General features: G+C 41.8%; 1 protein-coding gene across 1 annotated transcript; it reads right to left on the reverse strand.

Moving 5' to 3' along the window:
* Positions 1 to 20,063: 20,063 nt before the first annotated feature.
* Positions 20,064 to 58,205, reverse strand: il17rel (interleukin 17 receptor E-like). The gene is made up of 18 exons (XM_031797644.1): positions 57,872 to 58,205; positions 52,081 to 52,108; positions 51,409 to 51,555; positions 47,148 to 47,257; positions 46,584 to 46,698; positions 45,899 to 45,943; positions 45,514 to 45,656; positions 41,823 to 41,894; positions 39,946 to 40,000; positions 39,673 to 39,836; positions 39,445 to 39,489; positions 39,258 to 39,315; positions 36,458 to 36,588; positions 28,055 to 28,114; positions 27,902 to 27,959; positions 25,869 to 26,033; positions 25,321 to 25,380; positions 20,064 to 23,801 (listed from the first exon to the last, which is right to left on the reverse strand). The coding sequence occupies exons 1-18, from the start codon at positions 57,971 to 57,973 to the stop codon at positions 23,671 to 23,673; spliced, it is 1,689 nt and encodes a 562-aa protein (XP_031653504.1). The 5' UTR covers positions 57,974 to 58,205; the 3' UTR covers positions 20,064 to 23,670.
* Positions 58,206 to 66,903: the final 8,698 nt, after the last annotated feature.

The following is a 66,903-nucleotide window of genomic DNA, read 5'->3' on the forward strand; positions in this document are numbered from 1 at the left end:
AGAGGCACTGAGTTTGAAGGTAGGCCTTGAAATAAATCCACAGGTAAACCTACAATTGACTCAAATTATGTCAATTAGTCTATCAGGAGTTTCTAACGCCATGACATTTTCTGGAATTTTCCAAGCTATTTAAAGGCACAGTCAACTTAGTGTACGTAAACTTCTGACCCACTGGAATTGTGATACAGTGAATTATAAGTGAAATAATCTGTTTGGAAACAATTGTTTGGAAAAATTACTTGTGTCATGCACAAAGTAGATGTCCTAACCGATTGTCAAAACTATAGTTTGTTAACAATACATTTGTGGAGTGGTTGAAAAACAAGTTAATGACTCCAACCTAAGTGTATGTAAAATTCCGACTTCAACTGTACATATGGACAGTACTAAAACAAATGATCTAATGATTCTGTCTCTTCGCAGCAAAATCTGCAGAGCTGGGAAGTTTAAAAAGTTAGCCTAAGCAAGTAAAATTAACCAAGATGGCATAGCAGTTCAGACGTCTTTTGTCCTCGTCTTGTCGTGTCCTGTATATATATATATTTACAACTTTTTTCACATACATTTTATTTTTATTTTCCATCAACTCATCTTCAAAACACTCTCCTGCAACCTGCCTCACCAATTTATATTTATAAAAAAGTATTATTTACCTCAAATCTGTAATCCTCCAAGAAGCTAGCCAGAAACTCCAAGAAGCTAGCCAGAAACTAGCCAGAAGCTAGCCAGAAGCTAGCCCAGAAGCTAATCCAGAAGCTAATCAGAAGCTAGTTCAGAAGCTAGTTAGCTTCTTTACTGGCAAATCGTTAGTATTCAGTTTGTGGTCATCAGCTATCCTTTAGCTCGAAAATCTATCGCCAGTTTTGTGCAGCGCGGCTCGGAATGGAACATACCGGACCAATTTTTTCTCTCCATGTCCCTGGATTTCAACTGCTCTCTGGACATTCATACCCGGATCTCACAGCTAGCTAGCTGCTATCCGTGTGACTATCGGCTTTCGTCGATTCCGGAGCAAACATCAATTATTCCGGAGCTAGCCAGCTCCGTCAATCACTCCTGAGTTCCATCAATCACTCCTGGGCTGCAGTCACCTATCCAGACCCGTCTTACTGCCTACGCGGAGCCCCACCGGGCCTTCACAACTGGACTGCCGACGTTACCTACCCGAAGGAGATCCGGCTGGCTCCTCCGTCGCGACGTTACCTGAACGCCCATCTGCGGCCTGCTAACCGTTAGCTGTCTTACCGGCTGCTAATCTGAATAGACAATCGGACAATTTATTTATTTTTATTATTATTATGTTTTCTTCTTGAGCCTCTATAACTATATCTATTGTTTTTATTTTTGTTGTTGTTGTGTGATTTGGATTAATCCCCTCTACCACACAGAACCCCACTAATCTACTGACGGAACGCAAGAGGTGGCTAACAACAGACCTCCATCCTATGCTAGCTTGCTACCGATGGCCTGGCTAGCTGTCTAAATCGCTGTGACCCCCCAACCAACCTCTCCACTCACTGGACCCTTTTGATCCCTCGACTAAGCATGCCTCTCCTTAATGTCAATATGTCTTGTCCATTGCTGTTCTGGTTAGTGTTTATTGGCTTATTTCACTGTAGAGCCTGTAGTCCTGCTCACTATACCTTATCCAACCTATTAGTTCCACCACCCACACATGCAATGACATCTCCTGGTTTCAATTATGTTTCTAGAGACAATATCTCTCTCTTCATCACTCAATACCTAGGTTTACCTCCACTGTATTCACATCCTGCCATACCTTTGTCTGTACATTATACCTTGATGCTATTTTATCGCCCCCAGAAACCTCCTTTTACTCTCTGTTCTAGAAGTTCTAGACGACCAATTCTTATTGCTTTTAGCCACACCCTTATTCTACTCCTCCTATGTTCATCTGGCGATGTAGAGGTGAATCCAGGCCCTGCAGTGCCTAGCTCCACTCCTATTCCCCAGGCGCTCTCTTTTGACGACTTCTGTAACTGTAATAGCCTTGGTTTCATGCATGTTAATATTAGAAGCCTCCTCCCTAAGTTTGTTCTATTCACTGCTTTAGCACACTCTGCCAACCCGGATGTTCTAGCTGTGTCTGAATCCTGGCTTAGGAAGACCACCAAAAATTCAGAAATTTTAATTCCAAACTACAACATTTTCAGACAAGATAGAACTGCCAAAGGGGGCGGTGTTGCAATCTACTGCAAAGATAGCCTGCAGAGTTATGTCCTTACTATCCAGGTCTGTGCCCAAACAATTTGAACTTCTACTTTTAAAAATCCACCTCTCTAAAAACAAGTTTCTCACCGTTGCCGCCTGCTATAGACCACCCTCTGCCCCCAGCTGTGCTCTGGACACCATATGTGAACTGATTTCTCCCCATCTATCTTCAGAGCTCGTGCTGCTAGGCGACCTAAACTGGAACATGCTTAACACCCCAGCCATCCTACAATCTAAACTTGACGCCTGGATATTTTTTTTAAATGCCTTCCTAACCATCTTAAATAAACATGCCCCATTCAAGAAATTTAGAACCAGGAACAGATATAGCCCTTGGTTCTCCCCAGACCTGACTGCCCTTAACCAACACAAAAACATCCTATGCCGTTCTGCATTAGCATCGAACAGCCCCCGTGATATGCAGCTGTTCAGGGAAGCTAGAAACCATTATACACAGGCAGTTAGAAAAGCCAAGGCTAGCTTTTTCAAGCAGAAATTTGCTTCCTGCGACACTAACTCAAAAAAGTTCTGGGACACTGTAAAGTCCATGGAGAATAAGAACACCTCCTCCCAGCTGCCCACTGCACTGAAGATAGGAAACACTGTCACCACTGATAAATCCACCATAATTGAGAATTTCAATAAGCATTTTTCTACGGCTGGCCATGCTTTCCACCTGGCTACTCCTACCCCGGTCAACAGCACTGCACCCCCAACAGCAACTCGCCCAAGCCTTCCCCATTTCTCCTTCTCCCAAATCCATTCAGCTGATGTTCTGAAAGAGCTGCAAAATCTGGACCCCTACAAATCAGCCGGGCTAGACAATCTGGACCCTTTCTTTCTAAAATGATCTGCCGAAATTGTTGCCACCCCTATTACTAGCCTGTTCAACCTCTCTTTCGTGTCGTCTGAGATTCCCAAAGATTGGAAAGCAGCTGCGGTCATCCCCCTCTTCAAAGGCGGGGACACTCTTGACCCAAACTGCTACAGACCTATATCTATCCTACCCTGCCTTTCTAAGGTCTTCGAAAGCCAAGTCAACAAACAGATTACCGACCATTTCGAATCTCACCATACCTTCTCTGTTATGCAATCTGGTTTCAGAGCTGGTCATGGGTGCACCTCAGCCACGCTCAAGGTCCTAAACGATATCTTAACCGCCATCGATAAGAAACATTACTGTGCAGCCGTATTCATTGATCTGGCCAAGGCTTTCGACTCTGTCAATCACCACATCCTCATCGGTAGACTCGACAGCCTTGGTTTCTCAAATGATTGCCTCGCCTGGTTCACCAACTACTTCTCTGATAGAGTTCAGTGTGTCAAATCGGAGGGTCTGCTGTCCGGACCTCTGGCAGTCTCTATGGGGGTGCCACAGGGTTCAATTCTTGGACCGACTCTCTTCTCTGTATACATCAATGAGGTCGCTCTTGCTGCTGGTGAGTCTCTGATCCACCTCTACGCAGACGACACCATTCTGTATACTTCCGGCCCTTCTTTGGACACTGTGTTAACAACCCTCCAGGCAAGCTTCAATGCCATACAACTCTCCTTCCGTGGCCTCCAATTGCTCTTAAATACAAGTAAAACTAAATGCATGCTCTTCAACCGATCGCTACCTGCACCTACCCGCCTGTCTAACATCACTACTCTGGACGGCTCTGACTTAGAATACGTGGACAACTACAAATACTTAGGTGTCTGGTTAGACTGTAAACTCTCCTTCCAGACCCATATCAAACATCTCCAATCCAAAGTTAAATCTAGAATTGGCTTCCTATTTCGCAACAAAGCATCCTTCACTCATGCTGCCAAACATACCCTTGTAAAACTGACCATCCTACCAATCCTCGACTTTGGCGATGTCATTTACAAAATAGCCTCCAATACCCTACTCAACAAATTGGATGCAGTCTATCACAGTGCAATCCGTTTTGTCACCAAAGCCCCATATACTACCCACCATTGCGACCTGTACGCTCTCATTGGCTGGCCCTCGCTTCATACTCGTCGCCAAACCCACTGGCTCCATGTCAGCTACAAGACCCTGCTAGGTAAAGTCCCCCCTTATCTCAGCTCGCTGGTCACCATAGCATCTCCCACCTGTAGCACACACTCCAGCAGGTATATCTCTCTAGTCACCCCCAAAACCAATTCTTTCTTTGGCCGCCTCTCCTTCCAGTTCTCTGCTGCCAATGACTGGAACGAACTACAAAAATCTCTGAAACTGGAAACACTTATCTCCCTCACTAGCTTTAAGCACCAACTGTCAGAGCAGCTCACAGATTACTGCACCTGTACATAGCCCACCTATAATTTTAGCCTGAACAACTACCTCTTTCCCAAATGTATTTGATTCATTTATTTATTTTGCTCCTTTGCACCCCATTATTTTTATTTCTACTTTGCACATTCTTCCATTGCAAAACTACCATTCCAGTGTTTTACTTGCTATATTGTATTTACTTTGCCACCATGGCCTTTTTTGCCTTTACCTCCCTTCTCACCTCATTTGCTCACATTGTATATAGACTTGTTTATACTGTATTATTGACTGTATGTTTGTTTTACTCCATGTGTAACTCTGTGTCGTTGTATTTGTCGAACTGCTTTGCTTTATCTTGGCCAGGTCGCAATTGTAAATGAGAACTTGTTCTCAACTTGCCTACCTGGTTAAATAAAGGTGAAATAAATAAATTTAAAAAGTAATTGTTAATGATTTACATTATCTCATTCTGTCACTGTATGACAATTTACATTTGTATGACAATTTACATTTACATACAATTACCTTTGTTGTTGCATTTTTGACGTTGCATTTGAATCTAGTCTACTTTTTTTGTCTACTTTAAATTGTGGGTCTTGAGCTAGGTTATGGCAACTGCAATACCCTGCCATACCCAACAGAAGCCCTTGGGAAGGGCAGCCCCTGTGTTACTACTGTGTCAGTCCCGTGTGCTGGATGGAAGATTTCAACACTAACACATGCTTCTGTGTTCCTAGAGAGAGAGAGAGAGGCCAGGCAATATGGATTCAATTAGCCCTATTATCCTAATCATAATCTCTACATGACAGACTGCGCTGGAGGACCACAGAGAGCAGAGGGGAAGCAGAGAAAGGAGGACAAGAGAATAAATTAGGAGGGGAAAAAAGGGGGGGAGAGAGAAGTAGAGCAGCGAGAGTGGTTTGGCTTCCAATGAACAAAGGACTCATTATCAATCAGCTTTGATGCATAAGAAATCAACTTCTTGATTCCTCATATCTCAGTCCCCCTGAAGAAGCTAGGAGAGGATAATTATTGGAGAATGAATGGAGTGTGTTACGCCCCTGTACCATGTACAAGGGGCTCTGAGACCTAGTGAACAGCGCCATATGAATCTAATCCATTGTGATTCATCCATTATTGCTCTGAGGGATGTGTGTGGGTGTCACATGAACCATGACAGCTAGTGTGGTGTGACGCGACATGACCCTGTAGACTAGAGATGCATAGTAACGAGAGGAGGGGGATTGTCCTATCTCTGTTTGGGTTGTAAAGAATGATAACTACCTTCTTTGTAGTAAAATGCTTAACTTTTTTTGTCACTTGATGTGGTTTATCAAATGTGTAAATGTAGCCTACATACTGTATGTGTAAGATAGGCCTACATTTGAAACAACTCACTTTTGACTGACAGAGGTCTGAAAAGGGTTGATTGATGGAGGACAGATGATTTTGGGAGTAAATGGGTGTGACCCTGTCGCCCTACTGGACACGCTCTGTGTCACTGTGGTCCTGAAGCTCATACAAACTCAATCCATCTGTCAATCATACAGGCCAGAGTGGGAGAGGCTGCCTGTCTCACTTCAGATAGAAGAACAATGCACAGGCACACAAAGAAGAAGCAGACACTTCTTACTCGTGTTCTGTGTATTATGTGTGTGTGTGTGTGGGGGGGGGGGGGGTCCTAGAAGTAAGGGTGTGCATGCCTGCATGTGTGTGTGTCAAGTGCATGTGGCATGCATCAGTTGGGAGGTGAATATAATGAGGGGTGTGTTCCTAGAAGGGAGGCGGCAGGCACATGGGATCCTTTTCACCGCAAAAGAAAGAAAAGGAGGGAAAGAATGAAGTGAAGGGAAAATCCCCAATGGACCTTGAGAATATTTTGAGGTGAAGGGGGAGGGGTTCAGGAGTCGGAACAGATGGCAGGCCAGGCCGCCTCCCCCACCTTTCCCCCTCCTGGAAAACTTAGAGATGTTGAGCAGGGGCAATTAGTGGCAGAAAAGGCAGGGGAGGGGGTGGCACACATACAGTACACACACACACAATGGCATATTAGCAACAGGCATTACAGTCACAGAGGGCCACTCCATCATCCCACCTAAATGGGGCTAAAAAGCACCTCCCTCCCCCTCCCTGTCTCCAGTGGGGCTCACAGCTCCATTAGCCCACCAGAGACAGGTGCAAGGTGTCACCTGTCACTTAAACCTCCCCCACCCTCCTCACCCTATAGCACTTCTTAGCCTTCACTCACTGCGCCCCTTCCCTCTAACCTACCCTCATCCCCTCCTCACCCCCCTTCTGCCACCCTGATGATGACAAGACGCAGCCCTCCATATCCTCCTATATACTCTGCTAGTGAGAGGAGAGGAGAGGAGAAGAGAGGAGAGGAGAGGATGCAATAGTGTGAATATTGGAAAAAAAAGCTCTACTACAGTAAAGCCACATAACAGGTACAGCGGCACAACACCTGAAGGTGAGTATTGTATATTACTATAAACCCAAACAGAACCCCCTCCTCCTCCTCTTCTTCCTCCATCCCATAATGGTTCAAGCCCCAGTTTCCACAGCAATTACCAGCAATCCATCAGCAAGCAGACATTAATAGCCCGGCCCCATGGGAGTTGTAGGATCATTTAAAAATATTTCCCCAGAGGGACTACTACTGAAATGTCCAACGCCCACAGGTGTCCCCGGGGTCATGCTCCTCGTAAAGTCCAAGGGCCACAACAATGTCCCAAATGTGACAGGAGAAAGTGGGGATGACAATCAAAAGCAGGAGGGGAAAGGGTTTTACAATCAACCACTATCAGAGAGGCTTTGATGCACAAATGATGTTCATATTTTCTTATGATAGTTTTATTAATTGAATTAGCTAGTTTTTTTTGTGATAATCAATTGAGATAATAATAATGACAGCTTTATTTTAGTACTTTTCATACATTGTGATCCTCGAAGCAATGACATGAATATCGCACGAGAAGAAGGCCCATACAAGGCAGGTGTATGCAGATATTGGAGGAAGCATTACTATGTGCAGCATCACACCTTCAGATGATTCTTGGCAGCCGGTTTTGTAGCAAGTTGAGTTGAGTTGAGTTCAGCTACTATAAGATTGTGCTACTACTGCTGTTCTGTTCTCCATCCTCAGTACTGTATCTGCTGCCAAGCTTCCTCTTCATCCTACTCCTCCTGCTGCTGGTACTCCTACTGTCATATGGCAGGATCTCAAATGGCACCCTATTCCCTATATAGTGCACTACTTCTGACCAGGGCACGTTTGTACTATATAGAGAATAGGGTGCCATTTGGGACAGAGCCTATGAGAAATACTACATCATAAAAACCATAAATACCATTACGATGAAAATAGTCAATGATGTATGTAAAAAAAAAAGTGCTATATAGAACCTAAAATGGTTCTTTGGCTGTCCCCATCGAAGAACCCTTTGGAGAACGCTTTTTGATTCCAGGTAGAAAGAACCCTTTTGGTTTCATGTAAAACCTTTTCCACAGAGGGTTCTACCTGGAACCCAAATGGGTTGTGCCTGGAACCAAAAAGGGTTCTCCAATGGGGACAGCTGAATAACCCTTTTGGAACCCTTTTTTCTAAAAGTGTATACGGCTGTAAAGAATTATCTGAGCCGCATGTGTCTCCATATACTGGAATACTTCCTCTAAGTCTTAACGGCATTTTTTTTTTATCAACTTGTTTCTTCTCTTCTTTTTTCTCCTCTTATCTTCTCCTCTCCCCTCTCTTTCTTTCTCTTTCTCCTCTCCTCCCCTCTCTTTCTCTCTCTCTCCACCCCTTTGTGTGTGTTGATGCAGTAGCCTAGCAGTGTGTCCTGGCACGGAATGCCATTGTGCTGCCTGCGCTAGGAGGGCTCACAGAGCTGTGTGAAGCTATGCCAAGCCCACCACCAAAGCACCAAGCAGTCATTATCACCCTGGGTCTGATGATAACCATAGGGCTTGTAGAGAGCTGGCACAGGGCCTAGGTTGCATCCCAAATTGCACCCTCTTCCCTGTATAGTGCACTACTTTTGACCAGAGCCCAGCCCTGATGATAACTATGGGGCTTATGGAGTGTTGGCTGGCAAAGAGCTGGCTCTGGTACCCACTACACCCCCAGCTAGGCCCCAGCCGAAGGCTTCTTATAGCCAGCTCGTCTTACTCTGCCCGCTGTCAGCCTCCCTCAGCAGCATAATCACCTCATATTATACTCCCTCTTATCCTCTTTCTTACCATAGGTACACAGACACACATGCATAGTTGCGCTCACACGCATTCAAATACACACATTGAAACATATACGCACACACTATAACCTCCTCAGTCAAAGCCTATCTACCTTCTGCTAGAGAAAAGCTAACCTTCTTATGTTGGCCCAGGGTTTGGTTTATAATTATCATCTTATTTATCCCCTCAGTCAGCCCACTGAGTTAGTCAGTCAGTCAAAACTTCAGGGATTAACTAATAAATTACAGGTTACACGCATGCGGATCAATAAAAGGCCATGAAAGAGCGTTAGCCCCTCTAGGCAGCTGACCTCAGCGGAGCTCAGCATTGTGGCCACAGTGACCCCTGACCTTTGTGTAACCCCGGCACATGCCACACACTCCTGATCCTTGAGCTGTGTCTGTTGTCACGTTAGCCATGTGAACGCACAATGACAACTGGCAACGTCCGCTTCCCCTCGCTGCCCCCCTGCTACTTTCCCAACTGCTCCCCTCATACACGTGATGAAATGGTACACGTTAGCTGTTCCCATTACATAACCTGGCACATTTAGCCTTATCCTAACCTAACCAGGTGGTAGTGAATATTTCCTGTAACAAATGGCATTACTTCAAATAGGTCAACTAGGCCACCAGAGAGATATTTTAAACCTCCAAATTCAAGGAGTACTTTGTTTCCCTTCACTTGGTCTGTCTCAGGTGTGGAGTGCCAGTATTGCATGATTCAAACGGCTAACATATATGACAAAATCCTACGTTGTTGCTTTTCCGTTTCACGCACATCCATGTGTTTTTATGGAGAAAAGATTATTGTACATTGTAACAAAAATAGTCTAAGAACCTTATAAACTAGCTGTAAAATAGCTGTTAAGTGCAGATTTCTCCATAATGCTAGGTGGCAAACAACATTAAATCGACCGTTGGTTTAAACCCTGCTCGCAACCAGTGAGTTTATATGTATATCTTTTTTTACATTGTGTTTTCAACTTACGTATTTGACACACATGATGTATGTTTATTTATACAGTAATTGTTATTCAACTTATCCTCACCTTGGATTTGAACACATAACCTCCTGGTTAACAGCATTCCAATCTTTCTGCTATGCCACCACACTTAATAGCTGATTTCACCTGTATTCCTACACTTTGGACTGAATCTCAGCTTTGTTTAAAATAAACCACAACAAAAAAGATGATTTTCATCATAGTGATTTCAGGAACACAAATAACAGAATAAAATGCCCCAACATTAGACAATTATACAGAAAACCCCCAAAATGGCTAATAAGTCAATGAAATCTATGGTGAGAAAAGAGTCCGATTAATTAAAATAGCAGTGCAGATGGCATGCTTTTGCTGAGTTCAGAAATGTAATATAAGTAATACATGTGTATAGGAATGTGTATAGGAATGTGTATAGGAATGTCGTAGATCTTGTGACTTTGTGGAGGTTCAAATCACTGGTGGGGTTATATTTTAGCTGAACAGCGTACCACTGACTTTAAAACTACCATTTCATTACTTTACTTATAATACTTTGGGATGGTTTGAGACCATCTGCAACCACCATCATGTGACGTCCTGCCGACTGATAAAACAAACATCCTGATCATCACCCTTACGAGAAAACCACCTGAATGTCACGTGATCACCTGTTTTTACATGTGAAGTGTTCCAAAACCAAATTTGCACATGATTTCATGTGAAATGTCACAAGGTAATACCATGCGAGTTCATACACTACATGACCAAAACCATATGGACACCTGCTCATCGAACAACTCATTCCAAAATCATGGGCATTAATATGTAGTTGGTCTCCCTTTTGCTGCTATAAAAAGCCTCCACTCTTCTGGGAAGGCTTTCCACCAGATGTTGGAACATTGCTGCAGGGACTTGCTTCCATTCAACCACAAGAGCATTCATCCCAAAGCTGTTTGGTGGGGTTGAAGTCAGGGCTCTGTGTAGGCCAGTCAAGTTCTTTCACACCAATCTCGTCAAATAATTTTTGTATGGACCTCGCTTTGTGCATGGGGGCATTGTCATGCTGAAACAGGAAAGTCCCTTCCCTAAACTGTTGCCACAAAGTTGGAAGCACAGAATTGTCTAGAATGTAATTTTATGCTGTAACGTTAATGTTTCCCTTCACTAGAACTAAGGGGCCTAGCCCGAACAATGAAAAACAGACCCGTATTCTTCCACAACCAAACTTTACAGTTGGCACTATGCATTGGGGCAGGTAGCATTCTCCTGGTATCTGCCAAACCCAGATTTGTCTGTCAGATGGTGAAGCGTGATTCATCACTCCAGAGAAGGCGTTTCCAATGATCCAGAGTCCAATGGCGGCGTGCTTACACCACTCCAGCCGACGCTTGCCATTGCGATCTTAGGCTTGTGTGCAGCTGCTCGGCCATGGAAACTGATCCCATGAAGCTGACGTTGCTTCCAGAGGCAGTGTTGTAGTGAGTGTTGCAACCGAGGACAGACATTTTTTACACGCTACGCCGTTGTTGCTCCGAGACGTTTCCACTTCACAATAACAGCACTTACAGTTGACTGGGGCAGCTCTAGCAGGGGAGAAATTTGATAAACTGACATGTTGAAAAGGTGGCATCCTATGTCGGCGGCAGAAAACGCTGAATCCACTCATTTGAAGGGGTATCCACATACTTTTGCATATAGTGTATGTGTACCTGTGAAGTTTTTGACTTTTTTGTACCCCAGGGAACAACACTGTACCCTAACCATATCTTTATTTGATTTTATTGGTAAAGTATGTTAATACATGTTCCAAGTAATATGATGGCACTGCAGAATCATTGATGCATTCAACCAAGAGGATGCAACTTCAAATCCCCAAAACTTCAATATAAAGTATACTCTACGTTAAGTGTCCTTGCTAGTGTTACATTGATGGTGATAATTGGACAATTATTTACTTGATTCTGGGCAGCTTTTAGCTAGGTGCAGGAACGTATTCTTGCCAATACATCCATGCACTGAGCTACACCGGGGCTAGGGGGGGCTATAGCCCAGTCACAAATTCTACGTAGCCTCAGTTAAGCCTCCGCTTTTGTTTTTAAATAAAGAAATATGTAAAAGTTAATAACCAGTCATTCTGTTCCCAATCCGAGCGCTGGCTGCGTACTCGTGCCGCGAGTGTACCCTATGACATGTGTGTGTGTGTTGGGGGGGGGGGGGTCTGGTGTGTGTGCTCATGCACGTTAGGCTACGTTATGTGAGCTAACTTCTAGCTAGCTAGTCGTTCATCTTGCCCCATTGCAATGGGCCATTTTCTGATCAAGAGAAGAGCGCGGGTAGAAATTGAAAAACCAGACCTGAGGGGGCCAAAGAAGAAAGAAAAGAAAGATGAGTCGGAGAGAGAAACTCGTGAGCCACGACGTGAGGGAGCATCAGAGCAGTTTGTCGCTGCTAGCTGCTCCACAGCCACCGTTAGCTGCACTGGTAGCACAGCCACCTGATTTAAGCCAGTCACCTGTTGAAGAACCAAGGCACCCTCTTTTTCAGCATTATCCAGCCACAAAAGTTGGACAGCAGGATTGCTACTTCAATCGTAGATGATATGAGGATTATAAATGGCCGGAATATTCTCTTTCAAAGGACAGTGTTTTCTGCTTTGCATGCCTCCACTTTCAACGTCCAGGAAACCATGGTGGAGAGAAGGGGGCATTTACCCACGATGGCTACTAGAACTGGGAGAAGGCGACACGTTTGCTCAAGACACACAATGCTAGTGTGGAGCATAAATATGCAATGGCAGCGTGGAATGAGTGGACTATTCAGAAAGAGTCTGGCTCAACAATATGCAATGCTCTAAGTGATGGACATTCGAAAATAGTCAGAGAGAACAGAGAGTATATGAGAGCAGTCGTGGAATCATTGCGTTACACTGCCATACCAGGGGCTTTCACAGAGAGGAGACATAGAAAACGACATGGCCGTCAACCAGGGAAACTTCCTGGAACTTTTACAGGTCATAGACAAATTCGACAAAACAGTTGCAGAGAAAATATCAGATAATGCTAGAAATGTACACACATCATGATTTACAGAATGAAATACTGAGCAAACCCTCGACTCAGCAACCTTGCCTGCCTGTCGATGACCCGAAGATTATAGACTCATTTGCGCTGAACCACATCGTCCTTCAATAAAACAACACCTGCTGAGTATCTGAAAGGCCTTTTATTTATTGACAGAGAGGGCCTGTCCGGCGGTGGGAACATGATCCAATCGCGTTGATCTGGATCTGGATGGAACAAGAAGACACATGCATATTGTCGACCAGTCGGCCTATAAGTATTTTTGCAATATAAATCAAATCCCTTAGATTGTGGTGGTAGCCACCTCGTTCTACACCAGTGGACAAGCAGAGGGTAAATGCACTTCTCATGTGGATATTATTCCTTTCATTTCTGACGTTGTGATAGACATGTCATCCGTAACACTATAACCAATGCACAGCAGGACGCATGTGCTGAAGTCTTTCACCTTTGCAACGTAGGATTATAGGATTACAGCTATTTTGTTGAATATTATTTGGCCAAATTCAATTAAAAAACTACATTTATATAGAATGTGCTGTGTGCCATATCTGCTTTTGTTGAAAAAACTAGTCAAGTCATAAAAATAAACTATTTTCTTAGCACCCCCACGTATTGTTCAATGCCCCCCCCCCGTGCCTGAATACATCTGTAGCCATATCTCTTTTATGCTATCCACTGATAGCACACACGCACACACACACACACACACACACACAAACACACAAACACACACACACACACACACACACTTACAGTGCCTTGCGAAAGTATTCGGCCCCCTTGAACTTTGCGACCTTTTGCCACATTTCAGGCTTCAAACATAAAGATATAAAACTGTATTTTTTTGTGAAGAATCAACAACAAGTGGGACACAATCATGAAGTGGAACAACATTTATTGGATATTTCAAACTTTTTTAACAAATCAAAAACTGAAAAATTGGACGTGCAAAATTATTCAGCCCTTTTACTTTCAGTGCAGCAAACTCTCTCCAGAAGTTCAGTGAGGATCTCTGAATGATCCAATGTTGACCTAAATGACTAATGATGATAAATACAATCCACCTGTGTGTAATCAAGTCTCTGTATAAATGCACCTGCACTGTGATAGTCTCAGAGGTCCGTTAAAAGCGCAGAGAGCATCATGAAGAGCAAGGAACACACCAGGCAGGTCCGAGATACTGTTGTGAAGAAGTTTAAAGCCGGATTTGGATACAAAAAGATTTCCCAAGCTTTAAACATCCCAAGGAGCACTGTGCAAGCGATAATATTGAAATGGAAGGAGTATCAGACCACTGCAAATCTACCAAGACCTGGCCGTCCCTCTAAACTTTTAGCTCATACAAGGAGAAGACTGATCAGAGATGCAGCCAAGAGGCCCATGATCACTCTGGATGAACTGCAGAGATCTACAGCTGAGGTGGGAGACTCTGTCCATAGGACAACAATCAGTCGTATATTGCATAAATCTGGCCTTTATGGAAGAGTGGAAAGAAGAAAGCCATTTCTTAAAGATATCCATAAAAATTGTAGTGTAAAGTTTGCCACAAGCCACCTGGGAGACACACCAAACATGTGGAAGAAGGTGCTCTGGTCAGATGAAACCAAAATGGAACTTTTTGGCAACAATGCAAAACGTTATGTTTGGCGTAAAAGCAACACAGCTCATCACCCTGAATACACCATCCCCACTGTCAAACATGGTGGTGGCAGCATCACGGTTTGGGCCTGCTTTTCTTCAGCAGGGACAGGGAAGATGGTTAAAATTGATGGAAAGATGGATGGAGCCAAATACAGGACCATTCTGGAAGAAAACCTGATGGAGTCTGCAAAAGACCTGAGACTGGGACGGAGATTTGTCTTCCAACAAGACAATGATCCAAAACATAAAGCAAAATCTACAATTTGAACGGCCAAGTCAAAGTCCAGACCTGAATCCAATCGAGAACCTGTGGAAAGAACTGAAAACTGCTGTTCACAAATGCTCTCCATCCAACCTCAATGAGCTCGAGCTGTTTTGCAAGGAGGAATGGGAAAAAAATTCAGTCTCTCGATGTGCAAAACTGATAGAGACATACCCCAAGCACTTACAGCTGTAATCGCAGCAAAAGGTGGCGCTACAAAGTATTAACTTAAGGGGGCTGAATAATTTTGCACGCCCAATTTTTCAGTTTTTGATTTGTTAAAAAAGTTTGAAATATCCAATAAATGTCGTTCCACTTCATGATTGTGTCCCACTTGTTGTTGATTCTTCACAAAAAAATACAGTTTTATATCTTTATGTTTGAAGCCTGAAATGTGGCAAAAGGTCGCAAAGTTCAAGGGGGCAGAATACTTTCGCAAGGCACTGTATCTGGCTGCACTGTTTACATGGGGATGACTCAGAGGTTCCCTTAGCTCCATTTGTCCAGATATACAGTAATAGGATTTACCTATGGGCCAACTCACTCAATTTGCCTGTTGTGATGTGGTCTATTGATTGAGTGCCTCACACTAAGTAAGACAGTAACACAAAGCTTTCTCGGCCTGTGTGGAACATTCCCATCCCTGTCAACACCCCCTCACACTCCTTCACCCCCACTGCCTCACCCCTTCTCAACCCTCACACTTCCTCCAATCTCAATAAGCTTGTCAACCCTCTTCCTCCAACACCTCACCCTGTCAACTCTCACCCCTTCAGCCCTAATCACCCTCTCCTCAACCCTTCACCACTGCCTTAATTTCCTCATCTGCTAAATTCCTGCTGTGTGACATCAATGTCCCCATGCAGCAACATGAGTGACAACCTGCTATGCTATCAGTTATCTATCCTATCTCCTTGTTTGTTTGATTGTTTTTGCGTACAGCTCTCCTGTTAGCGCTAGCGGTTAGCATCAGAACAGATTCCAGACTTTTCAGGCTGGAACAACATGACAGGGGTCAGAATGCCTGGAATGCTGAAAAACACAGATTAGCTCATTCCTGTTCTGTTGTCTCTGGACTGGAGTGGATGGGCTTGTGATTCTAAACTCTATTGTGTGGTGCTCAGGGCTTAGGACATCAGCGGCTGAACTCAGGGCCACAGAGTGTGGGGCCACAGGACCTAAACCCTAAGCACTAAACCATAGACCATTGATCATATCCCAGACATAGTGTTAATTTCAATATGTAGAGTTTCTTTGGGGTTTAGGACATCATGGCCAACTGAGAGCCCACAGCCCATAAACACAAAACACTAAACCCTGAACTCTGCCCACTGACCAGCCTCAATCCGAACAATATTTCAAAATGTAAAGTGTGTCTTCTTGTCATCTGACTGAACCCACAAAGATGATTCAACGACTACATGTCAACAGTCTTAAGTGCCTTCCTGTCGTTGATTACTTTTCCATTACATATTATTTGTTCCAGCCTGTACATTTCCATTCGATTAACCACGGACATGTGCTATACAAACATAAATGGCTAGAAGAGTATTTTCTTTTGACAGAAAAAAAACACAGAAGGCATGGCATTTGTGTCCTGTTTTCTCTCTGTCAATAGTAATCAACACTGCCACCTTGTGGTAGATCTTTGCAGTTGTAAGAAAATTCGAACTATTCTCATAATATCCTATAGATTGCACCATTTATTAATAAAGAGTAAAAATCTATAATATGACTTCACTCAAGTATAGTATTCTATCCGATGTAACCACCACTTTTTAAGGGTGTCGGAAACATGTAAACTGTTTGCAAGTTTCATTGCTGAAACCTTTCACTACTGTGTTTCACATTTCACTGACATATGAAGCACCAGTATAATATTCTAGACACTAAAGAATCTCTCTCTCTCTCTCTCTCTCCCCCCTACTTTACATTTGACCCTTCCTGTTCCTGAAAAAACAGGTAGCAAACATAAGCTGACATTTAGTACACTTCTTCCTCCTTTGCAACAAATGAATAGTCGTTCCCATTCTTCCACCAATAGTATGCTAGGCCTACTGTAGTAGTTTGTCATATCTCTGATACTGTTTTAATCGTCACGGAATCACTCATTCAGTAACTTAAATGTAAACTCTGTTATCGTTGATAAGTCACTCTGATAATTGCATTCTGTCAAAATGAATAGTCATGTTTTACCATGTTATTTCTTGAACCTTTATTTAACCATCAGTGAGAATCTATGGCCTATTATAGGGGGCACGTACGTCAAAACAAATCAGGCGTATTTGAATTTCCTGCTGAATTCCTGATAATCTCTTACGTGCTGAAGTGATCTGTGTACGCATGTTGATTCAAGAAATAATGTTTTTTTATTTTTTTATCTACCTTACCAGACAGTTATTTGCATATCACAATTAACTACATGCACTTCATCCCACAAACAAGGAAATAATCCATCCCACAACCTAGAAATAGAATCAATTCACTGCTTTCAGGAAGTAGTTCACAGGGTTGGTTTCTGCCAATGTGCACGTCAGACAACACTGCACGTCACCAGTAACGCAGACAGAACACTGCTCTCTTCCTGGTATCCTGGTTAGGTGGACCCTAGTTTGCGTGTGTCATTAATTTGCCTATTATAATCTCAGGGAAGTTGTAGAAACAAATGAGGTACAGTAATTCTGAAGCAATTAACTTCCTTTTTTTCAGAGAATAGGCGATAAGACTCCCATGACCTGGCTCCATTTATACAATAGAACTCTGTCTGATGCTGTGGTCAACAGTGGGAGAGGATGAGCAATGTGGGGGAGGAGAGGATGTGTGGTATTTTTGTCTGTCTTTGACAGTTGGATATATCTCGATAGTCTAAATCAGCTTCCTTCGTCATCTCTTCTCCATCTACACAGATCTGAAATCACAGGTGAAGGCAACAGGTTGGTTGCTGACTGGGCATCTGCTGTCACCTGTTCCTACACTGAAGGAAAGGAGATGATATGAAGTCATGTTGGACTATTGAGAAGTACTCTTGGATTTAGCAAAGTCATATTTGTAGGTATAGAAAAACCATTCAGAGGACTGGAATTCCAACCTCCTCCTCTTTGTGTAGGTTTACCAATGTTTAAACTGTGGTAAAGGAACTCCATCACAGCTCAACTCAAGGAAATCCCAATGCTGAGTACACAAAGACAACACAGAATTCTGGTCAATCTGACCAGGAAGCTCATTTACTATACTGGAATCAAATGCTTCATCATTCTACTTCATGCGCACATGGTGGCTCAACCCTAGCCCTAGGCTCAATCCTAAGCCTTACCTTAGTGTAAACATTTCCCCACACGAGTCAACTACACTGTTAAAATTAAGTGCTTTGTAATACCAAAACTAGCTGCAACTGAGCTGCCACCAACTTGAAGGAGACAAAACTTGAACTTTGCTGGAGTTTTGAAACACATCATCTTGAGATGTTTTAAAACATTGTAACACCACTAAATCAACTGTTGTGCAACACCTTGCCAGGGACTGGGAGCACTAACAGAAAAGGTTGAAACCCTATGTTGGTGTTTCGAGTCCTGTTCAGTGCAGCATTAAATACCCCCTATGTTGGTGTTGTTTTCACTCATTAAAGCTTCTAAACACCATTATGATGTTTTGAATCTTGTCTAGTGCATAATTTGATCCTTTTTTTCTGAAGCATCTTAATGTTTAACGTTATTTTATGTATTTGATTATTTGCCTTTATATACCATTTTGGCAGGCATTGCCAAGCACAGTTTTCAATCTACCAGCAGGAGCTGGCAATGGATCTGCATTAATTGAAAATGATACTCGCCCACTGCCAATCAACAATGTGGGAACTGTTACTGTCCACATTGAGCGTACATTTTTCTAACGGTTTTGATATTCGTTCCTCATGATCCATTTCACCTCATGGCACAGCAAGCTTAATACTAATATAGAAATATACTTTTCTTTCTTCAAACATGCATAGAACATTGTGTGAAAGAATCATGAAGTCAAAACATTTGTAATTACCCACAATCCTCTAAAAACAGAGTCACGTGGCAAGATAGTGAATGCAAGGTGATTAAAACCAAAGACTTCCAATGAGTTCAATCACTCTATTGTCTCTAGCTTTGGTTATCCTCATGAAAGATGCTTACATTTTGAGCAACATGTTAAAGATGCACTACACAGAAATCACTCTGCCATTTCCTGGTTTGCTAAAATTCGAACAGCTCTCCTAATTTCAGTTTATCTGACAAAACAAGCAAGTATTGTGTATAGAATCATTGCACAATAACCAAAAATATCGTTTTTTCAGGTGTGCTAAATCGAAAGTAGAAGACAAAAGCTAAACTTAAGAACGGGTAGCATAGAAATACCCCTTTTAGAAGAAATCTACCGCTTCTTAGACTTGCGTTCAATGATAATGACATATCTATATCACACATTTCTATGTGAATTTGGTCAGGTCACCCAAGAAGGTATATATTGCAGCTTTAAGATGGATTTACATTATCTTGAGTTTATGAGTTTATTTTTATTTTTACAGGGACAGTGCACATTAATCAACATTTCAGTAAAAGCGCCGGTTTTAGCCAGCCGGCTAATTTTCAACCGCAGTCCCTGGGATCTTGGTCAAATGAAATGAACAAATCATTGAAACCACGTGCATACATTTTTTCAAATACATTTTGGGGTTATTTTGACACTTTACTGAGACTGTTATGAAATGACAGAGGGATTACAGATGGGTGGTAGAAGGGTTGGAGTGGGGAAATGTTATTTGGGGAGAGTTGTGACCTGTCTAAGTCAGGTGCGATACCGCTAGACTACGGGCTCTGCACGACTTGCATTCATTCCCTATTAGATCATTTATTAAAATTAAGTTTATTAAAAGTATGTTCATTAAGAAATTATTCTGGGTTGAATTGAAATTGACATATATTGTTGGTTGTTTTTTGAGTCAATTTCAATTCACAGAATAATTTCTTACTGTGTGGTTGAGTGGGTACAATTTCAACGAAATGTACCATCTTACCCCTCCTTTCTAAACTGTCCAAATAAAGCTAAAAAATAAATAAAGGTGGAATTCCACAAAAAAATATTTGTATTTCTAAACTATTAATTTCATGAGAAACAATGTATGTGTTTTGATGCTGCTTTTTACATGCACTGAAATCACAAAGTTTTTTCACCACGCTCTCTTAAAAACACCCATATTCAGGTTGAAGAACCAATTTGAGTGTTTCACATTCTGTGTATTAAAACACTTACATTGGGTTTACATTCAAACACTCTCCAAACACCAGATCTCAGCTTAGGTGCATTACTTTTCATTGATTTCATTACACAATCATGGTGTTTTGAGACTTTTTATTTTTACAAGGTAGACTCCATTGTGTAGGTTAAAAGTCCAAGAAATAATTATGCAAGAAAGATAATGTATTGGTTTTCTTAATTTAACACTGAGGCAGGTTTGCTCAGGACAGCATAAAATAACTAGTGCTGGAGGGCTTTTATTACAGTTCTTCAAATGCACAGAAACACAGAAATGGCAGCAATATGAGTTTATCTAGAATATAAATGCTAAATATTACAAAACATGTATTACAACCATCACATACATCACATACAGTAAATATTTTCCTCATAAAGTTCAAGTTAAATATATGAAAACATACTGTACACACAACACAAAAGCGTCTGAAATGTCAGTCATAGTCGACTCCTGTAGGCAGTCCCACCACAATAAACCGAGAACTTATTTTAGCTTTATGACTCTTTATTGGCTTCTTGTAACAAGTCTATCTATTTAGGCTTAGGCCTAAGTGCAATGTTCAGCCTGTGAATCATGTCAGTAAGTCAGTGTTAATTTTGTCAACAACTAATTACTAAGGTGATCAATTCGAAAATGCAATGCTTAAATGCTCAATTGATACGCAAACATTATAAATGCATTTATATTTTCATATAGGTGCACATAAATTCATGTCACGATAAAATTGCAATGTTAAAATGAAAATTGTAAAATGGTTTATTGAAAATTGGAAACGGTTAAACAGAAATTCTAAAATGATTAACAGAAAATGGTCAGTGCAATGTAGAAAGTGTTTTTTTAAATATTTTACAACTGCCCATTTAGCATGTTCTATTGTCTTTTCTTTCTTCATGGAGGTTTGGACCAGGAAAGAAACACAACACCACCTGCAGTTGTACATTTTTGACATGTCATGCGCTCTGTTAACGATGGGGTTCAAACCTGGTGTCTTGTAAACAAAAATAACATTTTAGCCTGCTAAGGCAAAGCTTAGGCAATGTAGCTTGGGGAACCAGACTTTGGTTTAGCGGACTAATCAAACCAAATCAAATTTTATTGGTCACATACATGGTTAGCAAGTGTAGTGAAATGCTTGTGCTTCTAGTTCCGACAGTGCAGTAATATCTAACAAGTAATATAACAAATTCACAATGACTACCTTATACACACTAATGTAAAGGGATGAATAAGAAAAAGTACATGTAAATATATGGATGACCAATGGCCGTGTGGCATAGGCAAGATGCAGTAGATGGTATAGAATACAGTACATACATATGAGATGAGTAATGTAGGATATGTAGACATTATTAAAGTAACTATTTGTAAAGTGAAGAGTGATAGCATTATTAAATCCATTATTAAATGTATTAAAGTGGCAAGAGATTTGAGTCAGTATGTTGGCAGCAGCCACTCTATGTTAGTGATGGCTGTTTAACAGTCTGATGGCCTTGAAATAGAAGCTGTTTTTCAGTCTCTCGGTCCCAGCTGATGCACCAGTACTGACCTTGCCTTCTGGATGATAGCGGGGTGAACCGGCAGTGGTTCTGGTGGTTGTTGTCTTTGAGGATCTTTTTGGCCTTCCTGTGACATCGTGTGCTGTAGATGTCCTGGAGGGCAGGTATATTGCCCCCGGTGATGCATTGTGCAGACCATTGTGCAGGCTCTTCAGAGCCTTGCGGTTGTGGGCGGAGCAGTTTTTGTACAGGATGCTCTCGATTGTGCATCTGTAAACGTTTGTGAGTGTTTTAGGTGACAAGACGAATTTCTTCAGCCTCCTGAGGTTGAAGAGGCGCTGTTGCGTCTTCTTCACCACGCTGTCTGTGTGGGTGGACCATTTCAGTTTGTCCATGATGTGTACACTGAGTAACTTAAAACTTTCCACCTTCTCCACTACTGTCCCGTCGATATTCATAGGGGGCTCTTCCCTCTGCTGTTTCCTGAAGTTCACGATCATCTCCTTTGTTTTGTTGACGTTGAGTGAAAGGTTATTTTCCTGACACCACACTCAGAGGGCCCTCACCTCCTCCTTGTCGGCCGTCTTGTCGTTGTTGGTAATCAAGCCTACCACTGTAGTGTCGTCTGCTGATGATTGAGTTGGAGGCATGCATGGCCATGCAGTCATGGGTGAACAGGGAGTACAGGAGAGGGCTGAGAACGCACCCTTGTGGGGCCCCAGTGTTGAGGATCGGCAGGATGGTGATGTTGTTTCCTACCCCCACCACCTGTGGGCGGCCCGTCAAAGTCCAGGACCCAGTTGCACAGGGCGGGGTCAAGACCCAGGATCTCGAGCTTAATGACGAGTTTGAAGGGTACTATGGTGTTAAATGCTGAGCTGTAGTCAATGAAAAACATTTTTACATAGGTATTCCTCTTGTCCAGATGGGATAGGGCAGTGTGCAGTGTGAGATTGCGTCGTTTGTGGACCTATTGGGGCGGTAAGCAAATTGGAGTGGGTCTAGGGTATCAGGTAGGGTGGAGGTGATATGATACTTGACTAGTCTCTCAAAGCACTTCATGATGACAGAAGTGAGTGCTACGGGGCGATAGTCATTTAGTTCAGTTACCTTAGCTTTCTTGTGAACAGGAACAATGGTGGCCATCTTGAAGTATGTGGGAACAGCAGACTGGGATAGGGATTGATTGAATATGTCAGTAAGGATGCGGCTAAGGATGCCGTCTGGGCCAGCAGTCTTGTGAGGGCTATCACGCTTAAATGTTTTACTCAAGTTGGCCACAATGAAGGGGGGCCCACAGGCTTTGGTGGCGGGCCGTGTCAGTGGCACTGTATTGTCCTCAAAGCGAGCAAAGAAGTTGTTTAATTTGTCTGGGAGCAAGATGTTGATGTCCATGACGGGGCTGGTTTTCTTTTTGAAATCCATGATTGACTGTAGACCCTGCCACATACATCTCGTGTTTGAGCCATCTCGTGTTTGAGCTCTCTGTAGTCAAGAACCTATTTTTCCTGATGAAACTAATGATGAGATGAAATTCTCTGGAAAAAAACTATAACTATTACCAATTACTTTTAATTGTAAAATGTAACGAGGCGAGAATTCCACGTGAGACAAATGGACATTCAATTTCACATGAAACTCCTTTAAATCTGTTTTGTCCAATTATAACCATGCATCCCTGTGCAGAATATATAATGCAATCCTCTCATTAGCCGATAACATCTTTCTGTTGCATGGGCTGGTTGTATTGATCTGGCTCTCCCACAAACACAGCTCCCAGTCACTTTAATCACTAATCTCGGTCTCTCTTTTGAGCTGATGCGCAGACAGGATACTTAAATTGTAACAAACTAACCTCAATTAGAAACAATAATGTATTTTAAATCTTTGCTTTAATTTTGGTAATTTTTGCTCTGATCACATCACAAGTTCTATTGTGCCATGTGCACTTTTATTAATCTGTGTTGGCAATAGCGAGGTGCAGTTGCTTTTTCCAATTGGGAAAACAAATGATTTTTGCGGAATATTAGGAGTATAGTAATAGTTCTGGCATTGTGGGAAAGCTCATATTCTCCTATTTTGAAGGAAAGCAGGGTTTTTGTCAACTGAAAATAACTCAAATTAACCAAAGATTAAATGACAAAAATGTAACGAAGCTAAAATCTAATTTAAGACTAAATCTAAGACTAAATTAAAACTGCAGTAAGTTAGCCCTTTCGCAATTTTCAAACGGAAGAGTGTAAGGTATTGGCATCTCTTTATGGAGAGTAGTCTGATCTTGGAGTCCTGGGGTGGCGCGGTCAACAGCAACAGCATGAGATTCTGAAAAGCATGCGGTATTATTAACCATGGCGATATACACTGAGTATACCAAACATTAGGAACACCTTCCTAATATTGAGTTTAACCCCACATCCTCACTTCGCCAGGGCATGGACTCTACAATGTGTCGAAAGTGTTCCACAGGGATGCTGGCCCATGTTGACTCCAATGCTCCCCACAGTTGTGTCAAGTTGTCTGGATGTCCTTTGGGTGGTGGACCATTACTGATGCACACAGGAAACTGAATAACCTAGCAGCATTGCAGTTCTTGACACAAACTGGTGCGCCTGGGCACCTACTATAAATACATACCCTGTTCAAAGTCACTTAAAATGTTTTCCTGCCCATTCCCCCTCTGAATGGTACACATACACAATCCATGTTTCAATTGTCCCAAGACTTAAACATATTTGTTTAGTCTCCTCCTTTTAATCTACACTGGTTTAAGTGGATTTAACAAGTGACGACAATAAGGGATCTTAGATTTCACCTGGATTCACCTAGTCAGTCTATGTCATGGAAAGAGAAGGTGTCTTAATGTTTTGTATACTCGGAATATAATTCTTTATGTGTCTATATTGGGGTTACAGTTGAACCAGGTTGTGGACATGATGCTAGGGCTAGGGTAATGGTTTTGTTTGAGGCTAAGGTAATGGTTCCTACATGAAAAAATACTAGTTTACTATAGAATCCTACAGTACATACTATTTAATTCTATAGTAAACTGAAGTATACTGTAAAATACTATACTACACACTGTAGTATCCCTAAATCACGTGTAGTACTTATAAAATATAGTTGAATGTTGTAGTATACTGAAGAATACTATAGTAAATACTATTTAATTTAATCTACCCATTCCCCTCCCCATATCACAATTTGTGCCACCCATGAGTGAGAATCCTACATGCCAAGTATAGACCCCCTGTTCCCTACAGCTTATAGAATATAGTAGAAGCTCTGATCTATTGGATCTGCCCTCAATCCTACCTACAGATTGTGGAAAATGTGCTCTTTTAGTAGTTGTGGGCATTACAAATTCATTTCTGTGAGCTGGCACATTTGGCTTCCAAATGGCTTTTCATTCAAAATGCTTCTAAATTGGCCTAGAACCAGGGAAGAAAGAAAAAAATCTACATTGTAAATCTCAAATGGTAGGCTACCATTATGTCAGATTGTGAAATGCTCCGTCAATGTTTTTTACCTGGCCAAATTATTAGAAGGCGCGGGGGGAGGCGTTCTCCCCACTACAGTAAATATTACAGTATAGAACAGTCTGCAAAAACACTACATTACTATAGTATATAATACCATTTTTTTACTACAGTATTTATACAATAGTTAACAGTAAATACTGCAGTGAATACTACAGTAAAGTTTAAAAAAAACACTACAGTGAATACTAAAGTATTCATACCATAGTATACTACAGTATTTTTTCATGTGGGTTGAACCGGTATGTGGACATAAAGCTATAGTTGGGGCTATGGTTAGTGAATGCACGGTAGAATGGTCTTACCTGTTTGTTGTTTCAATGTACAGATCCCATGCAGTCCTTTTCTGTGCCCTCTCTGGTGAACTGTAGACAGACAGACAGACAGACAGACAGACAGACAGACAGACAGACAGACAGACAGACAGACAGACAGACAGACAGACAGACAGACAGACAGACAGACAGACAGACAGACAGACAGACAGACAAGACAGACAGACAGACAGACAGACAGACAGACAGACAGACAGACAGACAGACAGACAGACAGACAGACAGACAGACAGACAGACAGACAGACAGACAGACAGACAGACAGACAGACAGACAGACAGACAGACAGACAGACAGACAGACAGACAGACAGACAGTGTACACAATCAGTCAGCACCCCATTTAAACCTGGGACATTAGTGCACTGTGCTAGCTCGAATTGATTATTTTCAGCACAGTTCCAGCAACTACGATTGATGCTGCCTAACCAGGCCAGTGCAGAACATCTTGGCTCTGCTTTAGATGACTGTGAAAGGGGTAGTTATCATTCGCTCAGTTAGGGAGAGGTGGATACATACCAGTTATTAGGGCTTTGATGACTAGAGCTGCCACTATGACAGCAGCAGTGAGACAGGCCACAGCTGGCACCACTACCCAGATCAGCTCCAAGTAGCCTTGCAAGGCCGGAGTTTGCCCAACCATTGCAGGGGCATGGGCACGGCCACGGGCATCAGCTAGGTCCACTTTGAAAAGCAAAGAGAGAGAAGCAGCAGTCAGAATCAAAGCTCTTTGCATGGTGGATTTCAGACAAAAGAAAAGGAGGACTCTTCAATGTAAACTTCAGTGTGTTTTGTATAAACAGTGGTCGTAACACTTTGACTTCAAGCACCTTTTCAAAGCCATAGGATGTTTGTATCTTTATATCTTTCTGTGTAATATTTCCTAATACAACCTATTTTCTGTTTGTAACCTGAGTGGTTCGTGAATGTGTGGAAAATAAATATTTTTTGTTGGTATGAAGAATTCCATCATGTTAGCAGTGTTTCCTGAGCCCTGTCCATAAAGTCAGTTAAATAGACTGGAAGCATTGACTTTTTCCACATGTTGTTGTGTTACAGCCTGAATTTAAAATGGATTACATTTAGATTTTGTGTCACTGGCCTACACACAATACCCCATAATGTCAGTGGAATTATGTTTTCAACTTTTTTACAAATTCAATGACAAATTAAAAGGTGGAATATCTTGAGTCAATAAGTATTCAACCCCTTTATTATGGGAAGCAAAAATGTGCTTAGCAAGTCAGATAACTTTCACAGTGTTAAACATGAACTTGGTGAAGTTATTCATTACACTTTGGACAGAGAGGAAGGAAACCACTCAGGGATTTCACCATGAGTCCAATAGTGACTTTAAAACAGTTTAATGGCTGTGAGAGTAGAAAACTGAGGATGGATCAACGACATTGTAGTTACTCCACAATACTAACCTAAATTACAGTGAAAATAAGGAAGCTTGTACAGCATACAAATATTCCAAAACATGCATCCTGTTTGCAATAACACCAAAGTAAAATTGCAAAAAATGTGGTAAAGAAATCAACTTTATGTCCTGAACACAAATAATTATGTTAGGGGCAAATCCAATCCACATATTACTGAGTACCACTCTTCATATTTTCAAGCATGGTGGTGGCTCTTTCATGTTATGCGTATGCTTGTCATCAGCATGGACTAGGGAGATATTTACAATGAAAATAAATGAAATAGATCTAACCGCAGGAAAATTCCTAGATAAAAACCTGGTTCAGTCTGCAGATATTGTACAATCCAGGTGTTCAAAACTCTTAGAGACTTACCCAGAAACCCTCACAGCTGTAATCACTGCCACATGCGATTCTAACATGTATTGGCTCAGGGTTGGTGATTCTTGTGTAAATTATATTTTTCTGCAATTCGTTTTCAATAACTTTGCAGAAATATCAAAAAACTGGTTTTCTCTTTCCCATTATGGGGTATTGTGTGTAGATCAGTGAGATTTGTTTTTGTAATCCATTTTGAATTCAGGATGTAACAACAAAATGGGGAATAAGTCAAAGGGTATGAATACTCTCTGAAGGCACTGTACATTTAGCGTGTTCAGTCTCGTTCAACACACACACACACACAGACTCAAACAAAATATACTTAAGCTGTGAAGTCAACAGTGTTTGCATCAGATAGGGGCCAAGGCAAGGTGTGTATGCCAGGATTACAGTTTAAAGAAGGTGGAACACAGCTGAATAAGAGAGAACCTGCCTCCTTGAGAATTTTGAATGAGTTAATGTAATGAAAGGGGTAAGGTGAACCACACAAGCGTGATGAGTAACCTTGCCTGAGGCTTACTAGATTTCCTGACTACTTGCGTTAGTTACCATTGCCAATACCTTGGCTTTAGCTCAATGGGCTAACACGGTTTTTGTGGGCTAACACGGTCTTGTCGGAGACCCTGTAGGAACCCAGTCGGTCACTCGAGACTGAATGGTCACAAGGCTGAACTCAAGAGTTTTAAATGAGCTCACTTCTTCTTAAAAAAACCTGTACAATAGGTCAAAAAGTCACACAACACTCACAGCATCGTATATGGCAATGAAGGATGGTGACAGCATACTTTACGTTAAGCCTCTTCACCTGTCGAAATAGAATATGCATCTATCAATCAATATCAAAATGCCTGTGAAATCTATACACGAAAAAAACATTTACATGGACAGTATTCATCTTACCTGGACACAGGTGTTTGGTAGGCATACGTCCACAGTCAGGTTGAGATTAGCAGATTTCTCCTGCAAAAGGAAGACATAAAACATTTTAGTATACTTCAAAACACTCTCCTGTAAAAGGAAACAGAATACAAAAACATGTCAGTTAGCATTAGAAGAAGAAACAGATTCCCTTACGGCTTCTGTTGTACTTCTGTTCAGGTGTGTCCCCTTCCTCTCTCTCGAGTATCTTTTATGTACTACCTGGTATTGTGTTTGTCAGTTCTTCACAGTAGTAGACTAGCAGTTAAGAACATTGGGCCAGTAACCGAAAGGTCACAGTGAGGACAGAACATTATAAAGACTGCTTGTGCAAAATGTTACTGTGAAAAAAGTGTGGCCTACTCAAACGCTGACAATTATAACTCGACTTTCTAATGAAGTGTTTTAATCACACCGGTTTGAGCCTACGCTGCAGGGACCACTTTAGAATGATTACACCCATGTATTCGTACACATTCATCAAATTGGAAATGAGCTATTATCATGCTGGTTAATGCGATGCATGTCTGTTGAATTTGGAAAAATCGGCCCCACCCCTCCTACTGAGGCAATCAGGAGCTGCTATTGCGTTGCGGCTGTGGCATACTGCATAATTTTTACTAAAAGGTACATGCTAAATAGTATGCAACGATGAGTAAAGAGTATGCAGTTTAAGTATGTAGTACGCTAGTATGGGTATTCGGACACAGCCACTGTCTCTGTGTCCTAAATTGAAACAGAAAAATTACACAGGAAAAGCTTTCTTTTTGTGGGAGCACTTTAGAAATATTTAGGACCAACGTATTCCTTGCCACCCACTCTGAAACTAACTGTAGCTCTTTGTTGAGTGTTGCAGTCATTTCAGTCGCTGTAGTAGCTGACGTGTATAGTGTTGAGTCATCCGCATACATAGAAACTCTGGCTTTACTCAAAGTCAGTGGCATGTCGTTAGTTACATTGAAAAAAGCAAGGGGCCTAAACAGCTACCCTGGAGAATTCCTGATTCTAACTGGATTATATTTGATAGGCTTCCATTAAAGAACACCCCCTGTGTTCTGTTAGACAAGTAACTCTTTATCCACATTATAGCAGGGGGTGTAATGCTATAACACATACGTTTTTCCAGCAGCAGACTATGATCAATAATGTAAAAAGCTGCACTGAAGTCTACCTAGACAGCCCCCACAATCATGTTATCATCAATTTATCTTAGCCAATCATCAGTCATGTGTGTAAGTGCTGTGCTTGTTCATTGTCCTTCCCTATAAGTATGCTGAAATTCTGTTGTCAATTTGTTTAATGTCAAATAGCATTGTATCTGGTCGAACACAACTTTTTCCAGAAGTTTATTAAGGGTTGGTAACAGGCTGATTGGTCAGCTATTTGAGCCAGTAAAGGGGGCTTTACTATTCTTAGGTAGCGGAATGAATTTAGCTTCCCTCCGGGCCTGAGGGCACATGCTCTCTAGTAGGCTTAAATTGAATATGTGGCAAATAGGAGTAGCAAAATCATCTGCAATTATCCTCAGTAATTTTCCAAAAAATATCTATTTTAATTCCAGGTTGTAAGGCAACAAAATAGGAAAAATGTGAAGGGAGGTGAATACTTTCGCAAGCCACTGTACTTAGGCCAATTCTGGGCAGTCATTCATTTTGATTCCGGGTCGAGTCCGACACCCGCTTCTGGGCCGATTCCTCATTGCTAGCTGGGATGAAAACAGCCTAACCAGTGCTGCTACTGCGAGTGAATTGGTCAGAGTTTGGGTGGGGGCTGAAGCTTAAGATGATTATTATGGCATTATACACGGTCATTGTGAACCAGAGTGACTTGACACAGCAAAGAGCCAAGCAACGGAAACGACACAGGACATCTTATTTAAAATTCACCCATGTATACTGGTAAGAGTCTAGCTACAGTTTCAGATATTATACTTTTCTTTCGACAGAAAGTTGTTTTCATTGCAAGTTAAAGCATATTGTTGACTAGCTAACATTGAACCTATTTGGTTAACGTTAGCTAGCTATGACAATCGGTTTTTATTGCTAATACTCAATGGACTGGGATTATGGTTTAGGAATCGATGGCAACACGTTTTGATTATTTCATTGACCTCCAACATGATTGGCACTACTTTTATTGATCTCACATTACTTCTGTATTTTCCAGAGGTATGTGTAGTGTGTTATCTTTTTAACTTTTTTTATTTTGAACTTTCCAAGATTATGTTTCTGTATGCAGTGCTGCTGCTCTGCACATTTGTAGGTAAGTGAAACTTACCTGATAATGAGGCATTATGTCACATTTTCTTTTCATTAACTTATCTTAATGTTATTTTGTTGTTTGCATGTGCACTATCCTTCTGACCCCATGCAGCCAGGTCCCATCTACTTTTTAACTCCTCGTAAGTGTGGCTTGTTTGGTGTCACAACAAGTCAACTACGTGATTGATGAAGGCATGTCATCCAGCAAAGGCAGCAGCGCAGTCATCAACTACATGCACCATTTCTTCACCAACTACGGAGTCGGGGAAACACTTGTGGACCTGAATTGTGATAACTGCAGTGGCCAAAACAAGAACTCTGGTATTGTGCCTGGTCGGATCATTCACAAGCTCCACCACAGTCTGGACCTTCACTTCCTGATCGCAGGCAACACCAAGTTTGCCCCCGACTGGTGCTTCTGCCTCATGAAGCAGCGCTTCAGAAAGACCAGAGTGAACACTTTGTCTGAGATTGCTGGTGTTGTGAAGGACAGCACTGTGATGGGTCAACATCCCACAGCTGGTTGGACTGGAGGATGGTACGGTGCTGGTGGAAAGCTATGGCTGGCAACAATACCTGACTCCGTACTTCAGGCCGCTGCCACAGTTCAAGCAGTGCCAGCACTTCAGGTGAATATCATTTTCAGTGCATTGTATGAGGTTATTCTTCTTATCTAAACTTGGGAGGTGAATTGATGTAGTGCAAGGTTATAATGTCTTAATTTTTTAAATTTCTTGTTTTACAGCTTCGATGCTCTTGATCCTGGTGTTGTTGTCGCCAAGGAGCGTTCAGACTATCGGGACCAGGTTTCAGCTGCTGCGCAACGCTGACATCCTTCCTCCCATAGATGGTCTGCCTGTACAACCACCACCTGGACTGGACACAGCTAGACAAACGTATGTTTTTGAGAAGATCAGGGAGTTTTGCGACGAAGAGGCTATGGACATCACATGCCCTGCACCAAAGTCAAGGGCAGGACAGAAACAGGCTCTCTGAATATAGCTTCCCTTGTTCATGCGTGGTTCGGACAGACCAGTCATCAGCACTATCTGCGGTGCCTCTATTCAAATGATTCTCTCCTAACACACACGCCACTCATTGCTCCAACTATTTGTTTTATTTATCCTGAAGCTCAGTCACTTTACCCCTGATTGTATGCATATAACTACCTCCTCTATCACTGATATTGTTATTGTTCATGTACATACTTATATTTACACCATTTATAATATTGCTAGTATGCAAGTAACCATTTGGCTGTACCATTTACACCTTCTGTGGAGACCCATCCACTTGGCAAAATCTGGCTGGGGTTAGAGCATTTCTTTCACATGACCCATCAATTTGGTGTGTCTGGGTAAGCATAATCTAATATTCATCAAATATTTTTATCTGGACACTTTGTTTACCTGTAATTTTTCCTTATTGTAGACTACTACTTTTAGTCTTAATCTTTTCTACACTACTCACGGTTTAGCGCATGACCTCACATGTGAATCCTTAAGGAGCTGGCTTAAGAGGGTGTGAACAATGCTGAATGGGTGTAGACAAAGGAGAGCTTCCCAGGTACCAAAACATTCAAAGGCCATTTTCTCAAAAGTGAATTTACAAGTTTATCAACTTTCAGAATTACTTTCCCATAGTTCCTCAAATGCAGTCTCTTCTTTTACATCTGTCAAGCATGGAATTAGCTGCCAAACGAGATGACATTATTGCTCAAGCTACATACAGTATGTTTTATAATTGAGGCATGATGACAATTGTTGACACTGTTTTTCTGTTTGACAATGTGCACAGACTGATCCCCTGGTTATGAACGGATGCTGGGACCTACCAGAAAGAGCAAATGTATCATAAGATGTCCAGCAGTGTGGTTTAGTGACCTCCCCCCCCCCAAAAGAAATTATTCACTGTTCACTTGCTATTTTCACAGCTTTTCTATGGAACGCCGTTTGGGTCTTTGAGTGTCAAAAAAGACAATACATGTCAAATAACACTATCTGACATGTTAAATAAGCTTTTCATTTGACAGGCCAAATAACACAATTCTATTATAGACTGTTGTGTCTGGTGAATTTTCCCGTGCAAGCCAAGCTCCACCACTACGATCAGTAGCACTGTCAAAGCTGTTCAACAAAGAAAAGTCTGGAAACAAGCACAACCGGCCACGAAAAATGTGTTTACAATACTGTGTTGGTAATGAGTCATTATTTGTTCGACGAATGGGGGAAAAGTCTGTGTGAGCATTTGAAATAAGATCAGGATCAATTGAGCAGGATCATAAATGTTTGCAAATTGTTATTAGCAACTTCTGCGATAGCTAGCAATCTTTAGCTTTGTACCTAGCTAGCACCAATGCAACCAGCCTGAAAACAAGGACCAGTAGAAACTGCAGTCATTTTCAATATTTTTAGCAATGATTTAGGAATCCATGTGAGTAACTATTAGCTAGATAGCCACTTGTTGTTGAACTTCAGTTCATGAAAATAACTAGCTAGCTTTTTTCCCAAAGTTGTCTTCAGAGTTATCGCTCTAAAACATCCACATTGTATTATTTTTCCTCTGGAATAGTGTTCAATACACATAGTATGTTGACTGGTAGAATAAATGTGGCTCAATTCAGTGGTTTTAGAGTCCTGCAGTAAGAGCTACGACAATCATATTCCCTGGGTGTCACTGAGTAGACTCATTCATCCACAATCCATAGGTAAGGCTATACAGTGAAATAAGTATGACCCCAATGCAATTCTAAAGTCTAATACGTCCAGTGTGATTTCAACAGATTTTTCTCAAATTAACAAATTATTGTCTTTTGTTGAATTTCTATAACAACATTCCAACCTCGTTTTGCATGATCTATTCAATTATGGCATAATTCCACTATTTATATTCATTTGCATCACTGTCAATGACACGCAAACTGCAAATTCCATTATTGTGGCTATTCCTTAGTGTGGCTAGCTTCACATAGGTGGGTCCGACCACCAATAATCAAATAAGAAATATCTTGTAAATTAGAAGTATTTTAGATGATGACACCTAGCTAGGTAGTTAGTTAGCTAACTATAGCTACTGAAACAGATAGTTGTTTTGCTATGTTTTTGGGAAATAACATTGTTTACATCCTTCAGCTAGCTAGCTTTTTTTATGACCAGCACTGTCCAGTGCTTGGGGAAGTGTGTCTGCGCTCCTTCGGAAGCTGCGCGAGACAAAACTTTACCAGCATCATGGCATACGTATCGGTGAATCGTTGTGACATATGAAATATGAGTGATAGTGTAATCAATGTGTAATAACTATGTAAAAAGAAAATGTATGAACGTGTTAAATTATGTGACATGCAGTCATATTCAGGTCCTGATTGGTCAACAAGCGTATTTGACGCGTCAAACAGTGACGCTGAAAGATCCAAACGGCGTTCCAGACCTCAGCAAAAGGTTTTGTCCTTTCTTTAGAACAAAATGCAATTGACCACTTGGCTGTCTATTACATCACACTGTCACAGGCCCTCTCAGTCAATACCACCTCATACGATTGCCTGCTACAGTTTTCACAGGCTCATCATTTTTACAAAATGACCCACTTCATTACTTTGATAACCCAACTGTGAAACATAACTTATGTAAACTGACATTATTTATTGCTTATTTTCTACTTCTTAGAATGTCCATATAATGTCCAGGGCATAACCTAGCCTGTGGCCACCATTCAATTTAGCTTTTAATTATATCTGAAGTGTAAAAGAAAGGTGGAATGGAGCGATCAGGTTGGTTTCACCAGGCTAATCATAACCCACTACGTGTGTGTGTGTGTGACCGACCAGTATCTTTGATGAAGGGTCAGGAGCTGATCTATGTTGCTTTGCCCATCAGTGGGGCTCTGGCAAAGACCTCACCTCTTGCCTGCTCACCAACGGTCATCGATCGGGAAATCAGAATTTGGTAGGTTTAGTCTGACTTCAACATAGTTCATATCTGACACAAACATATACTATCTCTAACTGCCATAGTTAGAGATAGGTCTTATCAGAACAGTGACTGTGTGTATGTGTTGACAGATGCATGAGATTCAGAGAGACCTGGCACTCAACACATCCACCACGAGGTGATTACCGATAATACAGTACAGCACAAAGGTATTGTAATAGCAACACCCTTTTCATTCCAGGTGTCAACTCTGCCTCAAATCTGCCTATTTCTACAGATGGACTGGATATGATTTTGCCAGACGGCAGCCTCAGTCACTTGGACGTATTCAAACATAGTACCTGTTTGTGTGTCAGATACAGTATCACCTATCCTCACTGCCATTGGTAATAGAAGAGTGACTATGGGGACATTGAAGAGGAAGTCCAGACTGACAAACGGGCTTGATACCGATGTATCTGAATGGAGAGAGACCTGGCACTCGGCATGAACATTTTACAAGACAAGTTTTACCTGTATTGTCTTTTTTTATTATTGATTTGAATGTATCAGTCAATATGGGGAGGGAGAAACCCTGTGTATTCTCCAGCAGGATCAGTGAACTCCTGGTGTATTCGGGACACCACACAGGAAGATATGACCACTCTGACAAGTTTGACAAGGTAGCCCCATTACCACCAGACAAAATGCTGATAGGCACAGTATCTGTACCAGCAGGGAATGACATGAAAGGTGCACGTTGTTACATTAGCAGAACACTGATGCTATTGTATTATGGAAAGGGTTGTTTATTCTACATGGACCTGAATGTTGTCAAAACATGTAGTTTAGAATATCTACACAAATTCAGCAATTTCATTCTTCTCATATTGTTCTGTAGGCTACTGACCTATTCAAGCTTCCTCCAGAATCTCACCATACTGTACATCTGCCTGTAGTTATTGAACTCAACCTGCAGGATGTTTCTTTGTTGTGATTGAGTGGGGGGAAACAGCTGTGGGCAAGGTTCTGACAGATAGGTGTGTCTTTGTGGTGGTACGGAGCAAATTAGTTTTGCATGGCCTGTCATGGCCCGCCAGTATTTCTTCAGGAGCAAGCCAAACAACGAGGCCAAATCAGCGGGTGTAGTTCCCCTTTAAATTGATCATGCACGCTGATTGGAGTCATCCTCGGTGGTCAGGATGTGTTGCACCTGTCGCTTCGTTAAGTTTCACCTGTGCTGGGTATCTCAGATAGGGGGGAGTGAGGCCTAAGAGGGTTTGGTAAATAAGCATCACCCAGTGGGTCTTGCGATGGGTATACCGAGATGACCAGTTTACAGAGGAGTATAGAGTGCAGTGATGTGTCCTATAAGGAGCATTGGTGGCAAATCTGATGGCCGAATGGTAAAGAACATCTAGCCACTCGAGAGCACCCTTACCTGCCGATATATAAATTGTCTCCATAATCTAGCATGAGTAGGATGGTCATCTGAATCAGGGTTAGTTTGGCAGCTGGGGTGAAACAGGAGCGATTACGATAGAGGAAACCAAGTCTAGATTTAACTTTAGCCTGCAGCTTTGATATGTGCTGAGAGAAGGACAGTGTACCGTCTAGTCATACTCCCAAGAACGTGTATGCGGTGATTACCTCAAGCTCTAAACCCTCAGAGGTAGTAATAACACCTGTCGGAAGAGGAGCATTCATCTTACCAAACCACATGATTTTTGTTTTGGAGGTGTTCAGAAGAAGGTTAAATGGTAGAGAAACTTCCCTGTCTCCCTCTTTCCTAACCCCTCCCTCTCCCTTCTCCCTCCCACTCCCCCCGCCTCTCCTTCTCTTTCCTACCCCCTTCCTCCTCTCAACTTAAGGTGGTGGGGGTTCTTTTCTTTTAGTTTGACTGTATCAGGCAACTCTAATGGGCATCCATGGTGGGTGTTAAGACCCTACTCTAGCTTGGCCAGCACTCAGTAGGCACCCCATTGATGCCTTTCAGAACCTATTTTAAAACCCCACCTGGTTTAGTTTTGGTTGTCAGTGACTCGTTTGTTAGTTCCCTTTATGTTGAGCAATGATTTTGGGTTGGTTATTAGGGAAGTCGTACAGTCAACACAGCTCCTTGATACAGCAGACTTCATAGTAAGCAAACACCCTTATTTTTTTAATAATAAGTACTGTTGCCTATGATAAGAATTAGGTGCAGATAGACATGTATTTACCACATGTACAGGGAGTGTGTGTTCTGGGTGGCATGCAGAGGTCCCCGTCTTCACACACACATGAAGAGAGAGGGGTGCTCTGACCCGTGACGTTAAAACCAGCCCCAGCTGGTCGACACCCAGGTCCCAAGCTGGAGAGCAAGGCAATATCATCATTCAACATTACTTACTGTATGATCACCTGCAGTATAGAGCCCCACAGTGGAGGTGTCATAATACCCATAAAACCTAGTGGTCAAACAGGGAAACTTTCAGTAGTTTTTCCACCATTCATTTCTTCCATAGGGGATTTTTAGAAACACTTAAAATAAGGCCTGTGCTTCATGTAGACTTACCCTGGCGTGGCGTATTGATAATCATGTAAATCTCTCTCGGACAAGGTGACTTTTATCAATATATTCGACTCGATTTACTCAGACTTGAAAATAGTAATTAGCGTCAAAGTAGACATCATGCAAAACTACAAATCCCTGCAAGCTCCTGCACATCATCTCTGGCTGATACCTTTACTTCAATTGTCAATTTAAAACTTGCACAAGACCGTTCACAGAATTGTCCATTTAAATAAATGTACCCTATTTATTCATTACTACATTTAGCTAACATTAAATAGTTAATCGAGAGATTCTTATCTTTGCCTCAATTCGGCAGGCTCGTCCAGATCATCATGGCATTGTAGTTCATTATGATAGCAAATGAGCATTTCAATTTGAGTGGGGGGAGGGGTTAATGGTCAAAACAGGCAAATATACTGAAAAAAGTCACCTTCTCCAAGAGAGATTTACACGGTTATCAAACATCACACCAGGGTAAGCCTAAACGAAACACAGCCCTTATTTTAAGTTTCTAAAATCCCTATGGGAAAAAATAACATATACAGTGCCTTGCGAAAGTATTCGGCCCCCTTGAACTTTGCGACCTTTTGCCACATTTCAGGCTTCAAACATAAAGATATAAAACTGTATTTTTTTGTGAAGAATCAACAACAATCATGAAGTGGAACGACATTTATTGGATATTTCAAACTTTTTTAACAAATCAAAAACTGAAAAATTGGGCTTGCAAAATTATTCAGCCCCCTTAAGTTAATACTTTGTAGCGCCACCTTTTGCTGCGATTACAGCTGTAAGTCGCTTGGGGTATGTCTCTATCAAAACAGCTCGAGCTCAGTGAGGTTGGATGGAGAGCATTTGTGAACAGCAGTTTTCAGTTCTTTCCACAGGTTCTCGATTGGATTCAGGTCTGGACTTTGACTTGGCCATTCTAATTGAAGATTTTGCTTTATTTTTTGGATCATTGTCTTGTTGAAAGACAAATCTGAGTCCCAGTCTCAGGTCTTTTGCAGACTCCATCAGGTTTTCTTCCAGAATGGTCCTGTATTTGGCTCCATCCATCTTTCCATCAATTTTAACCATCTTCCCTGTCCCTGCTGAAGAAAAGCAGGCCCAAACCGTGATGCTGCCACCACCATGTTTGACAGTGGGGATGATATGTTCAGGGTGATGAGCTGTGTTGCTTTTACGCCAAACGTAACGTTTTGCATTGTTGCCAAAAAGTTCAATTTTGGTTTCATCTGAACAGAGCACCTTCTTCCACATGTTTGGTGTGTCTCCCAGGTGGCTTGTGGCAAACTTTACACGACACTTTTTATGGATATCTTTAAGAAAGGGCTTTCTTCTTGCCACTCTTCCATAAAGGCCAGATTTGTGCAATATACGACTGATTGTTGTCCTATGGACAGAGTCTCCCACCTCAGCTGTAGATCTCTGCAGTTCATCCAGAGTGATCATGGGCCTCTTGGCTGATCAGTCTTCTCCTTGTATGAGCTGAAAGTTTAGAGGGACGGCCAGGTCTTGGTAGATTTGCAGTGGTCTGATACTCCTTCCATTTCAATATTATCGCTTGCACAGTGCTCCTTGGGATGTTTAAAGCTTGGGAAATCTTTTTGTATCCAAATCCGGCTTTAAACTTCTTCACAACAGTATCTCGGACCTGCCTGGTGTGTTCCTTGTTCTTCATGAACAAGGTGTGTTCCTTGTTCTTCATCTCTGCGCTTTTAACGGACCTCTGAGACTATCACAGTGCAGGTGCATTTATACAGAGACTTGATTACACACAGGTGGATTGTATTTATCATCATTAGTCATTTAGGTCAACATTGGATCATTCAGAGATCCTCACTGAACTTCTGGAGAGAGTTTGCTGCACTGAAAGTAAAGGGGCTGAATAATTTTGCACGCCCAATTTTTCAGTTTTTGATTTGTTAAAAAAGTTTGAAACATCCAATAAATGTTGTTCCACTTCATGATTGTGTCCCACTTGTTGTTGATTCTTCACAAAAAAATACAGTTTTATATCTTTATGTTTGAAGCCTGAAATGTGGCAAAAGGTCACAAAGTTCAAGGGGGCCGAATACTTTCGCAAGGCACTGTATATATATTTGTAATACTAGATAACGGACCTGGGTTCAAATAGTATTTGTTTTCTTTCAAAAACGTTTGAGAGTTTGATGCAGCATGCCTGGAGTGCCATATGGCTGGGGTTTGCACTTCTGGTACTATTCCATTGGTCCATTGTGTCAGACAAGTAAAAAAAATGCTATTTGAATCCAGGTGTGCCATAATATTGCATTAGTGTAAAGACTGATACTAGAGTGTGGGTGGTTTCTTATCCTTGGGTGTTATGGGTTTGGCTGATGTACAAACTGTGGTACCCGTTTCCACTTAAAAGTCCGTCATTCACAACTTCAGACGGATCACTCATGATAATTATAGGCACACTATTTACAGAGAGCTATTACCTTGGAAATTCCCATCTGCAAAGGGGCACCGGATCCAGGATCCAGAATCTGTGGTAAACTGTACATAAAACAGCCAGGAGTATGCATTTAGATGAATTTGTTCTGCACACTCAAAGGGGATATGTACAGGAAAGTTCAGATAGTAAGTGCATTCAGTCGTTGAATACAGGCGAAGGTGGTGTCTTACCTTCATGCAAAGCTGTGGGTGTGGATCCACTGTGGAGAATGTTATCTGAAAGGAAAGTTAAATGAGGACTTGAATCTATAATAGTTATTGTAAAACAGTCATCTGGTGATATAGCCTTGGTGCCTGACTGTTTCTATGTCATATCAGTCTTTTGTCTTTGAAACAGCCCTTTAACTGTGAAGGAGTTCAGAGGTACAGATGTGAGGCTGATTGATAGAGGCACCTAACCTTCTCCCTGTTGAGGGTCTGTGATGAACCAGCCAGATCGTCACACCCATCGTTCCCTTGTTTTTGGCACAGTGAGATCACCGCAACAACAGGACACACCGGTTCCCATGACAACAACTCCTCCACCGGGTCAAAGTTAATGCCAGACCACAACTCCTCCAGATCTTTGGAGAAAAGAGACGCGGTCAAAAGCAATGCACTGACAATCTTGCAAATTTCACAATCAACCAATTAATAAAACATGCAGTGTAACAGAAATTGAAGGACACTCACTGTCTCTGAAGGGAAAGACTTGAACTCTGGGTGCATCAGAGGTGGCAGACCAGCCCTGTGGGATAAATATATACAGTGCATTCAGGAAGTGTTCAGACCCCTTGACTTTTTCCACATTGTTACGTTACAGCCTTATTATAAAATGTATTAAATAAAACATCCTCATCAATCTACACACAATACCCCATAATGCAAAGCGTAAACAGGTTTATAGAAATGTTTGCAAATGTATAAAAAATATAAACTTATTTGAATAAGTACTCCGACCATTTGCTATGAGACTAGAAATTGAGCTCAGGCGAATCCTGTTTCCATTGATCATGCTCCCGAGTGGCGCAGTGCATCTCAGTGCATAAGGTGTTACTGCAGTCCCTGGTTCGAATCCAGGCTGCATCACATCCGGCCGTGATTGGGAGTCCCATAGTGAGGCGCACAATTGGCCCAGTGTAGTGTGGGTTTAATTTTTAAAATCGTCCTTGAGATGTTTCTACAACTTGGAGTCCACCTTTGGTAAATTCAATTGATTGGACATGATTTGGAAAGGCACACACCTGTCTATAAAAGGTCCCACAGTTGACAGTCCATGTCAGATTAAAAACCAAGGCATGAGGTCGAAGGAAATGGCCGTAGGATTGTGTCGAGGCACAGATCTGGGGAAAGGTATAAAAAATGTTCTGCAGCATTGAAGGTCCCCGAGAACACAGTGGCCTCCATCATTCTGAAATGTAAGACGTTTGGAACCACCAAGACTCCTCCTAGAGCTGGCTGCTCAGCCAAACTGAGCAGTCTTGGGAGAAGGGCCTTGGTTAGGGAGGTGACCAAGAACCTGATGGTCACTCTGACAGAGCCTCTGTGGAGATGGGAAAACCTTTCAGAAGGACAACAATCTCTGCAGCACTCCACCAATCAGGCCTTTATGGTAGAGTGGCCAGAAGAAAAAGCACATGAAGGGCCCACTTGAAGTTTTCCAAAAGGCACCAAAAGACTCATCACCATGAGAAACACGATTCTCTGGTCTGATGAAACCAAGATTGAACTCTTTGGCCTGAATGCCAAGCGTCACATCTTCACCATCCCTACGGTGAAGCATGGTGGTTGCAGCATCATGCTGTGGGGATGTTTTTCAGCAACAAGGACTTTGAGACTAGTCAGGATCGAGGGAAAGATGAGCAGAGCAGAGTATTGCAAGATCCTTGATGAAAACTTGCTCAGGACCTCAAACGGGCGAAGGTTAACCTTCCAACAGGACAAAGACCCTAAGCACAAGGCCAAGGCAATGCAGGAGTGGCTTCGGGACAAGTCTCTTAATGGCTTTGAGTGGCCCAGCCAGAGCCCGGACTTGAAGCTGATCTAACATCTCTTGAGAGACCTGAAAATAGCTGTGAAGCAACGCTCCCCATCCAACCTGACAGAGCTTGAGATTATCTGCAAAGAAGATTGGGAGAAACTCCCCAAATACAGGTGTGCCAAGCTATTAGCATCATACCCAAGAAGACTCGAGGCTGTAATCGCTGCCAAACGTGCTTCAACAAAGTACTGAGTAAAAGGTCTGGATACTTGTTTAAATGTAATATTTTTGAAGTTAAAAGAAAAAAAATTGCAGCAATTTCTAAAAACCTTTTTTTGCTTTGTCATGATGGGGTATTGTGTCTAGATGGATGAGGGAAAACATCAATGTAATCCATTTTAGAATAAGGCTGTAACGTAACAAAATGTGAAAAAAGTCCAGGGGTCTTTCGAATGCACTGTAACACCACAATTTCCACAATACAGTCCAGATCGTCATAGACATTTGATTACATAAAGGTCAAACAAAATTATCTAACAAGAAGATAAAGATTGACCTAACTAGATAATGATCAGTTAAAAATCTTTACCTCGATGCAGAGACAGGGCAACGGTGTAGAATACTGCAGAGTAGTATTCTTCAGCACATCCTCCTTTCTGATCTGCGGAGAGGGAACAAGGGTCAGACTTGGGTTCAAACATTATTTGACATACCAGTCTACCTGGAGTGCCAGATGGGCCTGGTTTGCAAACTTGCCACTATTACAAATGAAGTTGGAAGTGTACATACACTTAGGTTGGAGTTATTAACTCTACCACTCCATAAATGTCTTATAAACAAACTATAGTTTTGGCAAGTTTTTTATTTTATTTTATTTTACCTTTATTTAACCAGGTAGGCAAGTTGAGAACAAGTTCTCATTTACAATTGCGACCTGGCCAAGATAAAGCAAAGCAGTTCGACAGATAAAACGACACAGAGTTACACATGGAGTAAAAACAAACATACAGTCAATAATGCAGTATAAACAAGTCTATATACAATGTGAGCAAATGAGGTGAGAAGGGAGGTAAAGGCAAAAAAGGCCATGATGGCAAAGTAAGTACAATATAGCAAGTAAAATACTGGAATGGTAGTTTTGCAATGGAAGAATGTGCAAAGTAGAAATAAAAAATAATGGGGTGCAAAGCAGCAAAATAAATAAATAAATAAAAATTAAATACAGTTGGGAAAGAGGTAGTTGTTTGGGCTAAATTATAGGTGGGCTATGTACAGGTGCAGTAATCTGTGAGCTGCTCTGACAGTTGGTGCTTAAAGCTAGTGAGGGAGATAAGTGTTTCCAGTTTCAGAGATTTTTGTAGTTCGTTCCAGTCATTGGCAGCAGAGAACTGGAAGGAGAGGCGGCCAAAGAAAGAATTGGTTTTGGGGGTGACTAGAGAGATATACCTGCTGGAGCGTGTGCTACAGGTGGGAGATGCTATGGTGACCAGCGAGCTGAGATAAGGGGGGACTTTACCTAGCAGGGTCTTGTAGATGACATGGAGCCAGTGGGTTTGGCGACGAGTATGAAGCGAGGGCCAGCCAACGAGAGCGTACAGGTCGCAATGGTGGGTAGTATATGGGGCTTTGGTGATAAAACGGATTGCACTGTGATAGACTGCATCCAATTTGTTGAGTAGGGTATTGGAGGCTATTTTGTAAATGACATCGCCAAAGTCGAGGATTGGTAGGATGGTCAGTTTTACAAGGGTATGTTTGGCAGCATGAGTGAAGGATGCTTTGTTGCGAAATAGGAAGCCAATTCTAGATTTAACTTTGGATTGGAGATGTTTGATATGGGTCTGGAAGGAGAGTTTACAGTCTAACCAGACACCTAAGTATTTGTAGTTGTCCACGTATTCTAAGTCAGAGCCGTCCAGAGTAGTGATGTTGGACAGGCGGGTAGGTGCAGGTAGCGATCGGTTGAAGAGCATGCATTTAGTTTTACTTGTATTTAAGAGCAATTGGAGGCCACGGAAGGAGAGTTGTATGGCATTGAAGCTTGCCTGGAGGGTTGTTAACACAGTGTCCAAAGAAGGGCCGGAAGTATACAGAATGGTGTCGTCTGCGTAGAGGTGGATCAGGGACTCACCAGCAGCAAGAGCGACCTCATTGATGTATACAGAGAAGAGAGTCGGTCCAAGAATTGAACCCTGTGGCACCCCCATAGAGACTGCCAGAGGTCCGGACAGCAGACCCTCCGATTTGACACACTGAACTCTATCAGAGAAGTAGTTGGTGAACCAGGCGAGGCAATCATTTGAGAAACCAAGGCTGTCGAGTCTGCCGATGAGGATATGGTGATTGACAGAGTCGAAAGCCTTGGCCAGATCAATGAATACGGCTGCACAGTAATGTTTCTTATCGATGGCGGTTAAGATATCGTTTAGGACCTTGAGCGTGGCTGAGGTGCACCCATGACCAGCTCTGAAACCGGATTGCATAGCAGAGAAGGTATGGTGAGATTCGAAATGGTCGGTAATCTGTTTGTTGACTTGGCTTTCGAAGACCTTAGAAAGGCACGGTAGGATAGATATAGGTCTGTAGCAGTTTGGGTCAAGAGTGTCCCCCCCTTTGAAGAGGGGGATGACCGCAGCTGCTTTCCAATCTTTGGGAATCTCAGACGACACGAAAGAGAGGTTGAACAGGCTAGTAATAGGGGTGGCAACAATTTCGGCAGATAATTTTAGAAAGAAAGGGTCCAGATTGTCTAGCCCGGCTGATTTGTAGGGGTCCAGATTTTGCAGCTCTTTCAGAAGTTGGTTAGGATATATACTTTGTGCATGACACAGGTAATTTTACAAATAATTGTTTCCAGACAGATTATTTAACTTATAATTCACTGTATCACAAGTGGGACAGACGTTTACATACACTAAGTTGACTGTGCATTTAAACAGCTTGGAAAATTCCACAGTAAAACGAGTCCTATATCGACATAACCTGAAAGGCTGCTCAGCAAGGAAGAAGCCACTGCTCCAAAACCGCCATAAAAAAAGCCAGACTACGGTTTGCAACTGCACATGGGGACAAAGATTGTACTTTTTGGAGAAATGTCCTCTGGTCTGATGAAACAAAAATAGAACTGTTTGGCCATAATGACCAATGTTATGTTTGGAGGAAAAATGGGGAGGCTTGCAAGCCGAAGAACACCATCCGAACCGTGAAGCACGGGGGTGGCAGCATCATGTTGTGGGGGTCCTTTGCTGCAGGAGGGACTGGTGCACTTCACAAAATTGATGGCATCATGAGGTAGGGAAATTATGTGGATATGTTGAAGCAACATCTCAAGACATCAGTCAGGAAGTTAAAGCTTAGTCACAAATGGGTCTTCCAAATGGACAATGACCCCAAGCATACTTCCAAAGTTGTGGCAAAATTGCTTAAGGACAACAAAGTCAAGTTATTGGAGTGACCATAACAAAGCCCTGACCTCAATCCTATAGAAAATGTGTGGGCAGAACTGAAAAAGTATGTGCGAGCAAGGAGGCCTAAAAACCTGACTCAGTTACACAAGCTCAAATTCACCCAACTTATTGTGGGAAGCTTGTGGAAGGCTACCTGAAACGTTTGACTCACGTTCAACAATTTAAAGGCAACGCTACCAAATACCAATTGAGTGTATGTAAACTTCTGACCCACTGGAAATGTGATGAAAGAAATAAAAGCTGAAATAAATCATTCTCTCTACTATTATTCTGACATTTTCACATTCTTAAAATAAGGTGGAGATCCTAACTGACCTAAGACAGGGAATTTTTACTAGGATAAAATGTCATGAATTGTGAAAAACTGAGTTTAAATGTATTTGGCTAAGGTGTATGTAAACTTCCGATTTCAACTGTATATTGGTTCCATTGTGCAAGGCAAGCTCAATCAAGCCCAGGTAAAGTACTTAATTTCAAATGGCATTTGAATCCAGGGTCTGATCGAGTATAGCACAACTGATTTATGATGCCTGTCTCATACCATCTGGTTGAGGCATTTCTATGACCTTCCTCTTCCCTGTGTTACTATCAGCGTATGCACAAAGTGTTGACTATCACCTCTTTTACAACACTTACTGGCAGTGGGAGGAGTGCCTCAACATTATCAGTGCCTAGCCTGGAATCCACACACTGCTTTCATTTCACTGAGTGAAACAATAGTGAAATATACATTATGGATTCCAGGCTAACCAGGGTCTCACAATTTGAACATTAACGTTTACTCTTTAAGGTCACCATCTCCTGGAATCTTACCAGTGCGTTGGCCCCTGTGTCTCTACAGGTGTAGTCTTTTCTGTGACACAGTCTCAGGTGATAGTCTTTATCCTCCAACATGTCTGAGACAGACACAGCCAGCTCCTTTCTGTCTGAGTCCACAGTGTACGCTAGCCTCCCAGCTGTCATAGGACACAGTCAGTCAGTAATCACACAGTCAAGGGAAATGGATGCACTGCCAATATATGTAGGCTGATTTGTACACAAGGAAATGCAGAATGAGTGTCGGGTTTGGCAAGGCAAAAATGTAGCCTTTTTGAACGCAGAAATAGTCTGTCATTGTAACCCATGCTAAGGGATATCTAGAGTGATTCAATTGTTGTGAACTATAGAACAATAGAGAAATAAAATCTAGCAAACTTACTGATGCATTCTGGAATGTTACTCCGAAGATCTCTGCTGCTACATTCTGAAATATAGTTTAAAACCAAGTTAAGGTTTGTTCTCTGTAAAACAAACAATGCTTCGACATATGATCATTGTGTATGCACATTGAGTAAGAGCATGACTACCCTGCTGATCATGCTGGTCTATGCTGTTTTGCTCAGCAGGGTAGTGTAGACTTTCGGTTAGGAAATGAGGGTTTTATGACATTTAAGTGTTTCTGCATTAGACATTTGCTGACTCACTAGTTTTGCTTATGAATGCCTGCAGTGTCAGTTTACTCACCCAACTCAATAGCTCTTAAATAATCAAAGTACAGTCAGGTTTAACCAACATGATCCACTGGGAATCTGTGTGTGCAAGATGCTGAAATGGCGATTTCAATCAATCGGTTGATATTATGGCCACCTAATCATCTCCCTCATTCCTAATTGGCATATATCCTCACCTCTACACCATGCTAGCTGATGTGTAGTGAGCGTTCTGGCACAAGATGGTTGCAGTGAATCACCCGTGAATGCCACACATTGTTGCTGGAAGAGGTAAGTTTCCCCCATATTATGTAAAGCGCTTTGAGTACCTCAGTTAGTAGAAATGCTCTATATAAATCCAATCCATTATTAGTATGATTATTATTCACCATTGATCACGGTCCTCATCCTCACCTGGGACTTGGTAAGTGCTTGTCCAGGTAACTCCACAGTAGCTTGGATTTGTCTTTAGAGTGACGTGAACGTATTGACCTGGCCACACCTCAGAGCAGTCATTCTGAACCTCCAACTTGAGAAAGAGAGAAGGAAAAGAAACAAATAAACATACCAGCCATTACAAGTGTTCTTAAGCCAGATCCATATCTGTTCCTATCAATAGAGAAGTGTTTTTGTTGCCACAAGCACACATTAATGTACAGAAATGTTTTGCTTGGCTTTGATTAACAAAGTGTAATGTTCACAACAACAAAAAATATCTGACTGTACCTGTTGTCCTTCCAGTCTCTCTATAGTAGTGTGTGGTAGTTGGTAGTGTGGTAAGGTGCATGGTGTGGTAGTGTACTACTGTACCTGTTGTCCCTCCAGTCTCTCTATAGTAGTGTGTGGTAGTTGGTAGTGTGGTAAGGTGCATGGTGTGGTAGTGTCCTACTGTACCTGCTGTCCCTCCAGTCTCTCTATAGTAGTGTGTGGTAGTTGGTAGTGTGGTAAGGTGCATGGTGTGGTAGTGTACTACTGTACCTGCTGTCCCTCCAGTCTCTCTCTGGCTACTCTGGGGAAGCTAACGAGCCTACAGATTTCCAACATCATCCCTGCGGTGACAGTGCATATGGAGACGCCATGGATGTGCTCTGAGGAAAAGTAGCATAAAAAAAATCACGAGAATGCAAGCTATACAGGGTCAGTACAAGTACCGTAATTACAGTGTATATGTATGTGTGTGTGTGTGTCATGGTTGGGCTCAATTCAAATAGAATGCAGTCAATTCACGAAGTAAACAAATATGACATTTCACATAATCAAAAAAAGTTATTCTCAATAAATTGAAAAGTAGAAATTATTTATTTAAAAACTTTTTAAATGTCAGAAATGTTTCATATTTAAATTTGAGCACTTCCTGAATTGGCTGCCTTCAACCTGTGTGTGTGTGTGTGAGCGTACGTGCATGTCACATGCGCTTCAGGAAGCAGCATGACCCTGAATCAAAGGGCCAGATAAGATATTATCGCAGGGGTTTCCCCCCTCAGGCCACCATCTCGCTCTCAGCTGTACAGAACTGACTATGGAAGTACATACTATGGCTCCGTTCATAGTGGTCTATCTGGTTTCAGTGGTATGCTGTGTTCACAACATAGGTTGCATTCCAAAAACTTTACAGAAACACCCTCTCCCCTCAGCTCTCAAATTAAGTGGACACTTCTGATGACATGCTATGACATGCTATGTCTGACGAGCATACACTTGCAGGGCAAGGGGCGAGGGAGGAAGGAAGGATTTTTTTTTTTTAAATGGACCACCTTCGCCAGGAAATTTGCGTGTTTTACGTGTTGGCTGACTTTAATTAGCGGATGTACAAACATTGCGGTTTGAATTATGGGGCGTGTCAGGCCCTGAAGTGTACATAATTATACACTTGCAAACTCCATTAACAATGAAGGCTGATTGACTGTTCTCTCTGCTACCACATAGCAAGCGGTACCAGAGCACCAAGTCTAGGTCCAAGAGGATTCTAAACAGCTTCTACCCCCAAGCCATATGACTCCTGAATATCTAATCAAATGGCTACCCAGACTATTTGCATTAATCCCCCCCCCCCCATTTGAACGGTTCAGCAGACCTTTAACCCTCCATAACTGTCTACAAGACTATTGCAGCTCTGTGGGTGTAACATTTATTGACAATTTTGATACCTTCTGGAAACAAAGCTTATGTTGTAAATAGGATGGGATCCACCTAAATCATTCAGATCCCAGATCCTTCCACAGCATTTTAAGGCTGCGTTGAGACAATTACTTATCAATGATCCAAGCCCAGCTCATTTATCCCTACCATTGTGCCGCTGAGTTGTCATAATGCTTCAGCAAATGTACATTATGCCAGCGGTGTTGGAAGGCACAATGTAAGTAACCTAATTGATGTCCCTCTTACTGCTCTGAATGCCTCTGCTGATCCCACAGCCTTTGTATGTGGTAATCATGTGCCTATGAACCAGAGTGATACTGTTAGGACTGAGGCGGTGTGCCCTAGTAGGAAGTCCACTGTGTGCAGCACTAACACAAATAACATGAGCATGTCTACCTCTGATAAGCTTCGCAGTAAGCAATAAAAACAATCAAGCATTCCAGAAAAGAGCTAAAAATAGCCCACGTTAGCACATGTACAGTGGGGCAAAAAAGTATTTAGTCAGCCACCAATTGTGCATGTTCTCCCACTTAAAAATATGAGAGATGCCTGTAATATTCATCATAGGGACACTTCAACTATGACAGACAAAATTTGAAAAATAAATCCAGAAAATCACATTGTAGGATTTTTAATGAATTTATTAGCAAATTATGGTGGAAAATAAGTATTTGGTCACCTACAAACAAGCAAGATTTCTGGCTCTCACAGACCTGTAACTTCTTCTTTAAGAGGCTCCTCTGTCCTCCACTCGTTACCTGTATTAATGGCATCTGTTTGAACTTGTTATCAGTATAAAAGACACCTGTCCACAACCTCAAACAGTCACACTCCAAACTCCACTATGGCCAAGACCAAACGGGGGGACCTAGTGAATGACCTGCAGAGAGCTGGGACCAAAGTAACAAAGCCTACCATCAGTAACACACCACGCCGCCAGGGACTCAAATCCTGCAGTGCCAGACATGTCCCCCTGCTTAAGCCAGTACATGTCCAGACCCGTCTGAAGTTTGCTAGAGAGCAGTTTGCTGAAGTTTGCTAGAGATCCAGAAGAAGATTGGAAGAATGTCATATGGTCAGATGAAACCAAAATATAACTTTTTGGTAAAAACTCAACTCGTCGTGTTTGGAGGACAAAGAATGCTGAGTTGCATCCAAAGAACACCATACCTACTGTGAAGCATGGGGGTGGAAACATCATGTTTTGGGGCTGTTTTTCTGCAAAGGGACCAGAACGACTGATTCGTGTAAAGGGAAGAATGAAAGGGCCTTGTATCGTGAGATTTTGACTGAAAACCTCCTTCCATCAGCAAGGGCATTGAAGATGAAACGTGCCTGGGTCTTTCAGCAGGACAATGATCCCAAACACACCGCCCGGGCAATGAAGGAGTGGCTTCGTAAGAAGCATTTCAAGGTCCTGGAGTGGCCTAGCCAGTCTCCAGATCTCAACCCAATAGAACATCTTTGGAGGGAGTTGAAAGTCCGTGTTACCCAGCAACAGTCCCAAACATCACTGCTCTAGAGGAGATCTGCATGGAGCAATGGGCCAAAATACCAGCAACAGTGTGTGAAAACCTTGTGAAGACTTACAGAAAACGTTTGACCTCTGTCATTGCCAACAAAGGGTATATAACAAAGTATTGAGAAACTTTTGTTATTGACCAAATACTTATTTTCCACCATAATTTGCAAATAAATTCATTAAAAACCTACAATGTGATTTTCTGGATTTTTTTTTCTCAAGTGTGCCTATGATGAAAATTACAGGCCTCTCTCATCTTTTTAAGTGGGAGAACTTGCACAATTGGTGGCTGACTAAATACTTTTTTGTCCAACTGTAGCTTAATAAACAAGGTTCATGAAATCAATAATTTACTAGCAACAGCTGACATTCATATTCTGACACCCTCTGAAACTCTCTTAGATAATACATTTGATCTTACAGTGGTAGCAATACAAGGTTATGAGATCTACAGAAAATACAGAAATGCCAAAGGTGGAGTTGTAGTGGTTTATCTTCAGAACAATATTCCTATAAAGCTTAGGGAGGATCTCATGTTACATACTGTTGAAGTAATATGGCTACAGGTTAATCTGCCTCACCTAAAACCTATTCTGGTGGGAAGCTGCTATAGACCACCAAGTGCTAACAGTCAGTATCTGGATAACGTGTGTAATGCTTGATAATGTATGTGATATCAACAGAGAGGTATATTTTCTGGACGATTTCAATGTTGACTGGCTTTCATCAGGCTGCCCACTCAAGAGAAAGATTCAAACTGTAACCTGGTTCAGGTTATCAGTCAATCAGTCGACCTACCAATCAGGATGCTGCCTTGTAGGCTGTTTCATATGTAAGGCTCTGCCGACAGCCTTCAAGGCAGCATTCTGATATCAGCCTCTGAGGCTACTATTGAATCTGATCACCCTGTAAGGAATAGAGCTCTCCCCCTGGATTAGATGTGCATCTAACTATAAATTACTTTGACAACTAATCTGCCTGCAATGAGCATTACCTATGAAACAGCCTACAACTCAGCATCCTGATTTGTTAGCCTTTAAGGCAAAAATTTAACCTGATCAGCCTATCAGGAATGGAGCTCACCCACTGTAAATGCAAATTATCCACAAAACACGGTGTCCCTTAAAATACACATATCTGTTATGCAAGCTAACAACCAGCATAGATAACAAGCTAGCTTACTAGCTAACAAGACTACCTAGCTAACTCACAATACTAGCCAAGTTAGCTGTGTGGTTCTTTGCATGCAATGGCTCTGGTCTTTGGGGCAGCATGCAGCCCGGGAGACAGTGCTGGCTCAGTCATTGTTCAGGGCTTACATGCCCCGCATTGCGATCAATGCAGCCACAGGGCTCGTTGATTAAGTGGTTATCGTGCACCTGAACAAATTCATGGATAATGCATGATACTTTTGATTATCTCGTGATCTCGATATGTAGTGATAATGAGTATGTAGTGATAATGAGATAAATAAGTTATTATCTTGACATAACGAGGGACCAATTTTTTGAATATGTCCTCTCTGGACTTCCAGAAAATATTTCAACATGAAATCTTAAAACAGAGAGCCCAACCTACCACTGAGCTGAAGAGCAGTGTGAACTCGAAAGTGAAGAGAGCACTTCTGTTTCCCCTCACACCTCATCACTGTGGACAGGCTGACGTTGTGGAAGACAACACTGGTGTTGAGGCCTGCTTTCTGGGTCCTGCATGGGGCAAAGGAATCTGTATGGGGAAACACGAGGTTAAAGTCAGTGGATGTATTCAAGTTCAAGCATTTTTCCATAATAAATTCATTGGAAATCTTACTCACATTCAAAATAGCTAAACTTTCAGGACAAATGTATACAAATATACAACAAACAGCAATATCCAACAGCCAGCAATGTAATGACAAGAAAGGAGTCAACTCTACTCATACTTAATGCGAAAGCCCTGACTACTACCTTATCAGATGATAGATATCAAATCAAATTTTAGTCTACTTGGACTATGACTATTGTACTGTATGGGGGGGGGGGGGGGGGTCCATGCTTCAATGAACAAACCTGCAAAAGTTGTATCACTCAGACCACCCATACCTTAAACATTGGAACTGGATCCTTGTATTGTAAATGTATTTCAGACATCAATTTATATCTGATCACAGGACCCATCGGAGATTTACCATAGTGTCATTGTCAACACAATCAAGCACACACACAGAGTATAACAACATTGTTTGTAATGGTTATATTGTAATGCACTCACAGTGGGTTTTACTTTTGCAATGGAGGCCCTGCAGAGAGAAGATGAAAGACAATGTAAGATATTTATTTATGCACTTGATATACACTTTATACTACTTATACACATTATACACTTAACAGAGTACTCACAACCCCAGCTGTGCAGTACAACAACAAAAAACAAGCCCAGCTGGCCACTATTCCGGCTAACAATTCTAGGGAGAGAGTATGTTTTTGTAACATTACCCGTAATGTTCCCCTAATGTTTGATTGTCCAGTTTTCCATTAGTTAGGGCTACATTATGCAAGCAAAAACCTTCTGAGAACCTTTTTCAGCATGTTTGTGTGAACATTCCCTCAAACAGAACATATCTAGAATGTGGTTATAATGTTCTCAGAATATACAACAATGTTCTAGACGCGTTTCATGGGAAGTTTCAAGAACATTTGCGTCCAGTTTTCTAAGGGTTAGGAGAATATTGCAGGAACATTTGTGGATCAGTTGTCAGGACATCGCCTGATTGTCCCAAAGAAAAGTTCTCCCCCCGAAAAATGTAATTACACATTGTTGCTGTTGCCAAGCCCATCAAGGCCCTGATTGGTGAACCACTGATCTTTTTTGTCTGTTGGCAAGGTTATGGATACTGACACACACAATGCTTTTCACTTACATATTTGACAAACATGATTACATTGTGCATGTTCATTTCTACAGTCATTATTCAACATGTCCTCACCTGGGATTTGAACTCACAACTTCACACCATTCAGATCTTTTTTACTCCACCATGCCTGTCAGTTATCAGTTCATTTGACTGTTCTCTCATCTTTTACTTATTTCCAACAATTTCTCTATTCTGCCCTACAAAGACAAAGTGCAGTAAATAGGAATTTGGTTTTAAAGTCTTTGATCTGTTGTATTGGCAAGGTACAGTATATTATCTGAGAGTCATCCTACTCTCACATTCTTAGCAATATATGTTAATGTCATTATTTGGCAACAGTTACAACACACCCATCTGATCTAAATAAAATGGGTTTCTCATTCTAGATAGATGAGCATCTAAAAGAAAACTCTTGTCTTTTTGAAATCCACACCACATGTAGAACAAACGTGTCTGATTAGGAATCCCATCGGCTTTCATCACTGCATTTCTAGCGTCATACACACCTTGACACACCTGTATTTGGGGAGTTTCTCCCATTCTTCTCTGCATATAATCTCAACATCTGTCAGGGTGGATGGGAAGCGTTGCTGCACAGCTTTTTTCAGGTCTTTCCAGAGATGTTAGATCGGTTTCAAGTCTGTGCTCTGGCGGGGGCATTCAGAAACTTGGCAAGACATTCAGAAACTTGTCCCGAAGTCACTGCTGCGTTGTTTTGGCTGTGTACTTAGCCCCTCTGGGATAGGGTGCGGTATTTTCACGTCCAGATGAAAAGTGTGCCCAAAGTAAACTGCCTGCTACTCAGGCCCAGAAGCTAGGATATGCATAGTATTAGTACATTTGGATAGGGAACACTCTGAAGTTTCTAAAACTGTTTGAAGAAAGTCTGTGAGTATAACAGAAATGATTTGGCAAGCGAAACCCCGAACACAATCCATCCAGGGAAAACATTTATTGAGGTTAATCTGTTTTCCATTGGCTTTCTATGGCAAGCCCGTTTTAATATAAATATGCTTGCAGTTCCTATAGCTTCCACTAGATGTCAACAGTCTTTAGAAATTGGTTGATGTTATTCTTTTGAGAAATGATGAAGTAGCCCTGTTATTTTCCTGTGTCACTCCAGGTGCACTCTAATGTTTTGGTGCGTGCGACCTGGAACGTGCTTAATAATAATAAAAAATCCCCATCAAAATCGGTCAGTTTAAGCTACAGATATGTTTTTTTGCATGGGCTGCATCTCAATCTATAACCCCTGCCTATAGCCTGGTCTCATAAACTAGACGTAAAATCCGGGACACTCAAATTAGTATGATACGTTATATTTGGTATGGTTACATAAGACAGGTGGTTACTTAAGGCAAAAATGAAAGTAGGATGGATGGGTGTGTGTGTGGATAATGGGAATGTCTAGCAACACAAAGATCGTGAGTTCAAATCTGATCACAGATAACTTTTGCCTTTTAAGTCATTAGCAACTTTGCAACTACTTACTACTTGTTAGCTACATTGCAACTAAACTCAGCAAAAAAAGAAACATCCCTTTTTCAGGACCCTGTTTTTCAAAGATAATTAGTAAAAATCCAAATAACTTCAAAGATCTTCATTGTAAAGGGTTTAAACACTGTTTCCCATGCTTGTACAATGAACCATAAACATTAATTAATTAATTAATTAAAATGAATGAACATGCACCTGTGGAACGGTCGTTAAGACACTAACAGCTTACAGATGGTAGGCAATGAAGGTCACAGTTATGAAAACTTAAGACACTAAAGAGGCCTTTCTACTGACTCTGAAGAACACCAAAAGAAAGATGCCCAGGGTCCCTGCTCATCTGCGTGAATGTGCCTTAGGCATTATGCAAGGAGGCATGAAGACTGCAGATGTGGCCAGGGCAATAAATTGCAATGTCCGTACTGTGAGATGCCTAAGACAGCGCTACAGGGAGACAGGACCGGACAGCTGATTGTCCTCGCAGTGGCAGACCACATGTAAGAACACCTGGACAGGATCTGTACATCTGAACATCACACCTGTGGGACAGGTACAGGATGGCATGAACAACTGCCCGAGTTACCCCAAGAATGCACAATCCCTCCATCAGTGCTCAGACTAACCGCAATAGGCTGAGAGAGGCTGGACTGAGGGCTTGTAGGCCTGTTGTAAGGCAGGTCCTCACCAGACATCACCGGCAACAACGTCACCTATGGGCACAAACCCCTCGTCGCTGGACCAGACTGGACTGGCAAAAAGCGCCCTACACTGACGAGTCGCGATTTTGTCTCGGATTCGCGTTTATCGTCAAAGGAATGAACGTTACACCGAGGCCTGTACTCTGGATTGGGATCAATTTGGAGGTGGAGTGGCCATCATGGTGTGGTGGGTGGTGTGTCACAGCATCATCGGACTGAGCTCGTTGTCATTGCAGGCAATCTCAACGCTGTGCGTTAGAGGGAAGACATCCTCCTCCCTCATGTGGTACCCTTCTTGCAGGCTCATCCTGACATGACCCTCCAGCATGACAATGCCACCAGCCATACTGCTCCTTCTGTGTGTGATCTCCTGCAAGATAGGAATGTCAGTGTTCTGCCATGGCCAGCGAAGAGCCCGGATCTCAATCCCATTAAGCACGTCTGGGACCTGTTGGATCGGAGGGTGAGGGCTAGGGCCATTCCCCCCCAGAAATGTCTGGGAACTTGCAGGTGCCTTGGTGGAAGAGTGGGGTAACATCTCACAGCAAGAACTGGCAAATCTGGTGCAGTCCACGAGGAGGAGATGCACTGAAGTACTTAATGCAGCTGGTGGCCACACCAGATACTGACTGTTACTTTTGATTTTGACCCCTCCTTTTTTCAGGGACACATTATTCCATTTCTGTTAGTCACATGTCTGTGGAACTTGTTCAGTTTATGTCTCAGTTGTTGAATCTTGTTATGTTCATACAAATATTTACACATGTTAAGTTTACTAAAAATGAACACAGTTGACAGTGAGAGGATGTTTATTTTTTTGCTGAATTTACCAAGCATGTTAGCTAACCCTTCCCCTAACCCTTTAACCAAACTTCTAAACTCTAACCCCTAACCCTCAACCCTAGCCTAGCTAACGTGAGCCAACTAGCTAACTTTATCCATCTAGCTAGAATTTGTAACATATCATATGTTTTTCAAATTAGTAACATATGGAACTTTTGCTAATTAGAAAGTATTGTACATTTTGCAAATTGCAATTCGTAACATATAATACAAAATGGTTGATGGACATTTGCTAATTAATACATAACATTTGAAATGTAACATATCATACTAAATGAGGTCGCTCAGATTTACATAATATAATAATACGAAATGCTCAGAGACCAGCATCTGCTGTGAAAGTTGGCAGAGCTATAAAGTGGTGTTTTTCAGACCATGAAACGCGGTCTTCTCACGAAAACGTCTGTACCATCCGAATGGAAATACCCCTCTATGGAACGATGAGACTCTCACGAACATGATGGTGTTCTCAGTTTTGGTCTACAACTCTCACAAGCATCACGGGACTCGTCTGAAGTCCGTACAGCCTATCTGCATACTTCTGTCTGTAGCGTCCGAACAGTTTGGGCTACACACTAATATGACCGCTCTATTGAAAGGTGAGTCTCTCACAAACACATACATGTCAGTTGTTTCGCTCCGAGACTAGTCTGAAGGTAGCTGACCAAATTCAATATTTCATCGGATTATTGTTTTCAATATTTTTTAATAACTTAATGGTTCCAGAGGAGGCTGGTGGGAGGGGATATAGGAGGAGGGGCTCATTGTAACAGATGGAATGGAATTAATGGAACGGAGTCAAATGTGATTTCCATATGTTTGATGTGTTTCATTTATTCCATTCAAGCCGTTACAATGAGCCTGTCCTCCTATAGCTCCTCCCATCAGCCTTTGATGCGAACACAGGCAGAAAGTATCAAGGCTAACAGAGGAGTATACTACAAAGCAGGATCAATGAGTTAGCCAGATAACATTGACAAGCAACCAGAAGTAACTATTTTATAGCTCATATTCTTGATGATGAATGTTGGGATCACAAAATCAACCAAATTTGCTAGCGGTGCTAATACAGATGTAGGATCTTAATTTGATCCAGTTTACAGCTACAGTACAGCAGGAAAATAGTCCTGCAGCAACAGGAACTTTCAATTATTATATGGATTGTAATTCATGGACATTTTTTGTAGCGGTTGATACATTTTTCGTTTGGGCAAAACCAGTCTGACATTTTAAAGTGGAAATTCTGAAATTTAGAAGCCTTTTTAAACCTTGAATACAGTACAAGTCTGCATTTCATGGAAAGTTCTCAGCAACAGAAGAGGGATCAAAATAAGATCCTACATTTTGTAGCTCTTAAAATTACTGCATGTGATTTTTCAAAGTTAAATACTTTTAAAAATAATTTTACACACTTTATATCTGATTCTGGGATTAGTCATTAAAGCTCAGATTGGAGTATATATTTCATATAAATATATTATATCAAGATTTTAAATAACACAGCTACCCTTTCAAAGCCTCCCGCGACCCAATTTGGGTCTCCAACCACCAGTTAAGAATCTATCCAGTGCGTGATATAGGGTCGTTTTGTAATCGTTAAACTACATCACAATATTGAAGTTTCAAATGGTCAACACACCTAAGTGATAACTCTTCATGTCCTACACTCAGCCACTGTGTTTCACTGTATTAAATGTAAAAGTTCAGTCAGAGTATAGTCAGAGCCACTGCCAAATGAAGTGATGAACTCTAATGGTGTAGCAACTCTACAGAATCATTATAATCCTTTACTTTGTTTGGTTGCCATGGTTGCTCAGAATATATGGGGAATATGATATCAAGGTTCTATTACGTGCAAGAGGGAAAATATGATATACTGATACTACAACCTATTGGTCATGGTATGACAAACACTACTCTCACTTCTGATTATTGTTAACAGTACAGTAAGCTCTGTTTGTAGTTAAGCTATAGTCGGTTTTTAGAAGCAATAGTAATAATATTAGCAGTAGTATTCAAAGTGAAAGCAGCTATGCTGCTCATAGACACTTGAGAAGTGTTTGAAACAGAAACAGTGTTTCCTCAGAAACATACAGGAAGGGTGATTTCCTACCTTGGAGCATCTGGTTTTACATTCCTGGATCCTCTCCATTCCTTCCCCTTGGGCCAGAGAGAGCCCATAGAGAGACACCATCAATATAGTAGATAAAATCATCTTCACTCCCAGTCCTGCGACCTCACTATAGTGCTGAAGTCTGTTCAAAGTTTGGTTGGGAGATGTCTTCTTTCAGGTATGCTGGTTTGGTATTGTACTCTAGCTGTGTGAGGCAGGCGGCTGGTCTGTAGCTAACCCTGTCTGTCACTGTGCCTGTTCAAGTAAGGGATGGTTGTAGTGTAGTAGATGGTTCACAGACAAGAGAGACAAAAGCCCCACAGATGACAAGTAGGGCGATGATTGCATTTTAAATAGAGGGAAATCTAGAGCCTGCCCACAAGGCTCTCTCCCTCTCCCTCTCCCTCTCCCTCTCTCTCTCTCTCTATATATATATCTATATATATATATATATATATCTCGAGATATATATATATATATATATATATATATATATATCTCGCTCTCTCTCTCTCTCTTTCAGTTATTCTTAACCACTTAATTGTTTGAAATCGGTTTTCTTATAAACATTTCAAGACACTCTAGGCATTGCCCAGGTATATTGGCGAGAGCTTAAGACAATATTGTGCAATGTATCAAGGTGGGGCAGCTTTTAGTCTTTTTTTTCTGTCAGCAGAATTATTTCCTTCGGGTTCCTAAAGAACGTATTTCCTTTAGAGTCAGATATTTTATGGGCTACATGCAGTAGCTAGTATTAGTACTGCTATGTGTACTTAGTCCAAAATATGTTACAGTATTGCTATTGTAAGAAAATCAAACCTACAGTAACTCATCATACAACAAAAATATAGATTGTAATTTGTCCATGAAATGTCATGTTTATGCATTGCCGTTATGAATAGACAGGTGCAGATTATGCAGATTATGAATAGTCATAATCTGCACGTGAGGAATTTGTCATGTTTGTGAAGGAAGTGATCTGTGGAGTGTGGAAACATCCTTACAGTACACATACAGTACCTACACTGCACTGTATCAATGTTGCTATGTCCACAGTAATCTCAGTTAACCCAGAACTCAAATTTTGCGTAATTTGTACCTTTTACGTTTACATATTCTGTCCACGAGAGATTGTCTGCAGTGCCATTTCACAACAGATGTATCATAGAGGAAAATGCCTGTTACATCCTGAGACATCTGTTTTAACTGTAGGTTTAGTATAGACCACGTTTATAGAAAAGAGCGCGAAAAGGTCCACCCGAGTGGCGCAGCTGTCTAACGCTGGGTCGTAGCTGGTCAAGACCGGGAGACCCATGAAGCTGTGCAAAATTGGCCCAGCATCCTCCGGGTTAGGGGAGGGTTTGGCCAGCTGGGATGTCCTTGTCCCATTGTGCTCTAGCAACTCCTGTGGTGGGCCGGGCGCATGGTGACATGGTCACCAGTGGTACAGTGTTTCCTCTGACACATTGGTGTAGCTGACTTCCGGGTTAAGCGAGCAGTGTGTCAAGAAGCAGAGTGGCTTGGCAGGGTTGTGTTTCGGAGGATGCATGACTCTCGATCTTCATCTCTCCTGAGTCCATACGGGAGTTGCAGTGATGGGACAAGACCATAACTACCAATTGGGGAGAAAAGGGGGTAAATTTAATGTAAACATGTATTAGAGAAAAGAGAGGAAATGATGGTCCTAGTACACAGGACTGTATTAGTTGCTGTGTGTAACTTGACAGGAAAGACCACTGAAAAACTGAAGTTTCTAAAGAGCAAACCAATTATCTTCCATTATTGAAATGCCACCATCAATCAAAACCATATACAGAGATATATGGCTCTGGCTACCATTGATTTACATCTGAAGTTTCATCGTCATGGAAGGCTTTGATGAGATAAACTGGAAAAGGAAACACAGACATGTTCCCCTGTTTATCTCAGACAGTGATTGCAGTCATACAAATGTTCTCATAACGCATTCACAATCAAACCATTTAGAAAAGGAACATTTTTCAATAAACAACATGTCGATGTGTGCCTGTAGCTATGGTGACAATGACGCATTTTCTTTATTCAACCATAAAGCCCCCATGGCAGCTGCTGACAGATATGAAAACATCTCAAAATACCTGCAGAAGATAGTTTTAGTGCAGCCATACAGTTAGAAATGGAAAAAAGAAGGAAAAACCCGAAAGCGAAAGAGAAAAAGAAAGAAGGGACCCTCTTTGAACTTCTGAAGGAAATCCCATGTTTCTGATGCTTGGAAAAGAGATAAGATGTTGACATGTCCTCACAGGTGTAGTTGTATGGGCTATCCCCGTGTACCCAGGAGCAATATATTACTGGAAGTTGATGTTCTTCTCTAGCCTTAAAATCAAATCTAATTTTATTGGTCACGTACACATGGTTAGCAGGTGTTATTGCGAAGGTAGTGAAATGCTTGTGCTTCTAGTTCCGACAGTGCAGCAATATCAACAAGTAATCTAACAATTCCACAACAACTACCTAATACACACAAATCTAAGTAAAGGGATGGAATAGGAATATGTACATATAAATATATGAATGAGCAATGACAGAGCGGCATAGGCAAGATGCAATAGATGGTATGAAATACAAATCAAATCAAATTTGATTTGTCACCTGCGCCGAATACAACAGGTATTCGACCTATGACCTTACAGTCAAATGCTCACTTACAAGCCCTTAACCAACAATGATTTAAGACGTTCCGAAAAAATAAAAATAAATAAGAATAAAATAGAAAATAAAAGTAACAAATAATTCAACCGCAGCAGTAAAATAACAAGCGAGGCTATATGCAGGTAGTACCAGTACAGAGTCAATATGCGGGGGCACCGGTAGGTCGAGGTAATTTAGATAATATGTACATGTGGGTAGAGTTAGAGTGACTATGTATAGATTATAATCAGAGAGTAGCAGCAGCGTAAAAGAATGGTCTGCATAGCCCTTTGATTAGCTGTTCAGGAGTCTTATGGTTTGGGGGTAGAAGCTGTTAAGAAGCCGCTTGCCATGGGGTAGCAGAGAGAACAGTCTATGACTAGGGTGGCTGGAGTTTTTGACAATTTTTAGGGCCTTCCTCTGACATCATTATTAAAGTGGCATTAAATAAAGTGACAAGTGATCAATTTGTTAGAGTGGGCAATGATTTCAAATCTGTATGTAGGAAGCAGCCTCTCTCTGTTACAGATTGCTGTTTAACAGTTTGATGGCCTTGAGATAGAAGCTATTTTTCAAACTCTCTGTCCCAGCTTTGATGCACCTGTACTGACGTTGCCTTCTGGATTGTAGTGGGGTGAACAGGCAGTGGCTGAGGTGGTTGTTGTCCTTGATCTTTTTGGCCTTCCTGTGACATCGAGTGCTGTAGCTGTCCTGTAGGGCAGGTAGTTTGCCCACGGTGATGCGTTGTGCAGACCGCACTACTCTCTGGAGAGCCCTGCGGTTGTGGGCGGTGCAGTTTCCATACCAGGCGGTGACACAGCCCGACAGGATGCTCTCAATTGTGCGTCTGTAAAGGTTTGTGAGGATTTTAAGCCTCCTGAGGTTGAACAGCCTCCTGTTGCGCCTTCTTCACCACACTGTCTGTGTGGGTGGACCATTTCAGTTTGTCCATGATGTGTACGCTGAGGAACTTAAATCTTTCCACCTTCTCCACTGCTGTCCCGACGATGTGGATAGGGGGGGTGCTCCCTCTCCTGTTTCCTGATGTCCACGATCATCTTCTTTGTTTTGTTGACAATGAGTGAGAGTTTGTTTTCCTGACACCACACTCTGAGTGACCTCACCTCCTCGCTATAGGCTGTCTCGTCATTGTTGGTGATCAAGCCTACTACTGTTGTGTCGTCTGCAAACTTGATGATCGAGTTGGAGGTGTGCATGGCCACGCAGTCACAGGTGAACAGGGAGTACTGGAGGGGGCTGAGCATGCACCCTTGTGTGGCCCCAATGTTGAGGATCAGCAAAGTGGGGATGTTGTTTCCTACCTTCACCACCTGGGGGCGGCCTGTCAGGAGGTCCAGGACCCAATCGCGCAGGGCAGAGTTGAGACCCAGGGCCTCAAGCTTGATGATGAGGTTGCAGTGTACTATGGTGTTGAATACTGAGCTGTAGTCAATAAACAGCTTTCTTATGTAGGTATTCCTCTTGTCCAGATGGGATAGGGCAGTGTGATGGCGATTGCATCATCTGTGGACCTATTGGGGCGGTATGCAAATTGCGGTGTGTCTAGCGTGACAGGTAAGGTGGAGGTGATATGATCCTTCACTAGTCTCTCAAAGCACCTCATGATGACAGAGGTGAGTGCTACGGGGCGATAGTCATTCAGTTCAGTTACCTTTGCCTTCATAGGTACAAGAACAACGGTGGCCATTTCGAAGCATGTAGGGACAGAAGACCGGGATAGGGAGAGATTGAATATGTCCGTAAACACACCAGCCAGCTGGTCTGCGCATGCTCTTAGGACGCGGCTAGGGATGCCGTCTGGGCCTGCAGCCTTGCGAGAGTAAACACGTTTAAATGTCTTACTCACGATGGCCAGGAAGGAGGAGAGCCCACAGTCCTTGGTAGTGGGCCGCGTCGGTGGCACAGTGCTATCCTCAAAGCGGGCAAGTAGGTGTTTAGTTTGTCTCGAAGCAAGATGTCGGAATATGTGACTGATTTTCTTTTTGTAGTCTGTGATTGTCTGTAGAACCTGCCACCATACGTCTTGTGTCTGAGCCATTGAATTGCGACTCCACCTTCTCCATGTACTGACATTTCGCTTGTTTGATTGCCTTGCGGAGGGAATAACTACACTGGTTCACACTTTCAGTTTTGCGCAAATGCTGCCATATATCCACGGTTTCTGGTTAGGGTAGGTTTTAATAGTCACAGTGGGTACAACATTTCCTATGCACATCCTTATCAACTCACTCACCGAATCAGCATATAAATCTATATTATTCTCTGAGGCTACCCTGAACATTTCCCAGTCTGAATGATCAAAACAATTTTGAAGCATGGATTCCGATTGGTCAGACCAGCGTTGAATGGTCATTGTCACTGGTACATCCTGTTTGAGTTTCTGCCTATAGGAGTGGAGAAGCAAAATAGAGTAGTGGTCAGATTTGCCGAATGGAGGGCGGGGAGGGCCTTGTATGCATTGCGAAAGTTAGAGTAGCAGTGATCCAGTGTTTTGCCAGCCCAGGTACTACAATGAATATGCTAATAGAATTTAGGTAGCTTTGTTCTCAAATCTGCATTGTTAAAATCCCCAGCTACAATAAATGCAGCCTCAGGATATATGGTTTCCAGTTTTCATAAAGTCCAGTGTAGTTCCTTGAGGGTCGTTGTGGTATCAGCTTGAGGGGAGATATACACGGCTGTGACAATAACCGACAATAATTATCTTGGGAGATAATACGGTCAGCATTTGTTTGTAAGGAATTCTAGGTCAGGTGAACAGAAGGACTTGAGTTCCTGTATGTTGTTACAATTACACCATGAGCCATTACTCATGAAACATACACCCCCACCCCCCAGACAGATGTTTCTTCCTGTCGGCGTGACGAACAAAGAATCCCGGTGGCTGTATCGACTCCAACAGCATGTCCCCAGAGAGCCATGTTTCCATGAAACGGAGTATGTTTCAATCCCGGAAGTCTCTCTGCAAAGCAACCCTTGCCCTAAATTCGTCAATAGCATGTAGTGACGTAATTAATAGCATGTAATGATGTTGGGAAGAGAGACAGATAAGAGGTTGTCAGACAGGTCCTTGTTTTATGATCTCATATAATTATGGTTCCGTGACTGTGAATGGGAAAATTGCATGTGTGAGACCATTGAACCCATTATTATCTGAAGGCTGCAAGGGACAAGGGGAAATTATTCCGACGTAATGGATGTCTTACTGGAAGTAGCACATATTTTCTATAGATTTAAGCATGTTTGGTTATGGTGCTTGGCGCAATATCATCCCCTAGGGTACACAAAATTATTTGTAGTGATGTAAGTATTTTGTAAACATCTTGAAAAGTACCTTAATCAGTCTTATCTCTCTGTGTAATGACTCCATCTACTGGATATGACTGTGTATTACATTGTGTTTCTAGAACGGTACAGTAAGAGGTACAGTATGTTGGTCAGCATCAACATGTCATTCAGAGCAGGTGGGGCAAAGGCTGTTTTGAGCCCCACCTGTTTAGGAAAAAAGACTCACCATTTTGAATATTATTTTGGCATTAATAAGTGTCAAATATTAGTTTGACAACAATGCAAAAAATATAATGAAACGTTTCACACAAATGTCCTTGTTTTTGAAAGAAAAGCACCTTTTTTTTGTCCATTTAAAAAAACATTAAATTGATCAGAAATACAGTGTAGACATTGTTAATGTTGTAAATGTTGTAATGTTGTACAGCAGTGAAGGCTGCTGAGGGAAGGACAGCTCATAAATAATGAAAGGACAGCTCATAATAATGGAAGGACATCAAACACATGGAACCATGTGTTTGAAGTATTTGAAAACATTCCACCAATTCCTCTCCAGCCGTGACCACGAGCCTGTTCTCTCCAATTAAGGTGCCACCAGCCTCCTGTGATTTACAGTAAATATATACACACATTAAAATACAAAAACACAGTCATGGGAAGCACAAATAAAACATCCCAAATTACCCAGAAAAACAGTTACATTCTTCCACAAATAAGTGTACCCATTAATACTTTAATGGGTAACAGAATATCAAGATGAAATACATTTTGAATTTTGTTCCAGCAATACGGTGCATTAAAACTAAAAGCTGATTTACCTCGCTCAGTGGAGACCCTAGGAAACTCAAGGGTTAACCAATCCCGTTAACGGGTTAGGCAACTCAGGTGTCTATACTTCAACAGCAAAGTTAGATAAGATGGAAGTTTATGAAGTAGGGCCTTGTAAACATAAAATGAGTAATATAGAGCTCTACGGGTCTTTAGCGAAGTCCAGCCAACCTTTCGATACACGATGCAGTGATGAATATCAAAAGTGTCTCCTGTAACAAAATGAAGGGCACGATGGTAGATGGCATCCAAAGGTTTAAGAGTAGCATCAGAACCCCTTTGATAAATAATATCACCATAATCAAGAACAGATAAAGGTTCACTGAATAATCCGCTTCCTACTGCTTAGAGAAAGGCACTATCTGTTTCCGTAGATAAAGACAACTTTAAATCTTAGCTTCTTAAAGTTAAACATCAAATCCATATCATATGGACTTGATGAAGCTGGCCGACTAGAGCTACCTGCTGCAGAAAGGTAAGATTTCTCCATCACTTTATGTAGAATACTTAGCTAGATCTTCTGTCGGCTGATGGTGTGAATTGACTGAGAAATAATGAACCACCTTTACTGTAAATGGTTACATATCTGGAAGTTTGCATAGATAACTTAGCAATTGCTTACACATACAACAATATCCAGTCAAGCTATAGACCAGGGGTGTCAAACTCATACCGTGGAGGGCCTAGTGTCTGCACTATTAAGACCTAGACAATTAAGACCTAGACAACCAGGTGAGGGGAGAGGTGAGGGGAATTCTTTAATAATTAGTGACCTTAATTCATCAATCAAGTTCAATTATGTGTGTGTGTGTGTGTGTGTATGTGTGTGTGTGTGTGTGTGTGTGTGTGTGTGTGTGTGTGTGTGTGTGTGTGTGTGTGTGTGTGTGTGTGTGTGTGTGTGTGTGTGTGTGTGTGTGTGTGTGTGTGTGTGTGTGTGTGTGCGTGTGTGTGCGTGTGCGTGTGCGTGTGCGTGTGTGTGTATTCTGAATGTTCCCGCAGGAGAAAAGCACAGTATGGCATCTGAGCTGATCATCATGAATGTCATGTAGTCATCAGCCAATACAGTAAGTTAAAATAGCACTTTTAATTGGTATGGGTATACTAAACCAACGTATTTTCCTACTCACTGAAGGCAGATGTAGGCTATACCCTTCAGTTGTGACTATTGCTGTGATAATTGGCCTACTTCTCTGAATGTATACAGGTGTAGGATCACCCTGTTGTTGCAGGAAATGTCCTGCACAGCAGGAAATGCAAACGTGTACTGTATTCAAGGTTTAAAAAGGCTGAAATTTCCACTTTAAATATATCACTATTCTTGGACTTCAGCTGAGACCCTCCTCTCCTTCCCCATCCTTCAAAGAAATACCCCAATTTACACTTCCTGTTAAGCATGATGCTCTCAAAGTGTGTCTCTTCATTTCTCTCATGTCGTGTGGTTTTAGCTCACTCTCTCTTTCTCTCCAGGATACATCAGGGGAACTTGTTTTTCTGTTGGCACCAATCCCATGCTGACAGGCTGCCAAGTCAACTACTTTATCCCCCCTCATACTAAAATTTGCTCACTATTGTTCAACTGCCCTTAGATTAAATCAGTTAAATTCAATGTTCAAGTGTGATTTTTACTGACCGTTGACAGATAGAGGGATGTGGGTGTGGGGGGAGAGAGTGTCGTGGAAATATTCGCTCAATCATATTTCTCAGATACCGGAACTTGTGAATTCAAATAGACTTTATTACAAGGTAACAAGCCGAGCTAGCCCATAGACCAACTGCCGAACTCAGTCTCAGTCCACTCCTTTTATACAGTTTCATGCTTATTCAAGTTTCATAGTCCCTCCATTTTATGCTAATAACCATATCACCTTGGCTTTACTACATTATTGTTTCCAAATCTAAGTTCTTTCCTCTAGGCGGGGTTTCCCCTCCCCTCTAGTTCCTTGGATCAATTATAATGGTGGCGAGCCTATACATTATTTCCAGAAAATAATAAGTGCAGATTACTACAGGCAATTATAAGACTGCTACATGCCATTATCAGACTATAATATTACTATGGGCCATTATAGGATTAAGTACAGATAACTATAGGCTATTATAGAATTATACCAATAAGTATACTTAATCCCAGGATTACACATAGTGCCTTTGCTTACTTCCTTTAGTGCTATTTAGCCTCTTAACAGAAAACACCCGTAAGAGTGGATAGATGGGTGTAGATGGGA

This window comes from Oncorhynchus kisutch, linkage group LG19 (assembly GCF_002021735.2).
Source record: "Oncorhynchus kisutch isolate 150728-3 linkage group LG19, Okis_V2, whole genome shotgun sequence".
Taxonomy (NCBI): domain Eukaryota; kingdom Metazoa; phylum Chordata; class Actinopteri; order Salmoniformes; family Salmonidae; genus Oncorhynchus; species Oncorhynchus kisutch.

Coding starts and splice junctions, on each gene's coding strand:
- il17rel (XM_031797644.1), bottom strand. CDS start 57,973: ATGATTTTATCTACTATATTGATGGTGTCTCTCTATGGGCTCTCTCTG. Junction 52,109..57,871: donor GTAAAACCAGATGCTCCAAG/GTAGGAAATCAC, acceptor TTCTCTCTGCAG/GGCCTCCATTGCAAAAGTAA. Junction 39,316..39,444: donor ACCCACAGCTTTGCATGAAG/GTAAGACACCAC, acceptor TTTTATGTACAG/TTTACCACAGATTCTGGATC.